Source organism: Ictalurus punctatus, chromosome 1 (assembly GCF_001660625.3).
Source record: "Ictalurus punctatus breed USDA103 chromosome 1, Coco_2.0, whole genome shotgun sequence".
NCBI lineage: Eukaryota > Metazoa > Chordata > Actinopteri > Siluriformes > Ictaluridae > Ictalurus > Ictalurus punctatus.
This window is the reverse complement of record NC_030416.2, coordinates 7,037,678-7,107,201: the sequence shown is the minus strand read 5'-3', so window position 1 is coordinate 7,107,201 and position 69,524 is coordinate 7,037,678. Positions and strand designations below refer to the sequence as shown.

The 69,524-nt window shown below is 40.1% G+C and overlaps 2 protein-coding genes across 5 annotated transcripts; both read left to right on the top strand.

The window, feature by feature from the left end:
- Window positions 1-13,346: 13,346 nt before the first annotated feature.
- si:dkeyp-84f3.5 (C2H2-type zinc finger protein) lies at window positions 13,347-39,217 on the top strand. 3 transcript variants are annotated; one of them, XM_017467525.3, is made up of 4 exons: window positions 13,475-13,754; window positions 16,089-16,162; window positions 16,738-16,833; window positions 35,393-39,217. In XM_017467525.3, exon 4 carries the CDS (start codon window positions 35,785-35,787, stop codon window positions 37,600-37,602), a length of 1,818 nt encoding a protein of 605 aa, XP_017323014.1. In that variant the 5' UTR covers window positions 13,475-13,754; window positions 16,089-16,162; window positions 16,738-16,833; window positions 35,393-35,784; the 3' UTR covers window positions 37,603-39,217. The 3 variants fall into 3 exon arrangements, with proteins under 3 accessions (XP_017323023.1, XP_017323014.1, XP_017323004.1); XM_017467534.3 differs by lacking the exons at window positions 13,475-13,754; window positions 16,738-16,833 and adding an exon at window positions 13,347-13,468; XM_017467515.3 differs by lacking the exon at window positions 16,738-16,833.
- Window positions 39,218-40,510: 1,293 nt separating this feature from the next.
- Window positions 40,511-68,964, top strand: znf1035 (zinc finger protein 1035). Of its 2 annotated transcripts, XM_017467419.3 has the most exons (5): window positions 40,511-40,920; window positions 41,883-41,961; window positions 52,980-53,081; window positions 59,996-60,050; window positions 60,135-68,964. In XM_017467419.3, exon 5 carries the CDS (start codon window positions 60,236-60,238, stop codon window positions 68,069-68,071), a length of 7,836 nt encoding a protein of 2,611 aa, XP_017322908.1. In that variant the 5' UTR covers window positions 40,511-40,920; window positions 41,883-41,961; window positions 52,980-53,081; window positions 59,996-60,050; window positions 60,135-60,235; the 3' UTR covers window positions 68,072-68,964. The 2 variants fall into 2 exon arrangements, with proteins under 2 accessions (XP_017322908.1, XP_017322899.1); XM_017467410.3 differs by lacking the exon at window positions 52,980-53,081.
- Window positions 68,965-69,524: the final 560 nt, after the last annotated feature.

Below are 69,524 nucleotides of genomic sequence, written 5' to 3'. Positions count from 1 at the left end.
CTAAATTTGTATTTATGAATATGATATATAGCAAATAACAATATCATAATAATTGTTATAATAATAATTTTATAATAATAAAATTATAAAATAATTTTATAACAAGAATTATGAAATTCTTCTCTTTGTACTTTTCTCAAAATTAAACATTCTGAAAAATACATAATTAAAAGTAAAGGAAAAAGTCATCAATAAATTTACTTGAAAAGAAATTAAGAGCTCAGACCAAAAATTGTTAGTATAAGTACATTGGAAAAGAGATGAATAATTGACGCCTATTTTCAGACATGTTTTTAGAAAAGGAGCAGTCAGTTTCAATGTCAGCCTTGTATCTCATAAGAAATACATTTGATGGATAAATTCTATGGATTAATTTAAGCGCAACTTCTCTCACTTTGTTGGAAAGTAAGTACTTTAGTGGCAAGGACCATACTTTTCGCCAAGGTATATTCGCCACAATATCATCCCAATATAGCATTATATAAGGAATCGTAACAATGTCTTTCTGAAATAAAGCTCTAATTTTCTTATTACTTTGCTGCTTTTTTGAAAAGCACACACTCCCAACAGAAGTATCCATTAAATCAAGAGACCATGGCCAAGTGGCCATGGAAAGTTAACATCCCTCAACAACATAGTCACTCCAGCTGGAATAGTATAAAATACAATTGCATATTTCTTAACAGATAAAGGAATTTTATATTTTTGCAGGAAATCTAGGTAACTAAATGGCCTACCATTTGAGTGAAGAAATCGGGCATCTAAAATTGGTTTATTTCTGAACCAGTTTTGAAGAATAATGACTTGTTGTGTAGAGAATATGTATATTCCAGCTATAGTATCTATGTGGAGAGAAGGTATGCGTATATAGGAGAGACCAAGCCAGTAACATTTGTTTGTGGAAATTTGATTACTTAATTGGGATCTTTTGTCATGGTCTGGCCTAAGCTCCTGTTTTTCCCATTTTTTCCCCTTCCTCGTGTCTTCAGTGATTTCTCTCCCTCTCGTGTGTGTGTGTGTGTGTGTGTAACACACCACTTCATGCTGCTCCCTGATGGAATCATTGAACACACCTGTTCCTCATCAACTCACCTAATCAGCAGCGTGTATATAAAGCCTGGTTATTCACCCACTCATTGTCAGTTCATTCTGGCTTCCAATGTACTAACACAGCTAGCCTACTCTGCCTTGATACTACATGACCTGCAGTCCAGTCAGTCTGCCACTGTGGCTTCCCCTGTGTCCTCCCAATTGTAAAGCACATGTCCCAGATCCTAAACCCTATATGGGCAAAGTAGTGAAGTGTAAGTCCTCCTGTAGTGCATGGTGTTTGTTCAGTGCCCCTTGACCTATGGCACTGATGAGGCCAAGGTAGCCTACGTTATGGGGTTGCTGAGGGGAGATGCCCTAGCTTGGGCCACTGCCATTTGGGACAGGCAGCCATCCGGTCCAGCCTAGCTGCATGTGTTCTTTGGGCGGAGGGGAACTAGAAAGGACTTGGGGTCTGGACAGAGGCTTGGGGGTAGGCTTAACGGGTGAGCAGCGGATCGGATGAGGGACTGGAGAGGAGTGGGGTGGAAATATATCAGCACATTGAGGGAGTCTGACTCATCCTTAAGGGCTAGTTCACCCTTCAAATGAGAGTCCATGGAGAAATATATTAATGATTCTCTCACCACCAGCATAATCTGTTCTTCCTCTTCTCCCCTGTGTGCCAGCTTCTTTATAATGGCCAAAAAGGACAAATCCCTGTATCCACTGCGGGGGCCTGAATAACATCACAGTGAAGAAATAGTATCCCCTGCCTCTCCTCAACTCGGCCTTCAAGTGACTAAATGAAGAAACAATCTTCATTAAATTGGGCCTGCAGAACACATACCATCTGGTCAGAATCATAGAGGGGGATGAAAAAGTGGAGACATGCAAATTCCATGTCTGCTCAGTCACCTTCTTTGGGTATGTCATTGAGAGCAGATGAGTCAAGGCTGACCCAGAAAAGATCTTAACCCTGAAGCAGCTTCAATGGTTTATAGGGTTCGCTAATTTCTACCACCGCTTTATCAGGGACTACAGCCTGACCCCTCGTGACAGTCCATCATAGAGGTGAATGCCTCATACTTGTGTGTGGGTGCAGTGCTCTTTCAGCAATCCATCCCTGACCAGAAACTTCACTCCTGCGCCTTTTCTCTCGCTGCCTCTCCCTGGCAGAACACAACTACAGTGCAGGGAATCGTGAGTTGCTAGCTATGATGTTAGACTTGGAGGAGTGGAGACATTGGCTCAAGTGGACTGAGCAGCCATTTTTCATTTGGACTGACCACAAGAACCTGGCCTAAATTCTTGCCAGGCACACTGAACCTTGTTCTTTGGCTAGTTCAACTTTAGCATCAACTACCGCTCGGGCTCCAAGAACACCAAGCCCGATGCGCTCTCTTGCCAAGTTCCCCTGAAGAAGGTTCCCTGTGCCATGATACCATCCTCCCGCAGTCCTGCCTTGGCTACCACTGAGGCAGTAGTCAGGAGAGCTCAATATACCTAACCTGATCCAGGTAATGGGCCCCCTGGTCATTTGTTTGTCCCTGACCTTGTGTTGGTTCACAGGTCCTCCAGTGGGCTCACTATTCCTGGTTTGCCGGTCACCCCTTTTCCAGTTGCACCCTGCTGAAGTGACACTTTTGATGGTCAACCATAGACACCAATACCCAGTCCGTCATATTGGCCTGCTCTGTGTGTACCCTGTAGACCTGTTGGAGTACTTTGTCCCTTTTCCATTCCCAGCCATCCCTTTTCTCACATAGCCTTGGGTTTTGTCACCAGACATCCTCCCTTACAAGGTAACAGCCTTTTCCAAGGTTGTACATTTTATAATGACAAAGACCTTGCAGTCCCCTGTGTTCAAGCCCACATTCACCTTCACCACAAGGTATGGAGACCTTCCACCCTGCTCCGCTCTACTGATCGCAACCGTCGGCTGGCTGACCACCAACAGACTCCTGCACCCAGCTACCAGCTGGGTCAGAGGGTATGACTTTCATCAAAGGACATTAGTCTAAAGACAGACTCCCTGTTACCTAGGCTCTTTCAACAAGGAGAGCATTATCAATACCTCCACTGTCAAACTCAAGCTCCCCAAATTTTTGCTCATCCACTCATCCTTCCATGTCTCCCAACTAAAGCCTGTCCACGACAGCCCTCTGCAGCATATATAAACCCCAGTTCTTATGCCACTCATTGCTATGCAGTCCTTCCAATGCAGTAACACATTCGGCCTATTTGTGTTTATTTTTGATGTTTGCTGTTCAGTGTTTTCCAGTTGCATAATCCTGTCACTCTCTCTTTGTTTTCCTTGTGCTCCAGGTCCACAGCTCACCATCCTGCCTGCTCACTTCCTGCTATACCCACCCCTGCTTTGCCTTCCACATGGCTCACCGATTAAGCACTTGACTTGAGAACACTTGACACATCACCAACCTGAGTTCGAGCCTGGCCTTGCCAATCATTCAAGCCCACTCATGCTTTGCCTCATTCCCCCTCCTCAGTGGTACATTGACTGAGAAACCGACCGCCACAATACCGAGCTGAGCTCAAACCTCACCCTTAGCCACACCTTAGCCACACCTCTCTCCCACACAACATATCTACCCCAACCTTCAATTAAACCTGTTTAATCTCAATTTGGGAGACATTCTTTAAAAATTAGCGTAGTGTCCTCAGCCAGCTGGGTATTGATGATGTGTCTGTCAGCAGTTGTTATCCCTTGTAATGAACTACTGAAAATATGAAAAGCGAGAAATTGATAAGCAATAAAAAATAAATGGTGAGAAATTGGAAAGCCTTGTCTAATACAGCGTGCCATCTTAAATCTTGTGGATGTAACAAACTTGAATAACAGAACTGCTATTATTTTTATATAGTGTTTTGATAGTTTTACAAAAAAAATCTCCTAAACCAAATGTAGTGAAAGCTTATAGAATAAAGCATGTTCAAATGAATAGAAAGCTTCATAGAAATCAAGAAACAGCAAAAAAAAACTATCATCCTTAATAAATTTATTATAATCCAATAGATCTAAAATCTTACATTGTTTGTTTCTCATAAAACCTGATAGAGATTCACCAATAATGGAATTTAAAATATCTTTAATACTTTTAGCAAAAATAAGCGCCAACACTTTGTAATCAGTAAGGAGAGTGATTGGGCACCAATTCTCTATGCAGTCCTTATCTTTGTTGGGTTTTGGTACCAGAGCAATGAGTAATTTGGTACCCCTGAGTCATACTTGGAGGAAGTTCTTCTATCTCTATGCTTTCAGTAAAGACCTTAACCAAAAAAGGGGATGGTTGTTCAACATTTTATACAATGGGGAATATAAGTATTAAACTGTCAACATTTATTTCAGTAAATATATTTCTAATGAGGATATTCACATGACATTTTCACCAGACAATAGTATTAATTCAAGAAATCCACACATATAAAGAAATCCAATAAGAAGTTCATAAATGAAGTTATGTGTAATAAAGCAGAGTGACACAGGGAAAAAGTATTGAACACGCTAACTGAAATTCATTTAATACTTAATGGAGAAGTTTTTGTTTGTAATGGCAGCTTCAAGACACTTCCTGTATGAAGAAATTAATCGGCTGCAGTATTCAGGTGTGATTTTGGCCCATTCTTCTAAGCATATTGCCTTTAAATCTTGTTCAATTGGATTCAAGTCAGATGATTGACTGGGACATTCTAACACCTTGATTTTTTTCCTGTGAAACCAATTGAGTTTCTTTTGCTGTATGCTTCGGATTGTTGTCCTACAGAAAGGTCCACCCACATTTTCATCATCCTGGTGGATGGCAGCAGATTCTTCTCAACAATCTCCCCGTAAAGGACTCCATTCATCATTCCTTCAATTATATGAAGTCTGCCAGTTCCATGCGAGGAAAAAAGCCCCACACCATGATGCGGAGTGAGCGTGCATAAAAGCCATGGTGGTAGAGTGCATTGCCTATTGTTTTCTCTGGGACGATGGCCTCCAAGTGTCTCTGGAGCTCTTTCGAAGTGGTCCTTGGCTCTTGAGCTACTCTTCTGACTATTCAAAGCTCTCCTCTCAGAGCCACCCAAACTGTCCCTATTTAGGCAGTAATCCAACTTTACAGTGTGAGACATGTATCCACGTCTTACGTCCCTGACACAACCCTGCCCAATCAGTCAAAAAGGACTTGGAGACTTGGAGTCAAAGAGTACTTAGAAAGGACCATTCCATTTTGCCTCTAATGGTCCAGCGGTGTAGTTTTTGACCATTACCTACTGTCCTGGCACAAGAGCATGTCCTCCCTTTTGCTTTGAGGTCCATGTTTCCTGGACATGCTTTTGCACAGAGCTAACAGCTTCAGTGAGCCCTTCACAATACTTCATCAGGGCATCAAATGTAAGATGCACATCTGCTTGTCTCAAATCAATTGTCCCTTGTAGAGCCATTGGTCGACTCGTGATGATCTTGTTTGGACTGAGACCAACCCCTCTCATGGCTGTGGATTGAATACTGCACAGAACAGCTGGCAATGCTCTAACAACTCACCTCTTAAAGGCACTTGTTACAAATAAGTTCCGAGCTCTAACAGCGTATAGAAAATAGCACACCAAAAACCACCAATAACTCTCACCAAGTTTCTTGTGTATTATACAAATGGCCACCAAATATACCCCACATCCACAGACTCTCTTGCAGTGAAATATCTTTTTAAGAAATACAGGTGCATCTCAAAAAATCGTGGAAAAGTTAATTTTTTCCCATAATTTAATTAAAAAAGTGGAGCTTTCATATTCTATATTCATTACACATGAAGTTAAATATTACAATCCTTTTTCTGTTTTAATGATTATGGCTTATGGCTCATGGAAATCAAAAATCCAGTATGTCAAAATATTATAATAAAAAATATATAATACAGGAATGTCGACCTTCTGAAAAGTATGTTAATTTATGCACTCGACTTGGTTGGGGCTCTTTTTCCATGAATTACTGCATCAATGTGGCATGGCATGGAGGCAATCAGCCTGTGGCACTGCTGAGGTGTTATGGAAACCCAGGTTGCTTTGATAGCTTGGCACAGAGTTCTGGTAAATCTCATGACAATGCAAGCACAGAGCCAAGAACAATGATGATGGTGGCCATAGACATATATAGACACCGCACTGACCGCTTTGGCCTGTTGCTGCGAAAGGTCAACACGTCAGCTATATTGATCCAGGCAAGACTGCCCTATAAACAAAAATTCGTGTAAATGGGGGAGCTGCGTTTTTTGGATAAAATGCACAATAACATTTACATTTCTCAAACGATTTCAGTGATTTATGATCTGCATGGAGTACAAAAAAAGTTCTGGAGGTTGAATGTTCTGCAGTAATACACACATTCAGTTATTTGAGCACAGTAACATGTATTCTGTAAATGTATGACACTTCTATATACAATTACATGTTATAACCCCATTACAGTTACTGCTCTCATAAAAAAAAACACAATTAATTTTGTTTCTCAATACAGCTAAATATAACATCAAACAACATATTTGATCAAAATGAATATTTTAGTGAGAGTTATTGCACTTTATTGAGTGCTGTTTGATTGACACGTATGCGTGGACTCACGCTCATTCAGTGACATTACTGGCATGAAATACTGGAAATAAATTTAAAGGACATCAATGTAAAAATGTCATTTCTGTGCTGAAGAAAACATCTGGAACAGATTAAACAACACACGCATCTGTCGCAGCATCTGACATGACAAGCCACATTAACACGCTTATGACTTGGTTTGAAGCACTTAATATACAACCCCAATTCCAAAAAAAGTTGGGACGCTGTATAAAATGTAAATAAAAACAATGCAATGATTTTCAAATCTCATAAACCCATATGTTATTCACAATAGAACATAGAAAACATATCAAATGTTTAAAATGGGTAAATGTACCATTTTAAGAAAAAAAATAAGGTAATTTTGAATTTTATAGCCACAAAACATATTAAAAAAAAAAAAGTTGGGACAGGGGCAACAAAAGGCTGGAAAAGTAAGTGTTACTAAAAAGAAACAGCTGGAGGTGAATTGGCAACAGGTCAGTAACATGATTGTAAAGATGGGCAGACATTCACCAATCTGTGAAAAACTGCATCTACAATTTGTGGAACAATTTCAGAATAATGTTCCTCAACGTAAAATTGCGAAGACTATGAATATCTCATCATCTACAGTAGATAATATCATCAAAAGATTCAGAGAATCTGGAGAAATCTCTGTGAAAAGATGAAGAGTGAAAATCAATGTTGCATGCCCGTGACCTTCGGGCCCTCACTGCATGGGCTCAGAAACACCTCCGGAACTCACTGTCTGTGAACACAGTTCACCATGCCATCCACAAATGCTGGTTAAAGCTCTGTTATGCAAAGAAGAAGCCATATGTTAACATGATCCAGAAAAGCTGCCATCTTCTCTGGGCCAAAGCTCATTTAAAATGGACTGAGGCAAAGTGGAAAACTGTTCTGTGGTCCGACAAATCGAAATTTGACATTCTTTTTGGAAACCATGGACGCTGCATCCTCTAAACTAAAGAGGACTTAAAAGGAGAGGGACCATCCAACTTTTTTATCAGCACTCAGTTCAAAAGCCTGCATCTCTCATGGTATGGGGTGCATTAGTGCCTATGGAATAAGCAGCTTGCACATCTGCAAAAGCACAATCAATGCTGAAAGGTATATACAGGCTTCAGAGCAACATATGCTTCCATCTAGATTCCATCCCATACAGTTGCAATAAAAATTATTCAACCCCCATTGCAAATCAGGTTTACTGTCAACATTTATAGACTTTCAGCTGTTTGCAATGAACAAATCAAACAAAAGCAATTGAAATAGTTCAACACAATGAATGCTCCAAGTAGTTTCCCCAAATTAAACTGAAAATGCAACTTATAATGACTTCTCCAGTTTCAAAATTATTCAACCCCCTGAATAGTATTCCTCACAACAGCACAAATATGCAACACAGGTGTTGTCTCAAGCACACCTGATGCAACTAATCAAGGGTTTCATTAGTTGCACCAGGTGTGCTTTGGCTGGAACACATGAAATACCTGAACTGGCTAGGGGTAGAAAATTCATGAAATACCTAGAAAAAGGCAGAAAAAGGAAGCTATTAATGGCTGCAACCAGATTTCTGAGAAGGCAAGTTGTGAAAAACCCTCTAGTGACTACAAAAGACTTGGTGGCAACAGGCACTGAGGTTTCAGTCAGCACAGAAGGTTTTCATGCCAGAACTCCAAGACGTACACCACTACTGACCCAAAATCACATGAAAAGTCGGTTCAAAATCATATAAATAAGCCACAGAAGTTTTGGGATTCTGTTCTGTGGAGCAATGAAACAAAACTGGAACTTTTCAGCACGATGGATCAGCGGTATGTCTGGAGGAAGAAGAATGAAGAATGAGCACTCTGTCCACATTCTGGCTATGCATCTCACTTGCAGCAGGTCATAACAGCAAAATGGTGCTCTACTAAGTACTAAAGATGCTTGACATGAAGGGAATAAATGAATAAATTTGAAACTGAAGAAGTCATTGTAAGTTGCACTTAAATTTTTTTATTTGTTCAGTGCAATCAGCTGAAAGTCTGTAAATTTTGACAATAAACCTGATTTGCAATAGGGGTTGAATAATTTTGATTGCAACTGTATTTACTTCTGAAATGTATAATACTCTTCCAAATAATAATAGGTGCAGTGGGAAATAATTAAATAATAAGGTACCTTTTCTTTGTTTCCAACATCTGTATAGGTAAAACGCTATTAATTGAGCATTAATGGCCAGTTTTTCTTCAGAAACAGAAGAATCTCTACCTTGTCACCTGATAATCGGTTTCTTCTTTCATCTATCACATGTCCAGCCCAGCTAAACAAGCGCTCACTTTCAGTGCTTGTACCTGGAGCAGATAGGTAGGCTCGGGCAAGTGGAGCAAGCGCAGGGAAACAAACTTTGTTCATCCTCCAGTAGGTCGCTTCTGCTGCTGGGTAACTCAGACAGGTAACTCTGTACCTGCACAGCTGAGAGGCTGGCCAGCAGCTGTTTCATCTCAGCATTCTCCTTCAGTATATCATCATGTACTGAAAGTGGTAGACTACATGGCTTTTTGGCTGCAGGTGCTTCTGTGACAGGACCAGGTACTGCAGATGCTTCTGCAACAGGTTCATCAACTGCATGTCTGGTCTCCCCCACCAGCATAGCCAAAAGTGCCTGTTTCACTTGGTCTTTAGCTTCTGCTGAAAAGTAGTGATTCTTGTACCCTTTGCATAAACAAAGACAAGAAGGATTGGTCAAATAATTGTGTTTCAAATATAACTAGGAAAACATAAAGCATAACTATTAACCAAATAGCTACATAGTTATGTTCATACAATTTGTTTTACACTCTAGGCTACACTCAAGTTTTTAACATGATGATCATTATTATTATTGGCAATAATTATACTGTTTTTGTTGTTATATTATTATTAGTAGTAAAAGTAGTAGTAAATGGCAAAAATTTTGCTGATAATTATGATCATCATCATCATCATGTTTACAGTATATAGTAACACTTGGCTATATAACCTACCTGGAATTGATAACAGTGGTCAAAGTATACAGTGGCAGTGGCTGTTTAAGTGCAGTGATGGCTGAAATGACTGTGATATCTTCATGACATTCGCATTAAGCTCCCACTGGCTAGCAGCTCGTGTTCTGCAGTGTATGCCCCCAAAGCACGTCTCTGCTCCACCAATGATTACTATTATGTGCTGTTCCATCTGGTCAGAATATCTTGCTGCAATCTTTTACTGGGCTGACCCAACTGTGACTGAATGTCATGAAATTGCAAATAGGTGAGGGTTGTGTGTTTAAAATGTCTGAAAATCTGCCTGGCAATTGCCACCACATCAGTGATGCTTCGCTGGGACAGCAGACCCTCATTCACAACCAGCTGTAATGTATGTTCCATGCAGGGCAAACTTGGCATGTTGCCTTCGTGAAGTGCTTTGCTTATATTTCTTGCATTGTCTTAAAGCAAGGCATAAACCCTGTTCTTGTTTCATGGTGGTTCCCCCACAGTTTACTTTAATTATCACAAATTGCGAACTTTGTGTATTCTTCACTCACAGTGAAGAACTTCCACGACAATGACATGTTTACATGCAGCTGTGAGCATGAGTGTGGCTGTGACGTTATTGCCTGTGCCACTGGCAACAAAACGGACTGGCTCAGAATCAGAAAGAAGTGAGACTGATTGGCTGGTCACCAGTCCGTGCTGAGCATGTGGAAAATCAGTTGATTCCGGTCCCTGGCTGGTCGATTGGTGCATCTCTAGGCAAGATAGCTCTGCCCAGTGAGTTAGGCTGAGAGACTCCGGAATTCAGAGTGCATTTCTCACTCCTCTTCAGATCAACTTACTTTTTACGACATGCTCCCTCACAGTACCCCTGTTTATGACAGTACCGGCACACATCTCGCTGAACAGACTGAGTATTCACAGCATTCACAAAAGCTGCAGTTTGCATCATAGCAGACACATGAGTTTTTACATTTGAATCTCTTTCATAAGCTGAAAGAGTATCAGCAAGATCACCGAGGTGTAAGGTATGCCAGGTGGGTTTCAAAATGGGCAGCACCTTGCTGAGTGTATTTAAAGATTTTATCCCGTGTTAATAAGTGACAGGAATTGCACAATGATGCGATGAGTATGTATCATTGGAGCGGGGACCCAGCCTGTGAGCAATGTCCAAAGAGTAAGGTCAGCTATGTCAAGAGAAACTTGAGTGAGCAGGTCAGCAACAGTTTTCTTGACATTCTCCCCATGTATTTCCTGAATCAGTTTGTACAGGAGTTTTTTTTATGATTGTTGCAGCCAAAAATGCTTGATTTTACTGCAACTTTTTGCAAAATTTGCAATGCAATTTGTGGAGATTTTTGTTCTTTGTTGCAGAAAACTACTTGAATTTGGCAAAATTCACAGTGATGTTTGTTGGTAAATGAGACTTTTTAGCTGTACTCATATTCGACGCATGTGAATCGAAGAGGGCTTTGGCTGAATGCGCATTGTGATGTCAAATGAAGCATTGAGATGACATCACATGACGTGTTTTGGCCCAAATCTGCATAAAATCTGCTGTCATTTTTTAAAATTTGCAAGCGCCTCAGAATATTGTGGTGTTTCTTGGCTTTTGCTATTGCAGAAATTAATGCAAAATCATTTGTATCTGTTACACTTTTGATGGAGTTTGCATTGTATTTGATTGTTGCATCAAGAGACTGCAATCGACTGAAAGACTCTACATGCATTTTTTAAATTCTCTCCATTACTGTCAGCAGTTGAGATTTTAGCACAGTTTCTACAGATTTGGTTATCTCACTTTTTTTTTTTGAAACCTCTTTGCTGGCAGCTTAGTTGTTTATGGAGTGAATGATGGCTCCATCAGTTCTAGTGCTTCTTCCTCAAACACATTGACCAAGGACTTTCTGGCATAAGAGTGCAGCACTTCTCAAATGTTGTGCTCCTTCATTTTTTTACCACCAAAAGATGGGATAAGAAGTCTAAAGCCTGTTTCAATGGTCGCTGTGCTCACCATCATTTGATGAATGAGAATGTTAGGTTTGATGCATCACATATTGCAAAGCTTCAGCAAAATTATGCTACAGCATTGCCATCTTGGCTTGCCTCAATCCTGCCGTTAGTGTATACTTCTCACTCATTTTTTGTCTTCTCAACTATCAGTTACTTCCCCATTTTAAGGGTCATGAAACCTCCCTCTTTCAGCTCAAGTCTACCTTTCAATGTTTTTGAAAAATGCAGCTTAAATGGGCATGGATGGCCGTGCGAAGAAGGGACGGGTAGTGGGCGTGGCAGGGAAAGGCAGGAGAGGAAGAGGGGGGCGAGCCTTCACAACATTAAAAAAAAAAAAGATGGACAGTGACAAAGTTTCCAGATGAGGCAGAGGACTTCTCTCCTCCTGAATCCCCGGGGTTAAATGTAGACACAATAGATAGCATTGCAGGTCCTACACCCAGTCTATTTGAATTATTAGCCCCTGGCATGACTATGGAGGAAAACATAACAAAACCGGTTGCAGAAATGTTGGAATGCTAGTTAGCTAATAGGCTCAAGCTTTTCACAAATGAAAGGGAAGTACTTCCCTTCGAATACAGACTCTCGTTATATAGTTTTGCACGGGACAGCCCAAGGAGCTTTTAGCTGTTTAATTAGCTCGAAAGATAAGTAAAACTGTCATGGTTTAAATGAGACACATACCTCATTTCCAAGGGATAGAAAAGTCCTCGGGACTGAGTACTGCATCACTGTGTAGACACAAACTGTTTTCATGAGCAAGTCGGAAGTCCACCTTTCTCTAATTCTCATAGATCTCCAGAATAAACACACTCGAACTCTTACACCACTGAAACAAACACCTCTGACCCATTTGAACGCCTCTCTCTTCTACTACATCTGTAGGAAAGCACCACATGCTATCATGAATAATTAAGAGACAGCATCTTCTCATATGATAAGAAAATGCAAGGCTCATGACTGAGACCCCGACAAGTCATCGAAGTACTATAGTACATTGCCACATCACTGCGTGTGACCGAGATTTTAAACCAGGAAGATGAAAATAGCAGACAAAAGCTCAAAATTAACCAGCTTTCTCCTACAATTAAAATTAACAGATGCTAAGATTGTCTTTTATGATGGGCAATATGAACACCTCTGTTAAAATCTCAGAAAATTTTGTTTAGTGTTTCATGACTATTTAAGGAGGGAGGTACAATCAACATGGCCCCTCACACTGTGAACAATATACCCCTTCTACCCCTACTGTTTATAGCAGTATTGGCTAGATCAATTAATGTACAGACACAGTACTTGGTTAAATCTAAACCATTAACCATGCTAATTGCTGCTTTGTGAAAATAATGATCAATGTTATAACACTACTCCCTATTGTTCGTTGTACTAAACTGTGCTGCAGTTTCAGTCCACAACATTACATGAATGTTCACTATAATAGAAACAACTAATAACAGTATTAGTAGCCACTCATGGCTGTAACTCTAAAGGTGTGGATAGCTATTTATGAGCTTTATGTGCAAAGAAAAGACATGCGTCCTTGTCTTTAATTACAATTCTCACGTCGACCGTACCGAGGCGGGGAGTGACGTCATTACCACCTGCAAATGATCACTTACAAGGCACCATGAACGCAGCAATAGAGCGCCCCTTGCTGTAGCGCTCAGTTTGCAGCTGGCGCACGCGTTGCGTTATAAATTTTTGCCGTTACACATATCTGAACGCAACGACGCGTGAAACTTGTAGCTCGACACGTATGCGTTCGCGTCGATACGTAGGGTACGTTTCGGCCGTAACTCGGAATACACATTTTGGAGGTATGCGCGAGACTGCCCGAATGTACTCACATATACACGGCGCATGCGCACGATTTTATTTTCTTTTTCTTTCTTTTTGCGCATGCGAATTTAAGCGTAATGCGTGGACTTCAGCGCGTCAACTTTCGCGTTACACCTTCGGTTGGTAGAAGTGCTGGATATTACTGCTAAGTTGAATTGCGTTGGCGGTACCTTTTGTGGTAATAGGAACGGCGATTATGCTGCGAGATGAATCGACACTGCACACAAGGAGGACAAAATGTTGAAATCACGAAGAATGAAAGCGGTTAGTGTTCGTTTAAAAGCAAAGCACAGAAATCCTGTTGAATATACGCAGAGTCGTTTAGCCAAGAGCTTCCGACTGCTGGCTAATGTTTAGCTACTATTCCAGTCTAGCTATCCAGCAAAGTAGCTCGCAAAATGGCCCTGTCTGCAAACCATTATCATATGATTTATCATGATTTTACAGAGCAGTTTAATTAAAGGTCTTAGCTGTCCACTTGTATGTTCCACTTGGTCTAATTTGTTATCGATTAAAATACGGTTAGCTTAGCTAACAATGGTAGAGTAACGTTAATAGCTATGTAGCTAGCTAACTATTATGGGTAGCATACTGTACCGCTGTAAAGATAACTCACGGTTCTTGATTCAGTGGGATATTAATCTGTACATCTGTAAGTAATAGAGCATTTTATTTTCCTGATTTGTGAACATCGGATATATTATAGTCGATATATATAGATATATTATCTTCTTAAGTGTATAATGTCAAACGCTAGTCACTCAGTGGCGAAAAAAAACCTGCTTCAAATTGACCCAGCTGATTTGTAAAAGAAAAAAAAAATTTAGTCCTTTTTTTTGTATGTCAGCGGAAATAAGTTTGCCAGCCAGGAACAGGAAATATAGGCGTTTTTGACTTTGAGACCCTATTTGCAATACAGGTGCCACAACTGTCCATGACAATCTACAATTTTGCTTTTAAAGTAAAAATGATACGGTGTTGTGTCCCAAACCCTTCTAAAAGTAGGGATGTTAGGGTTTGAAATACGGTGTTTATCATCGTATCAGACTAGTCTAAATATATCACTGGATCATTTACAAACACACAAGTCGGTGGTGAAAATGAGAGAGGTCTATTTTTAAATCTTTGTACAAAATCCTCTTTCCACACGCTAATATGTAAAAGTGGCAGATTACACTGCTAAATAATGTGTGTAAGTTTCAGTGGAACTAAATATTGTGTTGAATAAAAATGGGTGATATGAAACGTGCCGAACAGCTGTAACATTAAAACCACCTGCCTAATATTGTGTAGGTCCTCTGAAGGTGTGCTGTGGTATCCGGTGACAGGCAGCATGTCCTTTAAATCCTGTAAGTTGGAGGTCTCCATGGATCGGATTTGTTTGTCCAGCACGATCAGCTTGTGATCCTGAGGAATTTGGAGGTCAAGTCAACACCTTGAACCCTTTGTCATGTTCCTCAGACCATTCCTGAACAATTTTTGCAGTATGCTTATAGACAGCATGTTAATTTAGAACGGTGTTTTAACACACCTTCCAGCGAATCCGAATCAAGTATCCCATGATATGTTATAACAATAAACAATAAACAAGTAACATAATGCAAATTCGTGCCAACTGTTGTCTTTGAATTATGTACAGTGGGTAGGTAAACATAACGCTATTATTTTATAAAAAGTCATAACCAGTTACGTCGCCAATCTGTAAGTCTGTTTACAGCAGGGTTGATTGTGTTGGTTTCTTACTTTTATCCACTCTTATCCTCGTCCCCCACACTTTTCAAGCAATGCACCCAAATATACAAACTATTTATAAGCTTCTTTGTTCTACATATGGCTTGAAAACTACAAATTCCAGAGGTTTACCAATATGGAGTTGCATGATAACTTCATATAGGTGGCGAGACCTGGCCAAAGCAGAGAAGAAAAAACTGACAAGGATGTACAATGCTGGAGTACTTTGGTTTCATCATATTTTAGTTATCAACAATGTAAAATCAAAATACTTTTAGTTCCATTTTAGAATAATACAGTTTTAAATTATGTATCAATGAAATGCCTCATAAATAAGAAGCTATAGTTTTTTTAATAGCATAAATATTTTTAAACTCTCTTATGCAATTGGTTGGTGAAGACAGTATTTAAGCTGCCCACTGCCTTTGTTCAGATTCATAATTACAAGTATGTACATTTTAAGTACTACATTGTTATTTACCTTACATTTTAAGTACTTTTAAAATATTACATAATTTTCTGCAATGGTTTACATTATAAGTAGCCTTGGCTGTGTTACTTTTATTTGAAAGGATATTGCATTAGTTTGTAATGCTTTCTGGATAAGGCCTACTTTTGAAGTCTAGATTACATTAATCCCTTAGACCTTAAACAAATTTACTTCCATAAAGAAATTGCTTCTCAATTTTTTTAACACATACAACGTGAATTTATACAAGTTTGTAAACAAAACAGTTAATAGTAGTCCAGACTTGTGATCTATGCATTTACTGATTGTGTGGTTCCCAGAAAGTCTGTCCCTGGTATCTGCTATTTGGAGAAAATAAAATACTGAATTTAACACATTTTCTGTTTTTATTGCTATAGAAATCTAAGGAGGACTATGTTGTATGTGTTGGCATCAGTTGGCTGAAGAATTCCACATGCATCACAGAATCAGGGTAGGTCACGCATGAATTTCACAACTTATATGTATTATTGGAGTTATGAGAATTTTTTTCAGTAGGTCTTTCCTGAATTACTTTAATAAGAAAATGTTTACGTTCTACTTTGGCTATTTATAAAGCAGATTTTAAATTGCTTTATGATTATAAATTCAGTATGTTTTATATCCTGTTTATAATTCTACTGCGAACATACTGCTTGCTAGTGGATTATGGTAAGGTTAGCTATAGTTTTCTTTTTACTAGCAACACTGGTTGACAAGATGCTAAATGAGTGCTAGAGAAGGAATGGTTATGGAGCTTTGTATGTAGCCAGAGATTCCTAATTATATCGTAATTATTCATTTACTTATATTTATAATATGGTGAATACAATAAGAAATGCCCTGAGCCTTACAATTATTAATGATCTTTCATATGTGTGACTTATTCCTACGACAATCAAACTTAATTATAAACAGTTTGACATAGGTAATTTATATTATTCTTGTTTATTAATTTGCCAGATATTGCCTTTAAACCTTAAACATGTGGAAAACAAGAGAATGTTTTGTTTTTGTTTTTATTTTCAGTAGTTGGAGGTCCAACAGTGCAGTAGCAAGCAAGCTGAAACGTTCAAAAAGGAAAAACAATGTTTATTTATTATTTATTTGAGATTTTCAATTAAGGTGAGTCGTAGAGAAGCAGGTATCCAACAAAATACAATATGGTGAATATAAGACATTAAGACAAAAAAGTAAGTTTAAAAACAAAACAAACAAACAAAAAAAAACACAACTAAAATGTAAGGTTTCGAAGATCATTAAAAAATCCCAAACTGGGTAGTTACATGCCATAGCGAAATGGACATAAGCCTGAACAATTCAGTTTGTAATCAAATGCCAGCTGTCAAAATGTCTGCATGTACCTGCTCTGTCACATGATCAAAACAGAAAAGAGTGCTTCTACACTCTTGTACAGGTAAGAGTGGACATGTTTAAATGTTTACATGACATAATAAAAGATTGATTATTGAGAACAGTAAACAGTCAATCATGGGCATCTGCAAACTGAAGATGCATGCTGAAGGGGGTGGATAGTGTGTTCCTCTAAGTGCATTATACCACCCTGTGACACAATATGAGCAGCAGTTCAAAAATATGCACTTGGCTGGCTTTACGTGTCTTGGAGGAAGCATGTGAAAGCTGGGCGGAGGAAGCATGTGAAAGCATGGCGCAGGGGGCAGCATAAGTAGATGGTCTTATACCACCTCATGGATGGCAAGAAGGTGAACAGGTGATGACATGGGTGAGTTTGGATCCCTGCAATGTTTACTTTGTGTAGGCAAAGTGATCTGTAGCAGTCCACCAAGGTTGGAAGCTGTATTCTGACGATTTTCTGAGTAGTATTGATAACCTGCTGCAGAGACGGCGCATACCATACCAGGATGAAGTACATCAGTATTCTTTGTGTGGTGCAGTAATGGTCTCTGCTTGCCTGTCGGACATCTTGGTCTGGATGAGGGAATACCACCTTAAGCTCAACCTGGCAAAATCTAAGCTTTTCGTCATCCCAGCCAGCCCCTCAATCAACCATAATCTCACTGTTTCAGCTCGGCTCAACCACACTCAAGCCAACTAGGACAGCCAGGAACCTTGGGGTGAATCTTAATGACAGCTTGACCTTTACAGACCACATCTCAACAACTGCACGGTCCTGTAGGTTCATCCTGTACAACATCAAGAAAATCAGACCCTACCTCACCGAACAGGCTACACAACTACTAGTCCAGGCTCTCAAAACTGGACTACTGCAACTCACTACTCTCGGGCCTCCCAGCCAACTCCATCAAACCCATTTAGATGATTCAGAATGCAGCAGCATGCATCATCTTCAACCAGCCCAAGAGAACCCATGTCACACCCCTCTTCATCTCCCTCCACTGGCTTCCTGTACCCGCCCGCATCAAATTCAAGGCCTTGATGCTCACCTACAAGCCCTTGTTTGAAACAGCACTCTCATACCTCAGCTCTCTCCTGAAGGCTTACGTTCCCTCACGCAATCTGCGATCAATCAACTACCGACGCTTAGTAGTGCCTACTTGGTGTGGCTCAAGCTCCCTTTCAAGAACCTTCAAACTAACTGTTCCTCAGTGGTGGAATGAACTTCCAACCTCAATCCAGACCACAGACTGTGTCACCATCTTCAAGAAACGGCTAAAGACCCACCTCTTCCGTGAACACCTAACCAACCCCTAAAAAAAAATCAATGGATCTTGTATGGTAGCACTACTTGTATTGTTCTCAGCTTGATATCGCTTTGCTTGTATTTTCTCATTTGTAAGTCACTTTGGATAAAAGCGTCTGCTAAATGAATAAATGTAATGGAAAGCCACTGGCCACTGTTGGCGCAGCTTGGCTTTCTTGAGCCTTCTCAGAAAGCATAGCCATTGCTATGCTCTTTTAACCAGTGAGGTGGTGTTGGCAGCGAATGAGAGGTCCTCTGAGATGTGGACACCCAGGAACTCTCTTCACCATGTCTTCACAGAGGAAGACTAGAGAATAGTCTTCACAAGACTGCCTGAAGTCAATGATGAACGCCTTGGTCTTGCTGGTATTAACGTTCAGGTTATATTCTGAGTAACATTTCACAGGTCTCTTCACCTCTTCTCTGTAAACAGACTATTCATTGTCAGAGATGTCAGTGTTTCTGGCATGAGTAGGTACACAGTCATAGGTGAAGAGGAAGTAGAGGAATGCTTAGTGTCATTGTGGAGTAATTCTGTGTGCCCAGTTTGACTGACAGATGTGATAAGGCCTTGGATGCATGGCATGTCATCGTGCAGGAATACCTGGAAATGAAGAACTGATCTCATATAAGAAGTTTTTAGCCATGTAGGCTGGCATGAGATGTTTAACTTTTGTGGATGCAGGCACTTGCACCAAAAAAGTGAGCTAAATACAGTGCACCAGTCCGGATTTATAACTCAATAGCCATAGCAACCCTTTCTCCAGTATCATGAGTGTAGAAACAGGAAGTAACGGTGACAGGTTGAACCACCCTGACATGTTACCACCTCGTGGTAAAAATAAATAAATTCTGCTTTACATGTATGACATCATCTCTAGACAGGCAGGCTTAACTGATGTTCTGATAATACAGTCATGTCAAAAAATAAGTACACCCCAGGGAAATTGTTGGTGCTTTTGACATATTTGGACAAGCAAACATTTTATCCACTTTGAAACAGTGCCTATTAATTAAGGTGATACACTCTATCAATTGACCTTTTGTTGTAGTTTTCACAATTTAAACAAAAAACAGATCAGTCACATGGAAAAATAAGTACACCCCTATGTTTATCACACCTTCAAATCCATAAAATTAAAATCAGATGTTCAAGATTGGGTGCAAGTGATTTAGAAACTTATTTATACCCCTCTCATATCTAGTGTCTGGTGTTTCCGTTTGAGGTGTGTGGTGTCATCATGCCAAGATCTAAGAGTTCTGTAAGGCATTCAGAAAAAAGCTTCTGGATGCCTGAGTCTGGCAAGGGATTTAAAAAGATCTCCAAATTATCTTAAATACATCTTTCCACTGTAAGTAAAATAATCTGCAAATGGTGCAGATTTCAAACAACTGCCAATTTGTCCAGGACTGCCCGCCCCAGCAAATTCAGCCCAACAGCAGACCATATGATGCAAAAAGAAATCTCCAAGAGCCCCAAAATTACATTATAGGATCTGCTAGTAAGTCTTGCAACTGTTGGTGTCGAAGTGCATGCTTCTACAATCAGAAAGAGATTGAAATTTGACCTGCATGGGAGGTGTTCCAGGAAAAAGCCTCTGCAGGACAGTAGTTTGCCAATGAGCATATAGGCAAAGACCAGGCCTTTTGGAATAATGTGCTCTGGACAGATGAATCAAAGATACTGTTTGGCCACAGTTTGGTTCAGTCCAAAGACGGTTTTTCAGGAGAAGCACCTCATACCAAGTGTGAAGCACAGTGGTGGAAATGTTATGGTTTGGGTTGCTTCACTGCATCAGTGACTGGACATCTTACATTCATTTATTCAGCTATGAATTCTGCATCATCAAAGAGTGCTTGAAGATAATGTGAGGCTATCTGTTCGAAAGTTGAACTGAAAGTGAACCTTTCAATAGATTAATGATCCTAAGCACACTAGCAAATCCACCAAGGAATGGCTCAAAAAAAAGAAACGGAGGGTTATGGAATGTTCTAGTCAAAGCCCGGATTTGATTCCCATTGAAATGTTACGGGGGGATTTGAAAGAGGCAGTACATGCAAGAAAACCCTTAAATATCTTGCAACTAAATGGTCTGCACTTATATACTGCTTTTATACAAAGAGCTTTACACTGTGTCTCATTCACCCATTCACACACATACTCTCACACCAGTGGTAGCAGAGCTGCCATGCAAGGCGCTAACTTACCATCAGGAGCAACTTGGAGTTCAGTATCTTAACTGAGGACACTTCGGTATGTGGAGTCATGTGGGCCAGGAGTCGAACCGCCAACCCTACAATTAGTGGACAACCCGCTTTACCACCTTAGCCACAGCCGCCTACAACTAAGAGAATATTGCATGGAAGAGTGGTCAAAAATTCCCGCAAACCTGGTGGACAATTAAAATGGCTACAAGAAGTAATTTCTGCTAAAGGGGGCAATACTAGCTTCTGAAGCCAAGGGTATACTTACTTTTTCCACAGAAGAATATCACATCTATTGATATTTCTGTTGAATAAATTATTGAAAAAGCAAATTTTCCTTGTGGTTTTGCTCATTAATAGGCACTGTTTCAAGGATGATCAAATGTTTTCCTGTCCAAATATGTCAAAAAAGCCATCAATTTACATGGGATGTACTTATTTTTTCACATGACTTTAAGTAATGGACAGGATATCCTTCCATGTGCGATGGGCTTCTGTGTGAATTAAGTGGTACTTGATCTGTTGTTTGTGTCTAGCTTTGGCCTTCTTTATGCCTTTTCTCGGACTGGACCTGGCCACATTGCATGCCTCAATGTCACCAAATTCTGGTTTCTGGTTAGGGAATACATTTGTCTCCTGACAGTAATGTTGTTAGTGTAGCTATTTATGTAAAACAGCCCTGTAGATGTATACTCCTCCAGGTCCATTGTTACCACATGTCTTCTCGTTGTGCAAACAGTTGACTGTGTTGGCAGTGGGTCTGTATGCCAGGGTTAGAAGCTGTGAAAACTGATCAGTCTGTCTTAGCTGGGGGAAAGGTAGGGCCTTGTATGTGTGCTTAACATTTGTGTAAACATTACCTAATGTATAAATACTTCTGGTTGGACAGTGCAAATTCTAGGGAAGTTTAAATGTTAGGTTGGTGTGATTGATTCTACTATTGTGAAGGTGCATTTTGGGGAACACTATTGTTCAATTATTGTTGAATTTGTGCACCCCCAATTTGGTCACCTGCTAATTGCCACCCACCAGCTGTTCCCTTTCACATAACTGCTACCATCTGGGGAAGGTGAAAGTCAATACGTGATTCCTTTGAGACATGTGAAGCCAGCCAGCTACATCTTTTCAAAGTACTGCTCATACTGTGTCACAGGAAAGAGTAAAACACACAGGGGAAAGGTCTATCTGCCCTTTTCTGCATACATGAACTTACAGATGCCCACGATTGACATGTCGCTGTGATTCACAGGGGAGTGATTCACAGGGAATATGGCCATCAACCCAGAGAGCAAGGCCAATTTTGCTCCCTTTGCTCTCTGCCATGGCATTATTGGTATTTGAACTAGCAATCCACGGACAATAGGACAAATGCCTTTCTCTTGTGCCACTTAGGAGACTTGCACCAGTCATTGGCCTTTGGATTCACATAATACTGACTCTGCTCCTCCAGAATCCTTTATGCTGTCTGTATCATGAATCTGATGGCCTGCAAGCGTGATAGCTGCGTTAGGCATCATTGACTGTAGTCAGGTTTCTGTGAGAAGAATACAGCAATCACTTACCAACCTCTCTGTGGTCAACCTTAGGATTTTTTCACACTCTGCTTGAATGTTTTTGTAGACTTCTGAATTATTTGTGCTGCTACTATCATGAATTATAAATAAGGATTATTTAGCCAATTCCAGAAGCAGCCATGCAAGCCCAAGCCATGGCACTACCTCCACCATGCTTGACCGATGAGCTTTTATGTTTTGGATCATGAACAGATCCTTTCTTTTTCCACACTTTGGCCTTTAATCTTGGTCTCATCAGTCCAAGGAACTGTTTCAGAACTTAATCATAACTGGCTCATATTTGTATTTCTTTGCAAATTCCAATATGGCTTACTGATTCTTACTGCAGATGAGTGGTTTGCATCTTGTGGAATGGCCTCTATTTTTCAAAGTCTTCTTTGAATGGTGGATTGTTGTACCTTCACTCCTTCATTGTGGAGGTTGTTGCTGATGGCACAGGTTGAGGGTTTTTTCACAGCTCTGTGTTTGTCTTCAACTGCTGCTGTATTCCTTGGCTGACCTGTTTGATGCCTGGTTGTTAGTACACCATTGGTTTCTTTCTTTGTGCACAGTGCTTATGCAATGGCTCTGAATTTTTCCTTCTTTTCTCAGCTTCAAAATAGCTTGCTTTTCTCCCATAGATTGCTATCTGGTTTTCATGGTGGTGTATACATTTTAACTACAAATGCAGTCTTCACATGCAAAACCCAGGGCTCAAACCAAGAGTAGACATTCATAATTGTTAAGCCTTTAAACAATCAATTTAACAGGGCACACCTGAACAACCAGAAACACCAGTCAGTCATGTTCCAATATTATAGGTGGGTTCAAACAAAAGGTGCCATATTCTAAGTTGTTTAACATATCTAGAGGTAAATATCAGGAAATGAAAGACTTGATTTTGTTTCATCTTTTGATATCAAACCCCAATGTATTCAGTCTATAACAAAACAAAAGAATTGGCCTTGCTGTTCAGTTACTTTAGGAGGGGACTGTAACTTATAAAACATCAAAGTGTTGAACAGTTTTATATAACTTTTTTTAATGAAAGTGAAACGCTTTGACATTGCCCCATACATTGCTTGAACAAGTTAAAGAAAATGAGAAAAGGTACTACCATAGGCATGTTTGGTGTTCCAGGGTTATTTTGAAAATTCTATTATGCCTTTCTACATTATTATGCAATTCTAGCTAGCTTAATCTATTATGATTAGGGCTGTAACTAACGATTATTTTCATAATTGATTAGTTGGATGTTTTGGTTTTTTTTCCTTGATTAATCAGTGGGGGGGGGCAAAATTTTTGTACCCTTTTTTAAAATTTATTTAAAATAAAATCCACAAACTGAGCGTTACAAATATGAACTTCAGACTAAAATTTTCACAACTGTTAGTCCAATTATATAAGACCGAAAATAACCCAGTACACACAGACACACACCAGAATGTATATTATTAACCCCTTGCACACAGGGAAGCATTTTGGATATAAACATAAGTTTGTGCTTGTGCATCACTTTCGTGCTTTAGTGCTATACAAACTCCGCTTTGTAAAGTTTTCAGGTTACAGTCACCTTCACGACGTTTAATATAAAATGCTCCATGCCTTAGAAGACTTGGGTTACACACTTTCTTCCTCAGTCACTTGACAATTATGCCTCCATCTGATGGTGACTGAGGTCATGTTGGGAATAAAAGGTAGCGTTGACAAACTGTAAACTGAAGAAAGTCATTGTTGTTGACTCTTAGTATTCTGCTAAAGCTAGAGACGTCGCATTATGTGACATAATGTGCCACTGACTTGGAAACGCCCTATACTCCCGGTTAGTTAAAAAAAGCTAGTGTCCCATTTGAGATGATATTACCCTTCTAAAATTCATACACTAGACGGTAGAGTATACAATGCATAGTGTAAGTGTATAGTACGCCATTTGGGACACAACTTTAAGTATTTACTCACAGTGTTTTTGGAACAGAAGTAATGTAGTGAGTAAATGTGCCCCATGCTGCGCACAGACCAACTAATCGATAATGAGATTCTCTGACAATGATTAGAATAATCGATTATTATCAATTTTATCGATTGGTTGTTGCAGCTCTAATTATGATACACATTGCAAGTGTGGGTGTAGCCATCTAGGCAGCTAGGCAGCTCAGTTCAAAAGGAACAAGTGTGAATAGGAACTGAGGCATTATAAGAGCAGCAAGTAAGCTGCTGATGTTTTCAAGGTTAAGGACTGTGAATGCAAAGAGAACTGAGCCCAACCCACTTATGGTTCAGTAACACCCTAGGGTGTTTTTACAAATAGTTCTTGAACCATAATCAGTCCTGTTAAAGTGGTCCAGAAAGGAAACTAGCTGAAAATTACCTCACTGCTTGTGGTGTTCACAAAAGAAGCAGACTCAAAAGGTGATTCAGATCTTTTCCTAGACAAAAGCTGTGTGATACTGAATTTTGGATAGCTTTTATTATTTGTAATGTTGCTACCCAAAACTACAAACTTTGCTCTGGGACCACATGACTCCACATACATGCACACACACACACACACAACAACAAAACGCCAGAAAGAAAAACAAACAACCACATATATCCCACAGAGGGCTCATAACACTCTCCCCCATAAGAAAAGGGTATCCCTTTATGAAACCCAATCTAATCCTTTCATCTCCCCAAACTGGAGAACACCCACCATTTAGATTATGTGCTCCTAATCCCCAGCAACCAAGGGCCTTGTAGAAGCAATTTAAGAGAACCAAAGAGAGCAAACATGGTTAGTCAGCAGTTAAGAAGAGTAAGGGGCTCTAGGCAATGTGTCAGCCATGACAGTGTATATGCCCTTGATATGTCGAATATCAAGGGCATAAGACTTGAACATAACATTAACAACGTATCTAACTATACTATATCTACTATAATACTCCGCGAGGTGTACAGGGACGCGGGCGGTATATATCCCCAATACAATCAGCCGTATATAACCGAATATAACCATTTTTTGCTCTCTTATCAATGCACTTTTTTTTGTTTTAGACTACAGAGTGTTCCATTCTTTCAGCAGTCAGTTATAGGCCTAACATCGGCTATTCAATGAGGGCTCAAAGATGACTACATCAAAATATTTTTATTTTACTAGTTTATTTATTTAAAGTTATATTGGGCCTTGTTGGTAGCCTATGCCTGCTGGACTGAAAAAAAAAATGTTCAGTGTTTAAATAAATATTTTGAAATTGTAGTTTTTGTAATTTATTGTTTTTTTCTTTGAAAAGCAAGACAAAATAGTAAAAAGCACATTTTGACTATTTAATTTATGCCATGGTGAAAAATGGTAAAATCAATGGAAAAAATGCGAAAAAACATGTTCGGTATTCGGCCAGGTTTTTCATTATATTCGGCTTCGGCCAAGAATTTTAATTTTGGTGCATCCCCTTATAACCCCATTACAGTTACCATTCTCAGAAAAAATACAATTACTTTTGTTTCTAAATATAGCATCAAACAACATATTTGATCTAAATGAATATTTTAGTCAGAGTTATTGCGCTTCCTTTCTATTGCGTGCTGTTTGGCGCATATGCATGGACTCGTGCTCATTCAGTCAAGTTTAATGCAGACTCACTTGCTTTCAGGACAAACCTATATATAAAATTGAAATACTGGCATGAATTTCTAACATTTACAAATAAGGACTTAAACGTAAAAATGTCATTTCTGCCCTGAAGGAAATAGCACACGCATCTATCGCAGCATCTGACACGACAAACCATGTTAATACACTTACGAATTAGTTTGAAGTGTTTTTCCCGCAGCAGCTCTCTCTGTGACCTCCGCTGTTTTTCAGATGTGTTTTATTCATATTAATGTGTTTTTCACCATTGTGACGTGACGTCACCGATGGGAATTATCCACAGTGACGTCTGAGACCCAACTAATCGATAATGAAATTCATTGTCGATTATTTTAATTATCGATTTTCTCGATTAGTTGTTGCAGCCCTATTGATATGCTTACGTTTGTTTGGGGCAACACAATAAAAATGCTGGTGAATGGGCACCGCATCCCCAACGTTAATATCATGCTCCACCCCAAGGTGTATGTGAGGGTACGTCGCTAAATAAAGAAACATGATCCTCAATAAGGGCAATCAGATCAGCACATTTACCTTCTGTTAAATGGGCCAACATTGCATTCAAGTTGTTAAGAGACTCAGAATTTTTAATTTGTACCAACAATATCATATCATTGGGGGGAGAAACCTCTTTATCATTCCCCTCTCTCAAAGGAGGAGACAAAATAGGCACAGCTATTAAGGCAGGTTTCACCTCATGCTCAGCAGTTGATACTTGAGATGATACATGAGAATGGCAATAGTAGGGCTTTAACAAATTGATATGTTACAACTGGGTTGACTCCCTTCTTTCTGGGGTAGTAATTAAATAATTAAAATCAGTAACTCCTTTGATCACCACAAAGGGGCCAGTATACTGAGCCTGGAAAGGTAAACCCTCCACAGGCAACAGAGCCATCATTTGATCGCCTGGAACAAATTCCCGTCGCTCAGCTCATCGATCAAAAAGTGACTTCATTCGCAACCGTGATGAATGCAGTTATTTTGCCATCTTACCTGCCTCATATAATCTATGCTTAAAGCCATTCATATAGTTTATCAAATTCTGGGGAGGTAGCCGATAATTTCGATCCAGTTATCCCGCAGGATCGCCAAAGGCCCATGAACAGTATGCCCAAACACGAGGTCATTGGGACCGAACCCAGTGCTTTCTTGACCTACCTCCAGTACTGACATCAACCACAGCAATCCCTCTTCCCAATCATCCTCCATCTCCATACAGTAAGCACGCAGTAACGACTTTGTGTTTGATGGAACCGCTCCAAAACCCCCTGGCTTTATGCATGATACGCACTAGCCTTATTCTGCATAATACACAGCAGCTGCAAAACCTGAGAAAACAAGTGAGAGGTAAAATTAGAACCTTGATCACTCTGTACACTCTGAAACTAAACTGAGACAAAGCTTTCACCACAGATTTAGCAGTGATTGTACAGAGAGGATAGGGTGCAGGATACCGAGTTGATGCACACACAACAGTAAGTAAATAAATGCTACCTGACTTTGATTTAGGCAATGAGCCTACACAATCAATAAAAAAATGCTCAAATGGCTGACCAGTAGCAGGAATGGGAAACAATGAGGCAGGTTTAATTTTTTTAATTTAGCTTGCCTGTTAACTGACAAGTATGACATATCTTAATATACTTTGAAATGTCCTTCAATTTAGGCCAAAGTTAATGATGCAAGATTCAGTCATAGGTCTTCTTGACTCCTAAATGGCCAGCAATTTCATCATGGAAAATCTGTAACACAAGTTAACGATATTTTTCTGGAACTACCACATGCATAATAGGGTCCCCAGCAAAGTCCCTACCATGTGAAATCCACTTCCTCACCAGCATCGCATCCTGTAAAAAATGAGCAACATAATTTCTTCAGAAGATAACACACTCTCAAACAGCTTACTAAGAGAAGAGTCAAGTTGCTGTTCCTGAATCAGTTCAGGAGGGGAAACAGAAAGGTTATCAGTGACTAGAAATGTTGGTCCAAGCACAGCAGACTCAGAAGAAAAACTTGGTTGAATATTAGTCATACTTTGAGTTGTGGCACAGGCTGCAAATACCTGCCTGTCGATGCTCTCATCCAAACCTAGGAGGTGAGAAGTTGATATCACATGCAGTGAGAAGCTATCAGGCCATACCATTCCCCCCACCAAATTATTACATGTTATTATGTCCACCACTCCACAGGCAGGGTACACTCCAATCACTACTTCTCCATTCACAAGGTGTGATGACAACACTATTTTATCCAAGGGAACAGACAAGACATTCAACCCAATTCCTCTAATAAGAACACTGGTACCAGTGTCATTCGAAGAGGAAAAAGACTCCGAAGCCCCTGTATCTCTTACTATCGTCACCGGAATTTTAGTCTCATTACCAACAAGCAATACATACTCGTGTAATAAAGGGAGCATAATCGCCATCTCTTAAGGAGTTCATCGCTTTTGGGAGCCCTTCACAAATTTGACTGACAGAATTTATTACTGGTGCCACAAGGATGGCTGGTTTAACCCTTGACCTTAACCACAGGGCACTCTACCACAACGATAATTACAGATCAAAACTGAATTTTTTTGACACCATCCATTCTAATTTCAGAAAATTCTTCATTCTTGCGAATGAAGGGATAATAAAATTACATTTGCGTCAAAACAATCATGGGCCAACTCCACAGCTTTAGCAGCTATGTCAGCTTTCTGCTCATTTATATATGTTGCAATTCAAGCAGGGTTTTTAAACTGCTCAAGCACAATCAAATTCGCACAAGCACAATTCAAATTTTCAAAACCAAATCTTCAAATGTGGTTACCTCAGATGCCATACACCAATGATTAAATAAAGCAGCAAGCTTTCTGGCAAACCCAACATGAGCTTCATTAACACCCCTGGACCCTGTTCTAAATTTTTGTTGTTATGCTTCTGCTACTAGCTCATACGCCTTTTAAAATGGCAGCTTTCACCGTAGCATTGTCTTCACCACCTGAAACTGAAAGGGTGAGCCCTGCAGGTGAGAACGCATTGTAAAAGCAAAAGCAATGTACATTCCTTACTGGGCCAACCTTTTGCTTCCACCAACTGCTCAAAAAGCATAAAAAACATATCAGGCTCATGCTCATTAAACTTTGGCACTAACCTTAAATTTCCCACCGAGTCAAACATTTGAGAAGCACCCTGAGAACCAGCTCTAAAGATATCACCTAGCCCACTCTCTATCACCTCCATGTGGTATTTCTGGATCTCAATATTTGCCTGATCGAATCTAGGTTTTTCACGCTCTATTTCTAGCTTCACACGGTCTTGTTCGAGCTGTAACAATAGTTTCTCTTTTTGTTCAAAAGTTAAATAGGCAGTTAAATTACTTGGGAAAGGTTTTAACGGGGGACTTGCAGTCACTGTGTTGGGCTCAATAGTGATCAATATTGTCTTATCTGCCAAGTTTGTCTTAAGAGTTTCTTTTACCTTGTCTTTTAACCTCGTGTCCTCTATTTCAATCCCATAATGATCCGCAATTTTAAATAATTGCTAATTTAAATAATAAATGATGATAATTTATAGACCAAATAATTTAGTACAAGAATCAGGCAAAACTTCAGCCGGGGAACTAATGAAATCTTCCACTAGATTAGACATAAAATTCACATGATAAACAATAGAATGTGTGACCCATGTAACCCCCAACAGGAGGGATTTAAAAGGTCCCCTTTCCTATCTACAAAATTTTAAGTGATGTAACTTGCCCCTATTCTTCATGCGGTTATTGGTGGGGCGTATTTTTGCACTAAATCCCGCTGGTACAAAACAAGCAATCAGCAAGCTGGCGATTCATTCTATACCATGGATATGCCCCCAGACAACTGCTCTACCCACGGTCACCACACAAAAAATACATATCTACTTTACCTTAAACCTATTTGTTCCAAAAGGGAACAAGCAGCTAAGCCTAACAAGGGAACACAACTAACGTTTCAAAAATCCATCCATTGTAGGATTCGCAAGATCGCTTGCCTTCTCAAACTGCCTAAGAAAACACTGTCAGCTAAACTAAGGGAAAACCACTCGAATAAATCCCCTCCTCAAACCCAACAAATCCAACGTGTATTTCCTTAACAAGGGATGTGAAAGTATCCAAAACAATAGTGCAAATACAACCCATACTTTGGATTAATATTCTATTTATTTAAACAGCCGAACACAAAACAAAGCACTCACCAAACCCATCAAATGGAAACATTTCCAAGTCTGACATACGAGCCCCCATTTGTCACGGCCGGCTCATAAGCTGTGACAAAAAGGAGACAACACATTGAATCATGATAAGAAAATTATACATTTATTAACATAAAAAGGATAACAACTAGCAACAGAAGCACGAAGAGGGGGATCGAGACCTGAGGTATGAACTAAGGCTGCTTAAATAGCTGGGGTGCAACCCCGACACAGGTGTAACCTCAGGTAATTAATGGCACTTAAACCCTGCTCCGTCCTGCAAAAGAAACCTACACACACACACAACAACAAAAAGACAGAAAGAAAAACAAATCAACAACCACATATAAGCCACGCAGGGCTCAGTTACAATCAAAATTATTCAACCCCCATTGCAAATCAAACAAAAGCATTTGAAATAGTTCAACACAACAAATGCTTCAAGTGGTTACCTCAAATTCAACTGAAAATACAATTTACAATGACTTCTTCAGTTTCAAAATTATTCAACCCTTTCATGGCAAGCATCTTTAGTACTTAGTAGAGGACCTTTTTGCTGTTATGACCCACTGCAAAGGAGATGCATAGCCAGACACAAGCTTCTGGGAGTGTTCCTGAGGAATCTTAGCCCATTCCTCATGAGCAATGGCCTCCAGTTCAGTAATATTCTTGGGTTTGCCTGCTTCAACCGCCTTCTTCACATCCCACCAGAGATTTTCTGTGGGGTTCAAGTCAGGTGACTGTGATGGCCCTGTAGAATCTTTCAGGACGACTTCTGCAACCAAGTCTTGGTGGAATTTGAGGTATACTTGGGATCATTGTCCTGCTGGAAGGTCCAATGATGCCCAAGCTTCAGCTTCCTCACAGGCGGCATCATGTTTTCTCCTAGGATTTCCCGATACTTCAATTAATCCATCTTGCCTTCCACACGCTGAAGGTTTCCAGTGCCAGAGGATGCAAAGCAGCCCCAGAGCATCACCGAGCTACCACCATGCTTGACTGTGGACAGAGTGTTCTTTCTTCATTCTTCTTCCTCCAGACATACCGCTGATCCATACTGCCGAAAAGTTCCAGTTTTGTTTCATCGCTCCACAGAACAGAATCCCAAAACCTCTGTGGCTTATTTATATGATTTGGAGCTGACTTTTCTTGTGCTTTTGGGTCAGTAATGGTGTACGTCTTGGAGTTCTGTCATGGAAACCTTCTGCTTTTAGTACGCACCATACTGTGCTCACTTGCTGCGGGTGATTTGTAGTCACTCGAGGGTTTTTCACATCCTGCCTTCTCAGAAATCTGATTGCAACTGTTGATAGCTTCCTTTTTCTGCCCCATTAAGGTATTTGATGTATTTTGTGCCTCTAGGCAGTTCAGGTATCAAGGGCTTCATTAAGTTGCACCAGGTGTGCTTAGACAACACCTATTTTGCATATTTGTGCTGTTGTGAGGGCTTTTGTTCAGGGGGTTGAACCATTTTGAAACTGGAGAAATCATTATAAGTTGCATTTTGGGGAATCCACTTGAAGCATTCGTTGTCTTGAACTATTTCAATTGCTTTTGTTTGATTTGTTCATTGCAAACAGCTGAAAGTCTGTAAATTTTGACAATATATCTGATTTTCAATGGAGGTTGAATAATTTAGATTGCACTTGTGGGTGTGTATATTTTATCAAATTTATACTCAGCAAAAAAAAAAGAAACATCCTCTCACATTCAACTGCTTTTTTTTCCAGTGTGATATTTAAACTAACTGTGAAAAACTTTGGAAGACATTTTGCTAAAAAGTGGTAATAATCCCTAATGTATGGAAACTTTTGGGACACTCTGTAGATCAAGATTCCCAAGTAGATAAACCATTGTTACATCAAGTAGGCTATAACAGCTTGGTAAATTGTTTGCTTTTATACTCTGTATATTGTTTAAAACAACAAACTATCAGATAGTTTGAGCAAAATATCAAATTCTACAAAGAAAGCTAGCTACATAATCAACATTACGTGGTCTAAACCAAGTTCCAACTTCTAGGTAGCTGCATGCATGTTTGCTTGCTTGCTTGCTAAAATGATGCTGGGCTAGGGTTACATTACTTTATAGCTTAGTCTACAGTTGTCATCCTCAGTTACATCATTATCAGATTATCTCCACCACTACAGTTCAGCTTCCTCTTTTTTTTTCCTCTTCCTATTTTTTGGGGGAGGGGGGGTGCTAGTATACCATTGTAAATTAACCACCCGAGGTTTTGGGGGAGTTCTGCACAGGGTTGACATTTTCATGGACTTGGTATCAGGCCTTCATGGGCCCTCCTCAAAACTTTGGGCCACAATCAGATTGCCTGCCTTGCCTGTCCTGTGAATATACCTTTAAGTTTGGTATGGGGGTGTTTTTCAGCAGCGGGCACTGAGCGGAAATATAAATGGATCAAATTACAGAGACATTCTTGTGGAAGGCCTTCTCAAGAGCACTTGGGGCCTCTACTAAGAATATCCCAGGGTTTCAATCATTAGTTTTCTCTTGCAGTTACCATATTTGGGACCAGATTCCTAGCTTAAGTACAAAACACAGATGTAACTAGTGATTGAAAGAAGGTTAAAATAACTTAATTTTAAGTTAAAATCAAGTTAAAATCTTGCTTCAAAAGAGAATAAAACATACCCTGTTGATAAAAATTTTTTTTTTACTGTGACTCTTATGTACATTTCCCCTTAAATTGCTGATTCCACTTAAACTGACAGAAAACATTTTAAATTTGTCTTTCCCCTATATCTCATACACAACCTCTTTCCTTATTCTGGAGAATGCCTCAAAGCATTTACTTGTACATTTACCCCATTTTGCTGACACTTTATCCCAAGGGACATACAACTGTGGCAGGATACACCAGAGCAGTTTTGCTTGAAGAGTGTTGGTGGTGTTGGGATTTGAAGTCTCAACCTTCTGATCAGTAGCCCAAAGCCTTAACCACTGAGCCATCACTCTTCCCCAGGCAACCTGCCCAGGACAAGCAAATTGTGTCCATGTTCTCTAACATTGTTGGGCTTCCTGTCCTTCTTTCCCAGAGTTGCAGAGGAAAAGGTTAATAAACGCCACCTTTTTGGGTCCATAAACAGTAATCTTTTATCTGGGGCTGTGATGTTCTGTGGTTAAGGCTCTGGGCTGATGACAGTGTTGTGAGTTTAAGCCATGACACTGCTAAGCTGCCACTGTGGAAAGCTTAAGCAACACCCAAAGATATTGGAACATGGGACTTACAGGTGTTTCTTGGGAGGAACTTCATTATGCAGCAAGACAATGACCTAAAAAGCACTGCCAACACAACAGAGGACTTCATCAGGGGGGAAAGTGGAAGGTTTTAGAATATCCAAGTCAATCACCTGTGAGCATGAATTTCACCTCCTGATGAGGAGACTGAAAAGAGAATCCCAGTACCTGGATGGGAGACCTCCTGGGGAAAACAAAAATTGCTGCTGGAAGTGGTATTAGTGAGGCCAGCAGGGGGTGCTCACCCTGTGGTCTGTGGGGGGCCTAATACCCGGGGGTTGTGACGGGGACACTATGCTATAAAAACAGCACCAGCAACACAAAAGAAAAATGTAACAATTTGATGTCGTCAGTGGGTCACCGGCTTGATGTAGTTATTGCGAACGAGGAATACGCAAACAAATATTTACTTTAATTCACTTGAAGAATATCTGTTTCATACTTTTGCTCACCTAAAAATTGGGTGGTCTGCCACAAAAGGTGCTGCCCATAAAGCCACTGAACACCTTTGTGTTGGATGGACAGGAAGGGCAAATCCAACAAAGTTGTACACAATCCCATAGCCATATTCCAAAATTAAGTGGAAAGCCTTCCTAAAAGACTGGAGGCCATATAGTTATTGTGATAATTAAGGCAGTTGTCTTCTTCTGTACCTAAATGGTTACATTACACATTTCTTGTTGGCACCATTTTAACACTTTTGTCAGTTATCAGTTACCTCAGAGCATAGAGAGACTTTTTCCTGTTGTGAGCCTTTTTAACTGTTTATTAGTCAAAAGTGTGGGTGGTGTCTAACCTGGATTGTTTAAGGTTTAGGTACTGTTTGTTTGATTTTTTTATTTTTGTTTAAATGATCCTTTGGTAAGCATGGCACAGACATAATCTTTACCTTAATTCTTACTCACACATTATAGTGGCAATTTGAAATTTATAAACAAAAAAAATATTCACTGGACTAATGTGAACTCCTTGATAAATAATTCTACTTAAGTTTTTTTTTTTTTTTTTTTTTTTTTTTAAATTTGTTTGTCAAGTTTTATAGTTCAGTAAAATGTATGAATGCCTCTGGCGGCTTGGATTATGTGGTTGGGATAAACTTAGGTACAGGCATAATGCTAGGACCATTCTCTAAATGGTCTTCATGGCCCAGGAGTATGTGTATCTGTTGGTGGGCTGTGGTGCTGGCATTCGAGAGTAATCTGTACAGGAGTGGACATCACTTCCATCTACTACAGTGCCTTTGGTGGTTGAAAATGTAATCACCACCACCATACAAATACAAAAACTCTGAGTAACCCATGTTTCCCTGGCCAAGCTGCTGAACAGATACTTAAGTTGGCAGTATACTGTAAAACTAAAAAAGTTGCTTAGACAGTTTTGTACATTGTGATGTAAGTGTTTTTTTTTTGGTTTGAGTATGTCCCAGATAAGGCCCAGAGTATAAATGGTGGTCCATACAGAAGTTGCCTGCCAAGCATCTAATCAGAATTTGAAATTAACTTGTTTACAATACAAGTCTAATTACCCAACAATAGTAGACATCCCTATTGTCCAACACCAGGCAAAGTACATTAACCAAAGAGTAGAGGCTCCTGTTATTTACTCTGCTGGTATTGATGTACTTCAGAAGATTTCAGAAGAAATGTTGTTCAAGTGGTGTCTGGATTTGGAAATGTGGTGTATATTTAATATAGGAACCTTTATACTTTGATTTTGATCAGTAATGTTCTGAATTACAGTACGTAGTGGACTGCTTTTGTAGGTATTCTGCCTTTCTGGCTTGTTTTTCTGATTCATGAAATTAATTTTAAAAAAAGAATACTTTTGTCATTTATTCATTCATGATTGAATGCAAGTTGTCTTTTTGCTTTAACTGAAATAAACTCTCCTTTTACCTTTGCATTATATGTTTTCAGTAAGAATTTAGAGGAAATGATCATATAGTGGCTGTATACAATAAAATTATTTGTAAGTGCCTAGTTTTACAGTGAAATAAGTCTTTGAATGATGAAATAAAGAAGGACAAATAGATATTTTTAAAATTCATGTTCAGTTGATGGATGTCTTTCAAGGGAAATCTACACACTGAATTAAAAATTTTGCACATTCATACCTGACTCATGTTCTCCCATTCTTTTTTTTTTAGATGCTAATATCCTGACTCAAGACCACAAGCCAGAGAAAGAAAGGAGAATACCTTTTATGCTTGGTATCCAGTATTTCTGGATCCCAGATTTCAGTCTTTTCCGTCTGCACTTTGGGGATCATGGACTTGATGATTCGATAATGTCTATCAAATAAATGACAAAATGACAGTGGGAAGAATTGCTGGAACTTTGTAACATGTGAGCCTGTAGTAGATCTCTTAAATATTGTACTTGGTTTCAAATGGAAAGTTTAGATGTTCATGGCATTTGCATATCTACAGTTTCCAATTTAGCTTTCAAGAACACTTGAATGTTATTCATCCCACATCTTTTTTCACTTTTTTTGTTGAACTGTTTGTTACATCAGATTTTAAGTTTTGGTTGAATAGACATGGCGTATCATTCACTTGATTTTTCAACTGGAAATGATTTCATCTGCACAGAGTGTGGTGAAGGGTTTGGTCAGTACCCAAAACTGATCAATCACATGGCTAATCATGGACCCATTGGCCCATTTTCTTCCATTTCTGAAACTGCAGCTAACGGTTGTGAGAAACCTATTGAATTTGCACTTCATGAAAATGGAACACTCACAGTGGTTGATAGATCCGCTTTATCAAACTTTTCATTCTTATTTGGAAAACCCATGTCAAAATTGTCAAACCAAGCACATTATCAGGATTCCTTGCCTTCAAACAAAATGGCAGAAAGAGACCATGCCCAATGTAGATGTGAGAGATGTGGCCAAGTGTTTAGGAACCAGAGAAGTTTACAACAGCATCAGCGATATCGTCCCCTTGAGCAAGGTTTTAAATGTACCTTATGTTGCAAAGATTTTTATGATAGAGAGAGCCTTCGTGGGCACCTTCAGAATCATGCACATGAACGTTTTTACAGTTGTGGACATTGTGGGAAACGATTCTTGAGACAAGAGACCTTGTTGTTACATCAGAAGGAATGGCATGGGTCACTTGGATCCAAGAGTTCCAGTAAATTTGATGAGGACCGTGAAAATGGTATAGATAAATCATATCCTTGCAAGATTTGTGGCTTGCGTTTCTTTTGGTTATCAGACCTGCAGAGCCATTTGCTTAATCATTCTCATGTCAGTAAAGCAACTGATGATCCCACACAAAAAGAGAACATGCAGGAACAGGATGAGAGCAGCCCTAAGAAAAATGCCTCCCATTCTCCTGATGATTCTACTACTGACCGATCATATCGTTGTGGCTTATGTGGAGGACACTTTAATTGCTTGTCAGATTTGAAAGAGCATCATCTATCAGATCATCCAGATGAGGACTCTTCTGAACCAGTACCTGAGATTAGACGACATTCTGTTAATTATTATGGTATAATGCGTCAAATGGTTTCAAAACACCAAACTCAACGAATGGATCTATTGAGGCCACGAATGAGAGGTAGACCAAGAGGAGGTGCTACCAGAGGTAATCCACATTCTAAGGTATTCCCTTGCAAACAATGCCATCGTGTTTTTGTTCACTCTAGTAGCCTTTCTCGTCATATGCGATACCATAAGGGTACCCTTCATACATGCCTTTATTGTGGTAGACACTTTCCACAAAGATGTGATGTCACAAGACATGTTGCCATGTACCATAGTTCAGACATAAAGCTTAAGGCAGATGGTGAAAAATTAGACCATGAAGATGAAACTGCTACGCATGAGTCACCAAAAACGCAGACAAGCAATGACAGTGATCATGAAGGTCAGGACAATGAAGACCAGCAGTCACCAAAACCACCAGACAAAGATGAGCTGTCAGATACTCAAGAGACATCTCAACTCAAGCCACGGATGACCTACAAATGCAAAGACTGTGGTCGAGTCTTTAGGCTACTTAGCGTATTTCAGCGACATGGGCGTTACCACAGAATAAACCCCTCTCGGGTATTGCTAAGCTGTCCTCATTGTCCATGTCGCTTCACCTTCCGCTCTGCTCTAGAGCGCCATCTAGAGAATCATGATAAAGAAGGGTCTGAGAAGCATGGTCAAGAAGCATCTCCAACTGCAGAGGCCAGTATGGAGTATTTAGAAAATGAAGACGATTTGAGTGTTGAAAGGAGCGAGTCAGAAGCTGATTCAAAAGAGAGTACATCAACAGACGTGTTGTATGAATGCACTGAATGTACTGAGACCTTCACAGAGCTACAGCTATTCCTCAAACATCAAAGCTCTCATGGTTGAAAGATATTTGAAGAAACAATATAATATACCTTGAACTGTTGAGTTAACTGTTTGATACACTGCCACATCTGCAATGAACAACAAATCAAGTACATACTGATTTCACCAAGGTTTTTCTGAATTAATTTCTTGTTTTACAATTATGCTATTTTGAGAGAGTAGGGGTCAGATCTTGGTTGAATCAAAGAGAATGCTAAATTGTATTATAATGCTACAGTGCTAATTCTAAGCCACCAGCTGTCTACGCATCTTTATTTTTCCCTCTGTTACTCATTAATCTTGAAACATTCAATTTGTCCTCTACAGAATCTAAGAACAGCTCATATCTGCCTTTGCAGTGTGTACACTTTTGATAGTGAATGTCTTCAAAGCTGCCAGTTACTGATGTCCAAGACAATCCCACAGATTTTGTGAACATGTTTTTCTTACTCTGATAATTACTGTCAAACATTGTACTAAATATAGACACAGCATGGAACATGCATAGAAATGTTTAGTGCCCTTTCTTGTTTTCCTAGAGTAGGCCCTGATTAAATTATTGGATGGTACAGTGGCCATAGAAATAACTGTTTCCATTCTTTTAACAATTAAAAAAAACAGGTGTGCAGTTTAAAAAATATATATATATATATATATATATATATATATATATATATATATATATATATATATATATATATATATATATATATATATATATACCCCTTTACCCAGTATTTGTATGCACAATGCTATCAGGTTATATAGCCTCCTTTACAACAAGAGATAATGCTGAAAAAGTACTGCCAAATTTATTGTTGACACCCAAAATGTACCCTTACCAACAGTCTGGTCGTGCTTTTTGCTCCTGCCTGGTTCAGGCATTATTGTAGAAGTCCAGGCTGAAGTAGTGTTGGTTGCCTGCAACAAGTTTTGTTGGAACCCAGGGTACGGTGGTAAGTTGGTGGTATGATGCAGTACATATTGCAGATTTGTTTTGAGAGCTTCCTTGGTACTATTGGGCTGGCAACTAGACAGCTGAAGAGAAAGCATGTTTGTATACATAATGTGCCCAAAGTTCCTTGCCAAGGTAAAGTGCTTTTCATTCAAAAGAGTAACATCTAATATAATCACTGCATTTGCAGTTAGGAGGACAGTAGACATTTGAGGAGAAGTCAATTCTGACACACTCCTGTCCTGCTGTAAAGACTATATATACAAAGTAGGGCTGGTTGCAATTCTACGAGCTCATTCTCGGACAGTGGGTTTTGGTCCATGATGGTCCACCTTTGCACCACTATGTAAACAGCAACTACCCCTGAAAATACCCTGGGATTGATAACCATTATATGGGAATATAACTGTATACCCCTTGTGTCCAAAGCCACAGACTATGTTCTTCAGTGAATACCAAGGTCTAAAATGAAGTATAGGTGATCATTTTCATCAGGTCAACACTTAAGTATTAATGTCACACTTTTTATGCACGAGTCCTTCACTGTTCTGGCAAATTGTGAAAATTGTTACTAAATGGCCACCTTATTTGTTTCTATGGCATGTGGGTGATTTCTTTTTTTAATAATGGCTATAACTGCAGATCTCTTGCGTACTTGTATTAATAAAATTTGTTATCTGACATCATGTAGAATGTATTTGTTTATTTTGGTGCATAAGGGTGGGATGACCAAAAATTTCAAACAAATGTTCCATACATTTCTAAAAAATCTTTGTTTACTTTGGTATCTACTATCTACACACCTAAATTACTGTTATTTTCAGCAGAACTGACAAAATGCACATGCAGTAATGTCTGTTTATTCTGTTAAAGGTATACAAGAATGATGAACATTAAACAAAGTGCAACATCATATTTAAATCTCTGACGTATGACAAGCTGTCTTGTCAAGGGCTGTGGATTCCTCTGAAGAGTTTACTTTTTATGAACCTAAAATAAATTGGGTATGGTGGTTCAAAGATCTAGCCACTGAGTACCCATTACTAAGTGTAGTCATGGGGTAAGGGATGTGGAAGTTTGAGCCAACTTGAACTTAACGTTTATGCCGGCCATAGGGCACACATTGGGTCAGTCATTGATTGCAGCAGCCTGTTTTACAGTTTAATTCGTGTACATGGGACTCCTGATCCTTCAGGGGCAATTTCACAACAACCCTGCTCTAATAGAAAATAGGTCAACCGAATACCACTTTGAACCGGGTTAGTGCATTGTGACCTAATTCATACCATTTCTCATTTTGCCAGAAAGACCGATATATAGACCCAATTATTACCATTGGTTATTCACTACATTCCTGTAGAGCCCTTGCCTCGCACAGTTTCTCTACACTCAACTCACCTGGCCCAGCTCATTAGAGACTTAACAGCTGAACAGGTTTGGGTGTGCCAGCTGTAGCGAAAATTCAGTGTGCAGGCATAGGGTCCACAAGACTGGAGCCTTGCCGATAACCATTGTTCATGACAGGATTCAAACCTTGCATACACAGGGAATCAAATTTGTGTTCTTTTTACTTGTCTGAAAAAGGAAAAGGTTTTCAAGTGGACAGGGCCTTCACTCCTGAAGCAACATAAGGTTAACAAGTAGTCAGGGGAGGAAGGGGGCCATAAAAGCTTGTAGGCAGTATTTCAAAACATGAGGATATCTTGTTACACATGATTTAACCTGCCACTTTGGAGTCCATACATAGTGCATTGAGCCTTACCATTTCGCGTGCACTCAACAATACACAAAGGTATAAACATGGCTCCTTACTTGTTAAGACAGACATCGGGGCACCATATTGTCAAATTCTATAGGACAGAATGTTCACGCTTGAGTCACCATGTGCCTTAACAAGCAGTGTGAACAATATCAGGACTGGGAAGTAGCAGGCTGGAACAGGTACACCAGACAAAAAAAAATGGCTTGACTGCAAATGGTGGTGGGTGCCGTCGTCGGTCATGTGGACAAGTCTGGCAACAACCATGCAGCCATCTTAGACAACCTGAGCTGAAGGAACATGCGCAAAGGCAGCAGATTGCGCATAATGGACGCTGAAATGGAGGCCCCGTAGAACCGAAGGCGGGACCTAAGCGCTTTTTACTGTAATCTGATTGGTTGCGGTGGTAGTGTCGCGGAATATCCCGGGCTTCTGCACATTGTTTGGGGCTGTGTTGTGTGGCTGAAACTAACGGCAAATTCTTAATCATTCTGTAATTGTGATGTTGTATTCGATGTTGTCCTTAACCATAAGGACTTGGGCACGCACGTAGTACTCGTCGCTGGCTTTCAAGTCGCCTTGGTACGACGGGAGCAAGGAAACAACACCTTTCCTCGGAACGACGGTAAGTCGCTAGCTGGGAGACGTGCGGACATCGAGTGTGTGGTCTTGCGGGAACCTCAGGATGCATTTTGCTGAATGATTAAATCAAGCAAATTCAGCGCCAAGCATGAAGATAACCAAGTGGACATTTGCGTCGGTAATAGAATAGATTATAACTAACTTTAGTTGCAGTTCTCTTTAGTTAATAAAAGGTTTTGGTTAAGGTCACGTTCGTTTTTGGTTTGCAGGCGCTGCGTTTTTGCCCAAGCCCCATGGTCCATTTTGTCCTGTGACCAATACCATAGCTAACCGAGGAGCTAATTTGTTAGCGCCCAAATATTCATACTCAGGAACTAGCTAGTTGCCTGATATGGTTAATGATGCTGTTTAAGTTTGTAAATAACGAAACTGTTATATCGTTATTGTTGCACATGGAGAGGAAAAACTCGGTATCCTAGTGACTTTGTAGTTACTAGATAATATTTTGAACCAGACCAGTTAGTCAGCTTTGGCTGGCAGTGAACTTTCTTATTGATAGCTAGCTATTTAGCTAGCATGTAAGTATATAGGCTAGTAACTTCCGTTCGAGTTGTTTTGTAGATGTACTCACGGGCTAGTTAGATGTTTTGCCAGAAGCTCATCAACACTTATTTGATCGTTGTCTTTTTTTTTTTAAGCTTCGAATTGGTTCATTTCTCAAACTAACAGGTCATATACATTTAGCATGTAGTTGGTGATAGACGTATCCAAGGTACTGTAAATTCAGTAACATGAAGTGAGTACGTGAATCTGCTCCACAGTCCCCTTAGATGATGCTCTTCTGATGCTTTGTTAATGCCCCCGGCTCGGTCGACCTCGAATATAATGCCATTTGATAAGGTATTGCATCACCTGAGTGTTTAGTTATTACAAAGTAAGAAATATCCAGTCAATCTCCTTTATAACTTGAGCAATATGTGTGTGTTTTTGTTTGTTTGTTTTTAGTGAGAGAACCACAAGACTCCACAAGTATCAAGATGATTCTGCTGAAGTGGATGTTGAAGCTCTAGATGTATACAGCATGGTATGTTATTTAAGTAATTCAATTCTGACTTTTTCCTCATGTATCTGTGTACATTGATTCAAATAATGGTGCCCTGATTCCTATTAACAGTAAAATGATGTTTGAAATGATGCTTGGTTAAGTGATGTAGCCACAGAAAGCCTTACTTGGTTGGCTGAGACTCAGAAGCCTTATCTTCTGTATAGGAGAAACTGAAATGAACTTTGTCACCACCACATTTTGAAAAAATTTTGTTAAGTGTGCCGAACTAACTTATCCACTCTTTTTTTAAAAATCAGCTTGGCTGTATTCATGTTGTTAGTTTCTCAGGGTGGCTTGTTCTGTGTGAATTTAAAGTGCAATGTTTTATATTGCTGCTGTAGCTGTTAATTATTATAATCGCCATTCACACTCCTTGGTTTGTGTTATTTTCTCATGTAACTATGTAAATCCTAGCAACTATATTTGAAGACTCAATGCATGCGTCATTCCATTGGTGCATAAAAAAAAGCTAATGTGCATTCAAATGGTAGTACTTCTTTTATGATACACACTTAAAGTGCACCTCTTATGGTTTTTTAAATATTACCTTAAATATTTTTAAATATTAAATCATGTGGTGTTGGAGCTAAAATGGTAAATGGCGCACTTGTATAGTGCTTTTATCCAAAGCGCATTACACTGTGTCTCATTCACCCATTCACACACCAATGGTAGCAGAGCTGCCATGCAAGGTGTAAACTTGCCATCGGGAGCAGCTTGGTGTTCCGTGTCTTGCCCAAGGACACTTGGGCATGTGGAGTCATGTGGGCCAGGAATTGAACCGCCAACCCTACGATTAGTGGACAACCTGCTCTACCACCTGAGCCACAGCCTCCCCTAGAGCTGTTTGTGAATGTAAAAACATCTGCAAAGTTTCAGAAAAATCAAAGAGCACATTATTGACTCCAAAAAGAAGGACCTGATTCTGAACAGCTGAACTGAGTTGTTAGTAATTCCAGACTTTATGTCCTGTACTAACCTAGGTAGGTTTTTAATTAAAAGCCCCGCCTCTGTTCTTCATTGGCTCTTCACTTACAGCAGTAGACCAATCACAACAGACATCTGACCAATCAGAGCAGAGTATGCTCTCTGAAAAGAGGAGTTTAGAATGAATCACTGAACAAGTCATTTGTGACTGGGAGGGGTTGGGTGGAATGCTGCAATTTAAATTATGAGCACATTAAAATGTTTTTTTGACCTTGTATGTATGTGAATCTATTGTATGCAACCTTTTAAAACAAAATTAGGCACATTTTAAAACTTCAAATTTAGGTGCGCTTTAAATATACACACAAAACAAATAAAATTTAACATACATTTTAAGATATTGCACTACATGTTTTATAAGATTGTATTATTAAAAAACAAAATTATGCTTTTAGTGATGAATAATCCCCGACAGATTATAAAGCCAGAATGACATTCTCAGTTTGTCCAATTTAACTAGTAATTCTGGCATTGAACAGCCTCCAAGTAGTAAAACATTCCTTCAGAATATTAATTTCACATAACTGCCAACCTGCACAAAGTCCAACAAATTCCAACCCTTTTTTTTTCCAGCAAAAGGGATATTTGTTCTATTTTTGTAATTATTCTAGTTATTATCATATTAAGCTCTCGAAAATCCATTTTGATTTAACAGATGACTGTTACAGGCTGGGGATGGGATTAAAAAAAACTTTGTAGACACACAACAGCTTACTTTGACTTCCTTTTTAAATCAAATCTTGAGTCATTAGTGGATTGGAAAAATGTGTTTTTCTAGCCAATTTCTTTTTTATGATGTGCTCAACAGAAAACAGGAGGTAGTGCTCTTGTCCTTTTCTTACTATACCCAGCCATAACATTGAAACTACTGACGGGTGACGTGAGCAACGTTGATCATGTCATAACAATCGCAGCTGTCAAGGGGTGGAATATGTTAGGCAGCAAGTGAGCAGTCAGTTCTCGAAGTTGATGTGTTGGGAGCAGGAAAATTAGGCAAGCGTAAGTATCTGAGAGATTAGCCCTTCAGGTCCATTCCTGCAGAAGAGCTACTGTAGTACAACTTGCTGAAAAAGTTCATGCTGTCTATGATAGAAAGGAGTCAGAACACAGTGCATTGTAACTTGCTGTGTAGTCAAGAGCAAGTTGACTGGTCAGAGTGCCTATGCTGACCCCTGTCCACTGCCAAAAGGGCCTACAATTGGCATGTGAGCATCAGAACTGGACCATAGAGCAATAGAACAAGGTGGTCTGGTCTGATGAATCATGTTTTCTTCTACATCATGTGGATGTCCTGGTCAGTGTGCGTCACTTTCCTGGGGAAGAGAGGCATGATGAGAAGACAAGCTGGCGGTGGCAGTGTTCTACCTCGGCAATGTTCTGCTGGGGAAGTTTGGGTCTTTGCATTCATGTGGATGTTATTTTGACTCGTACCACCTACCTAAACATTGTTGCAGACCAAGTACACCACGTCATGGCACCAATATTCCCTAATGGCAGTGGCCTCTTTCAGAAGGATAATGCACCCAGCCAAACTGCAAAAATTGTTCAGGAATTATTTCTGAAACATAACTGAGTTCAGGGGGCCTCCACATTCCCCATATCTCAAGCCGATGTAGCATTTGTGGGATGTGCTGGACAAACAAGCCCAATCCATGGAGGCCCCATCTTGCAGCTTACAGGACTTAAAAGATCTGATGCCAACGTCTTGGTGCCAGAAACCACAGAACACCTTCAGAAGTCTTGTGGTGTCCATGCCCCGCACAATGTTAGGCAGGTGATTTTTAATGTTATGGCGTGTCAGTCTGGTTAATTTTGCTAACTAGTTTTTGATTGTGTATTTTTAACTATATTTCACTCTCATTTGGTATGTAAATATCTAAATGCATTTACATTTTCATGCATACCTTTTTCTTTTGGAATTGTTCAACTAGCTTTATTGCATCAATTGTGTAGTTCACACTAAACAACTTTCAATATCGGCCGATCGCTGTGTAGTTCACACTACACGACTTGCTGTTTTGTAATCGGGAGTCATGAAGTCATTGTGGTATTCACACTACGTGATTGTTTGGTGACGGGGGGGGTCACACACTACATGATCTGACCACGACTGTGTCGCCCAATGACTCTATCTGGTGTCCAAACTACGTTTTGTCACGAAAACTCGGGCGAGAAGTGACACGGATACATGACGTGCAAAACAGTCGTTTATTCGAAGATGGACATAGGACAGAATTTGTGATTTGTGCTGAAGAAACCCAAAAAAGAAAGTAGGTGAAAGAATGGATTAGCACATGTGGGCAGCAGTGGTTGTGTTAAAAAGTTGTACAGCTTTGCCCTTTCATGCTTCTGCCATAACTTTCGTGGGTTTCCCTTTTTCACGGTAACCTCACCGCATGCCTTGCTCGCTCATTGGCTGTAGCTCGTTGCTGCAATCACTGCCAGTGACACTTTTCACACCACAGGATGTGGAGTCGCTCAACAGCTCCATATATTTAGTATGCCAAATATCTGCGTGGCGTCACTGATGCGTCTTTGAGTAGTTCACACACAACGATTGACTGCCAATTGGTGAGTGCCGATTGAGTGCTTAGTTGCTTCCGATCAAAGGGTTTTTGTCGGCGAGCTCAGTAACTTGCAAATCAGGCTTAAAGTCGTATAGTGTGAACTAGGCTTTACTTGAACTTACCGTTGCAATGTCATAACCAAAGCATTTTTCAGCTCTTCACCAGCATTTTTTGCTTGTTGATGTATTAAGATATATGGGGGTATTATATACAGTATCTCACAAAAGTGAGTACACCCCTCCCATTGTTGTAAATATTTGATTATATCTTTTCATGTGACAACACTGAAGAAATGACACTTTGCTACAATGTAAAGTAGTGAGTGTACAGTTTGTATAACTATAAATTTGCTGTCCGCTCAAAATAACTCAACACACAGCCATTAATGTCTAAACTGCTGGCAACAAAAGTGAGTACACCCCTAAGTGAAAATGTCCAAATTGGGCCCAACGTGTCAATATTTTGTGTGCCACCATTATTTAACAGCACTGCCTTAACCCTCTTGGGCAAGGAGTTCACCAGAGCTTCACAGGTTGCCATTGGAGTCCTCTTCCACTCCTCCATGATGACATCACGGAGCTGGTGGATGTTAGAGACCTTGTGCTCCTCCACCTTCTGTTTAAGGATGCCCCACAGATGCTCAATAGGATTTAGTCCATCACCTTCACCCTTAGCTTCTTTAGCAAGGCAGTGGTCGTCTTGAAGGTGTGTTTGGGGTCGTTATCATGCTGGAATACTGCCCTGCGGCCCAGTCTCCAAAGGGCGGGATCATGCTCTGCTTCAGTATGTCACAGTACATGTTGGCATTCATGGTTCCCTCAATGAATTGTAGCTCCCCAGTGCTGGCAGCATTCATGCATCCCCAGACCATGACACTCCCACCACCATGCTTGACTGTAACCAAGACACACTTGTCTTTGTACTTCTCACCTTTTCGCCGCCACACACGCTTGACACCATCTGAACCAAATAAGTTTATCTTGGTCTCATCAGACCACAGGACATGGTTCCAGTAATCCATGTCCTTAGTCTGCTTGTCTTCAGCAAACTGTTTGCGGGCTTTCTTGTGCATCATCTTTAGAAGAGGCTTCCTTCTGGGACGACAGCCATGCAGACCAATTTGATGTAGTGTGTGGCGTATGGTCTGAGCACTGACAGGCTGAACCCCCCACCCCTTCAACCTCTGCAGCAATGCTGGCAGCACTCATACGTCTATTTCCCAAAGACAACCTCTGGATATGATGCTGAGCATGTGCACTCAACTTCTTTAGTCGACCATGGCGAGGCCTGTTCTGAGTGGAACCTGTCCTGTTAAACTGCTGTATGGTCTTGGCCACGGTGCTGCAGCTCAGTGTTAGGGCCTTGACAATCTTCTTATAGCTTAGGCCAGTGGTTCCCAATATTTTCCAGGACAAGGCCCCCCAAATGGCATTAACATCTGACCTTGATTAACAAGGCCCCCCTTTTGCAAGATGTTTTTAAAACACATTAAAAATACAGACTTCTGAATATATCCCCCTTTTTTTTTATTAGTAATTACATCTTGCATCTTTACATTACATTAGGAATTGATTGCGTGTGTGTGTGTGTGTGTGTGTGTGGTTGTCTGAGAGTGCGAGAAAATAATGTATTTATTTATTTTTCACACCAAATTGTTGAGGCCCCCCTGGTGGCCCCCACTTTTGAACACCACTGGCCTAGGCCATCTTTATGTAGAGCAACAATTCTTTTTTTCAGATCCTCAGAGAGTTCATTGCCATGAGGTGCCATGTTGAACTTCCAGTGACCAGTATGAGGGAGTGTGAGTGCTGACACCAAATTTAACACACCTGCTCCCCATTCACATCTGAGACCTTGTAACACTAACAAGTCACATGACACCGGGGAGGGAAATGGCTAATTGGGCCCAATTTGGACATTTTCACTTAGGGGTGTACTCACTTTTGTTTAGACATTAATGGCTGTACACTGTTACACAAGTTGTACACTCACTACACTGTAGCAAAGCATCATTTCTTCAGTGTTGTCACATGAAAAGATATAATCAAATATTTACAAAAATGTGAGGGGTGTACTCACTTTTGTGAGATACTGTATGTAAGGAAGCTTTATATTTACATTCTGATGGTGTCTCTTTGGTGGTTATGATCTGTGAAGTGACCAGCATAGTCAGCCCTTTACATCAGTGGAGGATTGGAATGAAAGTGTTCTCAGTGTGGCACAGTTCATAACAAGTCACATGACACCGGGGAGGGAAAATGGTTAATTGGGCCCATTTTGAACATTTTCACTTAGGGGTGTACTCACTTTTGTTGCCAGTGGTTTAGACATTAATGGCTGTGTGTGGAGTTATTTTGAGGGGACAGAAAATTTACATTTTTACAATGTAAGGGCACCGAGTGTACAGCTTGTATAAGAAAGTGTTACTTCTTCAGTGTTATCACATGAAAAGATATAATAAAATATTTACAAAAATGTGAGGGGTGTACTCACTTTTGTGAGATACTGTATATTTTTTTTAAAAAATACATTCTAGTTTTATGTGGTAAGGTGCTGGTCTGAAATGGTCAACCTCATAAATGAAAAATTGCCACTATAGATTTCACTAGATTTTCCATGCCACACATTTTAAGGATGAGGTGTAAATACTGTGTAGTGTATGCCCAGCTGTAAAATTAACATTTGAAAATTACCATTTATATGATTGATGCAGGGGAAGTCTAAAGTGTATCTTTTTTTTTTCCCTTCTGGGTGATGGTTTGCCCATTGGATGTTCAAGAAGTCGGTCACACCATTGCAGCAGCTAGTGATGCACTGATATGAATATTGCTGGCTGATATTGATAATTTGGTGGTACGATATCAGTCACTTACCACCTCATTCACTCACTGACCATTAGTGCCTTTTCTAGGGCAGGATGCAAGGCTTCAAATCTTGTGGTGATTACAGTTGCAGTTTTGCTATATACCTTCTTGCATTATTGTAATTTTGTAGAAGTTGTTGAGTATCATTGTATAAGCTCTTTGGAGAGTTCCCTCAACATCTCTAATAACTGCCATCTCAAAAAGGAGTGTACACAATTAACATATGGTTTTATTGTAGAATAATCTGTCACTTTAAATTGAATCAACTTAAGACAATTGTATATCAAACAGTTTTATCAAAGTTGCATATGGTGTAATCTGAGCTAGACATAGGGACAACCTGGCATCGGACATGGCTCGCCTGAAATCGTGATTCTAGAACCAAAGCCATGCATACAGCCATGCAGCTTATGCTCTTCTGAGCCCTCCTTATTGCCCAAGGTCTATAACATTGTTCCCATTCCTTGTCTGAGGAGTCTAAGATTGTTATGCCTGTGGCCATGTCTGGGAGATTTTTTCCAAGGTATGAACCGATAGATGAACCCCAGTGTTGGATTGATCTTGCTACTAAAATAGCTGTGATGGCCACCTGCAAAATGGCGGCAGCAGCAGACAAATAGAATTGGATAATGATGAGCACAACACTGAATGTGTCACCAGGTAATGCTTACAGGTAATACAACCCTTTTAGTCCAAAACAGTGCTTAAAGCTTTCTATGACCAGCCCTCTGTGTTGCAAGCTTCAGCTAACAAGCAAATTGGCATGATGCATGCGCTTTGGGCTCTAGAATGTGCCCCATTGACTCTAAACTGCACTCCCTACCACTAAAGGGTCCTGCAGAGCCTGGTCATGAAAGGCAGGGGTTGCCAGTGAAACACTTGACAGCTGGAAACATTCAGTGGATACTGATGACCAAGATGTCACAGGGGTCCAGACTCCAGTTCTGTCATTGGGCTTCCAGGGCTCAAGGCCTTGTCAACCTTGGATACCAACAAAATCGATGCTCTGATCCAAGGAAGAATATATGTACCTTCTCTTAGACGGATGTGATTGAAAAGGTTAATCCTATGGTTCTTAATTAAAAGATTTATAAAACAAAGTTGTGCCATTCAGTTAAAGATTTGAAGGTCCCGAATTGGTTCCTAAAAGCCCTACATTTCCACGTACTAAAGCCACCAGATTTAATCCATGCAGCTACATGATTGGTTTATAATTTGAGTCAGTGGATCTGCCTTTCATATTTCATTGCCTGTTCCACATTCTCATTGACCCACAACACAGATTCTTTTGGTGTTTGCCCTCCAAGGACGGGCGGTCCAATTTTTAAGTTGTGCCTTACGGCTTCTCTAGTGCTACAGATGTACTCCGGATGTATTCATACAGTCTTGTCACCTCTGAAGGCCACAGACATCAGGATTCTTCTGCAGTTGGAAGGCTGGCTCCTTTGCACCCCACCTGGGAATTGGCTGTGTGACTACTACACTCAAAGAGCTCACGTGCCAAAATAGGCCACACAATACATTGGCCTGATTGTAGCTTCACTGAGAATGCTAGCCACCTGGTCAACATGTGGTAGATATCACTCTTTCCAGATACAACCCCAATTATGAAAAAGTTGGAACAGTATGGAAAATGCCCCCCAAAAAAACTCATTTGAAAATTAATTTTACCCTGTACTATATTAAACACTTTGTGTTTTATTTTTTAAAAATGGTCTGTACTTGTATAGTGCGTGTTATTTATTCACTTATTTTTATAAAATAACCTTAGTGGGCCTACAAGATGCTTTACACTGTTTCCCATTCACCCAGTCACCAGTGCCAGCAGAGCTGCCATGCAAGGCGCTAGCTTGTCATTAGGAGCAACTTGAGGTTCAGTGTCTTGCCCAAGTACACTTCGTCATGTGGAGACGTGGTTCGGGAATCGAAACACCAACCCTACGATTAGTGGACAACCCACTCTTCCACATGAGACATAGCTGCCACTTTGTGATTTAACAATACTCCAAAAAAGTTGGGACAGTTGACTGTGTAACATCTCTTCTTTTAATAACACTTATTAAGCATTTGGGCTCTGAAGGTACTGGTTGGTTAAGTTTATCAAGCAGGATTTTCCCTCATTCATCCATTATGCATTTGTTCAGCCGCCCAACTGTATAGGTCCCTTTTGTTGCCTTATTTTGGCTATACGTCTGCTGGCAGGCCATGCTAGCACCTGTGCTCTGTTTACACAACCATGCACTTGTAATCTGGGCAGAATGAGATTTGGTCTTGTCCTGGAAAATGCAGGGAAGTCCCTGGAAAAGACAATGCCTGGGTGGCAGCATATATTGCTCCAAAATGTGTACACATCTTTCTGGAGTAATGGTGCCCTCACAGATATGCAAGTTACCCATGCTGTGGGCACTGGCACACCCCCATATCATGACAGAAGCAGGTCCAAAAACCTGACGCTGATAACAGCTTGGATGGTCCTTTTCCTCTTTGGCGCAGAGGTTGTTCGGACCACAAAACAGGATTCCACCGTGCTACTGTCCATCTCCAATGAGACCGAGCCCAGAGAAGTCGGTGGCGCTTCTGGGCAGTGTTGATGTATGGCTTCTGCCTTGCGTAGTAAAGCCTTAACTTACATCTGTAGATGCAGCGGCGGATGGTGTTGACTGACAAAGGTTTACCAAAATATTCCAGAGCCAATGTCAGGATATCCATTACGGACGCATGACAGTTGTTATTACAGTGCAGTCTGAGGGGTCAGAGATCACGCGCATTCTGAAGTGGTTTTTGGCCTTGCCCTTTATGCACAGAGATTTGACTGGATTCCTTGAATCTTTTAATTATGCTGTGCACTGTAGAAGGTGAAATGCATAAATGCTTACCGATTTGTTCTTTGGGGAATGTTGTTCTCAAAGTGTTGTATTGTTCACTGACGAGCCTCGGCCCATCCTTGCTCTTGTAGGTCTAGGCCTTTTTTTTTTTTTTGAAGGCTCCTTATATACTATGATTAGACGATTGCCTCACCTGTTTCACATCACCTTCTTATTTCAACTTGTCACATCGCTATTAGTCCTAAATTGCCCCTGTCCCAACTTTTTTGGAATGTGTTGCATGCATCAATTTCAAAATAAATATTTATCTTCAAAAACTTTGCAGTTGATTGGGTAAAACCTCAAATATCTAGCCTTTTTATGTTTTTTGTTTAAATACAAGTCAACGTACATTTTACAAATCACTTTGTTTTTATTAGCTTTTTCCATACTGTCCCAACTCTTTTGGGATTGGGGTTGTATATTCAGAGACTGAGATACATACTAGTCTCAATAAGAGGGGCTCTAGCTCACTGGCAATACAAGGCTTTTCTCACAAAGTTCACTTGGTAGTGGTTCCCCATAGGGGGAGGCCTCCATGGATGCCTCCCTCACTCTCTGGAGAACAACCTGGTGAGATGGAGCATGTGTACGGGCAACTGGATGTGCCCGATGGTAGTATTTGTATTAGACTGCGTCTCTTCAGTCCTCAGTTCAACTATTCATCTGCCACAAACAAAAGTCTTTGGGGTTCCCCTGTCTAAATAAAGACTGCATTACCATTGTTTACAGCTTTTCTGAACTGTATGTGAATGTACTGAACATGTAGGCCAATGTATTGTGTGTCCTAAGTTTGTGAGTAAGCTCTTCTGAGTATAGCAGTCCCACAGGGGGGAGGGGGGTGTTTTTGTTTACTTTTACATTTGTATATCAACAGACAGGTTGATCAGTACTAAAAAGCTTAGGGCAGGATGTACTGTACACTGGTATTTAATGTTTTCTTTCTATATTTGTCGTATTTTTTATTCTTTCTCGTACTGATTTAGGGCTGTGCGATATTGCAAAAGTTTTTTTCCCCCCTCTCAACTTGAATTATGTCTTCAGGGGTTTTTTTGTTCTTACATAATGCAGTTGGTGGGGGGTTATTTATTACATTTCTTTATTAGAATGGGTATCTGTAGCATGTAGTGCAAACAATGGTTCTTTTATGTAAAGGGTATTTAAAGAAAGGATCTTTTTAAATTCATTGTTTGCACTATTTGCTATAGATGGCGCTGTTACTATTTTTACTATTTCTCTCGACCGAGAAAACAACCGGTTAGTGGAAATCCTAAACTCTAGTATCCATCATTTGGTTTCAGCACAAATAAATTGGCCTTGATGTTCCAATAGTTTTGGAGGTGCCTGGGCTGTAGGTCAAAATGCGTTTTGTTTGGGGGGTGGTCAATATTTTATTGTTTGAAGTATTTAAGGGCATTTCTGGTATCCAAATTACTAACAAGGACTAGACTTGGTGCTGAATTTTTAAAATCCCACTGCTTTTGTTTGTACTTGTCTATGATGTTTTCTAACAAATTTGTTGCTTCTAATTTCCAAAATAAAAACATAGTAGTCTAAATTAAATCTCTGTGACAGTTACAAAGTTTGATTGAATGAAAGCAGTAAATGCAGTGTGCTTTTTAATGAACATGGTAGATCTTTGTCCCACAAGCTTCATAACACTCACTCATCCCTGCATGGAAGGAAAAAACCTGTAAATTTTTCTTGGCCCACAGGATCCCAGTCCTGATGCCCCCCTGTAGTATCAACCAGATGTCCACTTCTGCACTTGTACCCATAATACAAATCCCTGATCCAAACATTACTGAAAATTGCAGGTAAACAGCAGTTTAAACAATGCATGCTTCCATTTATGCTGTTAACACTGAGCTGTCCTGTCCAATGACACAGTCTAGGGTTTTTTTTTGTTTTTGTTTCTTTCTTTGCCAACAAATCAATCTTGGCAGCTATGTAGTGCCCAAGTATCAACAGCACAGATTTCTTGGAGTGGTACACTGTAGTGTTACTGTAGAGGCTTGATGTCTAATGCAAATCAAAATCTAAATTGCTGACCATTACAAGACTTGCTTGTGATCAGTTGTTCTGTGTTTTAGGGGTGCACACTACGATTTCTCACAAATGATTCATTCACGTTACATGGTCTTTCACCTGCAGAGATCCCTGCTGCATGGTGGTGCATGAGAGCAGATGAACTTGATTTCAGCTCAGGCTCTCACAGGCTCTTTCTCATTGCTATTCTTGCAACTGTTTGCAGGGGGATTCACACTACTGTACTGGTATTGAAGTAACATTTTGGTAGTGACAACCCTAGTAGTGATTTTAATCTGACATCTAATGTGACATGTGCCAAAATAATTTGCATAATCCTTCCACACTCTCATGCACCCACCTGCCACAGTCCTCCCACTTGCTGAACCTACCCCAATCTCCCTCTAACCACTGGACTGTATCTGGTGCCCGCCTATATAATGACTCTAAAGGGAAAAGCCCCATCGAATCCTGGGGAACCTCCCCCACTGCAAATAATAGAGCTTCTATGAATTTTTCGTCATTTCAGCTGTGAATGCTAATAAAATGATGCAATATCCTTGTGTTGGCCAGTCTAATGGCCAACCAGATGCTTGCCAGTTGTCTGGAAGAGGATCTCTAGAAGAGGGGGAGGGTGCAACGGTGCATTTGGGATGGCCTGCGGATTCACCCATTGACATTCACAGCAAGATGCACACCACCAAGTGAACATGAGTGCAAATGCTTGGCTACTAAAGGTGAGCCATTAGCCACGCTGGTTTTTTTTTTTCCACCCCCTGGTAACCTGCCATTGGGCTGTGTGGAAGAGCAGTTCATTGCAGCTTTTCTGTACCAACATCTGGGTCATGGATTCTCTGGTTTGAATGTGTATTCACTTGGTCTAATTAGGGAAAGGTTAGGTTGGACTTCTTCCTATCGATCACTGTTGCTTGATTGAGTGGGAAATCTGTTATGGTCTTGAGGTGAGGTGCCAGAGTGGTTCTCTCAGAAGGCCCCACACAAACACCCCATGTTTGCCCCACCACCATTCTGCCAAGGTCCTGGTCGAATGACGTACTGGAAGTTCAAGGCAGTGCAGATCTCAAACCATCCTGATAGCTGGGACCCACCCAGTTTTACGTATGCAGCAAGCTCCTGAAACCCAGGCTAATTCCCAAGATTTCTGGGTGGGAAAGGTGGAGACTAACCGCCATCTTTTTGTCTGTTATACATAACCGATTGTGTGTCTCACAATTAAGTGTGTATATTCCCATGAATACACCTCTCCTTCAGCTTTCCAAAGCCTAGACTTCAATCAGGCTTTGATGGATCAAGGTCTGCCTGAACACTGCCCAAATCCACAAAGGCCTGATGTATACCCCCTTGAGTACTAAAAGGCACTCTGCACATCTGCTCTGGATTTGGGGAAGAGCTGTTCGACTGCAGAAATCTGGAGCATCTGACTTGCTTCAATCCTCAGACACTGCCTGTAAAGCCCCTGTTCTCTGCAGCCCCAGCAGACCTGCCTGGGCCCCACTCCAGCTCTCTGGTACCCTGGGCAGAAGGAGAAAAAGAAAAGATAAGGTTGTAGCAATACTGCAATAGGCCCACATGCCAGGATCTGAGACAGTCGCTGTCATTGTGCAAGTTTGCTCTCCCTACGATGATGGAAAGGCATGTCCAGGAGGCAGGGTCTGCCAAGCTCTGTTGAGCTGCAGGCAGTGGTAGTCTTTTCTTCCATGGTGTAGGGGTAATAGGAGTCCTCAAGGTGGGAGGAGGGCCTGTAATGTCCCTGAATCAGCGCCTGTAAACTAAACATGGTCCTCATTGAGTTGGACAGCTTCAGTCAGTGAGCCTACTTCCAATATTCTAGCTGGCAGCTGATGGACAAACTGCACCAATGTACTCACTCAGTGACCATCTCTGGTCAGGCGTAGTTCAGTCACAGCCAGTGTTTGCAGGAATCGTGTGCGTATGTTAACGGACTGTCCTTCCCCTCTGACGATGTGGATCGGAAGCACTGATTTTCCTGCAGCGATAGTCCAACTTGCTCAAGCACTGCCTCCCTCACAGCGGTGTAGTCTAGCTGGGACTCAGGTGGCAGACTATGGGCAGCCAGCTGGGCTTCTCCTGTGAGGAGAGCTTGAATGCCCACCCCCACTTTCGTCTTGGCCATCCTGGAGTGTCATCCTTGCCAGAGAGAAGTATCAGAAGGGGGTGCTTGTCATCTTGGCTTACAGCTCGCAACTGTTGTAATCCACGCTACTCTAAGCTTGCACCACCATGATGATTATTGGATTTTTTCCCTCCTTTTTCCTGCACAAATCAATGAAATGCTTCAAAGTTTCAGGGAAGTATATTTATTAGAATTTTTTTTTTTTTTTTTTTTTTTTTTTTTTTTTTTTTAAATTTAACTACTAGGTGAATTGTGGCAGCCTTACTCATGGTTGGGCTGATAAGGTGAACACCCTTTTACTAAGGGTATACATAGCCGGTCTACTAGGGGCTGTTGCATTCAGAAGTGTTTCTTAAATCAAAGTGCTTGCTTGGTGTTTCTGTCTGTTGGACCAGATCCATGAGTGATCTGTTTAAAGGTGTGTAAACCAAGTTCTTGACATTCATCTCTGGGCCATAAGTAGGACTCCTAGTTGATGAATCGGACCTCAGCATTAGGAGGCTGGAAAAATATAGAACAGGTTGTGGGGCCGGTTAAGGACCAGATCATCTTTTCCCAGTAGGCTGTCTGGCTCTGCCGGGGAGAACCACAACCAGATTGACTTGGTGCAAGCAGAGAGGTCCACCTGTGCCTGGCCAATCCTTTCCCAGTGTTGGGCTACCACCTCTGCTGTGCAGATCCCACTCCCCTGGATGTGTATGCAGCCTTGACCGTGCATTAGTAGCAACATTGTAGAGCCCCAGCAGACAAACTGCTCTGTCAAGCAAAGAGAGCCACTCAACCTTGTGCTGCCCTGATGGTTGTTATAAATGACTCAAAATGCTCTCTGAATGGTTCAGAACATTAGCAGTATTTGAATACTGGCAAGAAGAACTTCAAACTCCGATTTAAAATTAAGCTGATTGCTGCTTTGAGGCACTTTGACCTTACACTTGGGACCGCATACCCCCAGTACCCTTGTGGCACCCAACAGCTCCCTAGCCTGAAAGAGAAGCATTTGTCGTTGTTGTATCTATCTTTTGAGTTCACTATGAGCCTTATGGACACAATTGAGATTAAAGGGTGAGTGTGTTCCAAAGGACCTGTTCCTTGTTAGAAGTACACAGGAGCCAGTTGACCTGATACAGCAGTCTCTGGGTGCCATTGGTCATCATATGACTTTGAAATGCCTCACCATGACATCCTGCCATCTTTTGAGCAGGACAGTAAATTATAATAGGATCCATTCTTTGGCAGCAGGCTGAAGAGGGATCCAGACCCTCGAGGCAGGTTCCTTTCTCCCAATTCACATACTTTTTAACAGTGCTAACCACACCTACTGTAGAGTTGAAACCAGCACACACTGTTGGTGTGGTTAATTGGCCCATATGCAAAAATATTGACATTTATCTGATGAGGTATGGGAAGGATGACTGGCCACTGGACTTTAAGTACGAGCAAGGCTATGTTGAGGAATGCAAGCCTGAAGAGTTAAGACTGTCTAGATCAATTCAGGTGAACCATATCTGGTGTCCAATTTTTCATTTCTCTGCGGAGCATAATTTGCACTGATTTCTGTACAGAAAATATTGATTTTAATCTGGGGACATTGGGTCAGATTCAGCTTTGAGCCAGGATCCAAATCTTCCAGGCAGGCATGATTTGGTCACTCCCAAATTTAAAGCACATAGCTGATGCCCATTGTCATGTTTCAAGAGATTTGGACAATGTCTTCATGAGCACAATCCCTGTAAAATGATTAGCAGTGGTTGACGTGGTACAATTTGGACTTTTTACATTTTGGATTCTGGCAGTCCATCCAAAGTGTAGAAAGTGTTAACAATGGAAAGTAGAAAAAACACAAGGCGAGTACCAGTTTACCTCCCCAGACACCTAAATGACACTTCTAGGTCTGGAAAGTGAAAAGCTCAACACTGTCTTGATGCATGCAGGAGAGAAGATAAAAGAATGTTTGAATGACCCTGGTATTGTGGCAAATAGTGCATCGTGCCACAAACTCACTGCATATTGTCATAAATGGCAAATAATCATGCAATGTATTACCTTGAAAATACCTTGTATGTATTGGTGCCATCATTAAATATTCCCTAATACTAGAGATGCACCGACGTATTGGCCAGTAATTGGTATCTGCAGATAAAGGCTATTTTTCACGCTATGGTCCATCGGCCGATAGTTTAAAAACATCCGATGATCAGGGCCGATTATATCCTGTCAATCAAAAGAGGGTGGGAAGACACATTGATTTCATGCGGTGTGTAAAGATGAAGTGTCTTGTGTGGAATGACTACAAAACACTGCTAAAATTTTACACAGGACGCTGTAGCAGTGAAGCGAGAAGCAGTGAGTTTTGGCGGCAAATTGTTTTTTTTTGTTGTTTTTTTTTGCTGAGCTTCTCGTGCTGAATTAAAACACCTGTACACTGTTTAAAGATTTAAATAAAGATGAGTTGACAAAGGATATATTGCATAGAAAATTATATTTGGAGAGTAGTATATATTAATGTTAAAATATTTTAAAATTTGTTTATTTTAAAATATGTTACCAGTTTGTTCAATGATGAAGTACAAATGCTTTTGTTTGTGGTGAGTGAATATGAGCCTAACAGGAGGGTTTTTTTTTTTTTTTTTTTTTAAGAATTCAATTAATTCTGTTAATATGAATTAATAATATTCAGTAAGTTAAGAAATCTTACTTTAATCTTCAGAATTTAGTTCTTGTTAGAGTACTGTGTTTTCTGTTTAGACCAGTTACTCTGAAACAACTTGCTGAAACGGAGAGTATTTTTTTTTCCAGAATTGTGGAATTTAATTATTATTAATTTAAAATAAGCTTTAAAAGGCAGAACTATTGGTATCGTCCGATATGACTTTTAATTATTTAAAAGTTACTAACACATCACTTCTGTTATAATGAACTACAGAATTTACACAGATACAGCATATAATGACAATAAACTTCAATTTAACTAAACCTTTTAAGCAACTCGCGGCAGCATCACTGTCGTGCTTCCGTGCTACACAAACTCCGCTTTATAAAGTTTGATCTTCTCCATGGTGTTTGATATAAAATGCACCCCTGCCTTAGAGGACTTGGAGGTCGCACACTTTCTTCCTCAGTCATGTGACGATTCGCCTCCGTCTGATGGTGACTGAGGTCATGTTGGAATAAAAGGTACCGTTGACATAAAGAGTAAACTGAAGAAAGTTATTGTCGGTTACCCTGGGTATTAGGCTAAAGCTAGCGGCATCGCACTACGCGTGTATGACGTCATGCGCAACTGACTAGGAATTCTTCCGTATTCTTCCGGTTAGTAAAAAAAAAAATGCTAGTGTTCCATGATATTACCTTTCTAAAATTCACACATTAGACGGTATTGCATAGTGTAAGAGTAGTACATCATTTGGGACACAATTTTAGTATTTACTCTCCGACGCATGTTTGCGGAAGAGAAGTAATATAATAAGTAAATGTTCTCCGTGCCACGTGCAGACGAACTAATAAACTGATTTTCATAATCAGTTGTTATCGATTAGTTGTTGCAGCCCTAATGCTCTCATCCACAAGCATATGTGATTAAATGATTTTCATTAAAATAATTTCCACATGACATAAGTCCAAATGAATGTACACCATAACTGATTAAAACTTATTCACATTGTTTATTGTGAGATTTTAACATGCCCCTGTAGTGCACAGTGTGAACGCAACATCCAGTGTTAACAACCTTGTTCATGATAATGGGAAATATTAAAATAAAATGTAGCTAACAACACAAGGCTGTTTTTCACTGACTTGTTATATTAATAGTTATAGCTAAATTGCTAGCTACAATATATGTGGAATGTCGTTAGTTAGATTACAACATATCTTACCTCCTTCTGAGTGCATGTTGTTTTTACAGGTATATATTTTTTTGGGTTTGTAATTGCAGTTCTGATTATTGGGAATTATAGCCACACCCCACCCCCAGGAAACTATTCCCCCAAGTGCTCCACGGCTACTAAGTCGCTGCTCTGCAAAGTCATTCTAATACAATTACAGTGCCATTTACTCGTCGTTTATGGTTTGGCAACATTGATAGATCCACTCTATTCAAACTCTGTTCTTAGACTACCCAACATATAATACTAAAATGAAAGTTTTATTCCCTGAACTTCTAGATAGTTTTCGCTTGTATTGCAGGTGGACGTTATACTTGCAGATCAGTTTTTGTTTATTTGGAAACTCACGTTTTTATTTTATTCAGTTAATGATTGTTTTTTTCACTGATGGTTTTAGTTTTCGTTAATGATATTTGCAAGTCTGACAGACAGTCGAGGGGTAAAGGTGTTGCACATGCCCCAAACTCACGTTCTCTATCCGGTATGAAAATTGTCAATTTTCATATGATATACTGTGAAACCGGTATACTGCTGCAACCCTGTTAGTAGCTCACCTTTCTGGTGCAAATGCTTGCACAGAGCACTGTGAATAATGCATGTCTCATGCCAGTCTGCATGACTAAAATTCATTGGATTTATTATACTTTATTTTTCCTTTGTGCAGTTCTTCGTAGTGGTGAATAGCAACGATTCCACTGATGTGCTCTGGATGAAGTTCAGTGAGTACTGTGCTTATTTGGTACTTTAAAAAAAATGTATCATTAACACATGTAGTAGTTTAATATGTGTAAATTGCCTTTCAGAGTACCTCCTGGCTGAAGATGCAACACAATGACTCAGGGACAGAATTCAAAGACTATCTGACTGAAAGATTGTGAGCAAGTTGAAGGAGTGATTTGGACATATGGATCAGTTTACTGAACGCGATGGCCTTTCAAGTATGATGGATTCTGTAGAAATTCCCACATCGGAATCGAACTGTGTGAATTCAGTGGCAAATTCTGTGCAAGAGACAAATCGTGAAACAACGCATGATGGGGAAAACCGTGTTTTCTCTTTGAGAGATCAGTATGTTACACCAGAGCAATTGGCTTTTTCAAAAAATGATCCTCCGGAGTTTGATAAACCTTTGTATGGGACCGCACTAGATCCTACGTTGTTGACGGTGACTAGTCTTGAGGATTACTCGGATATTAGCAGCTGTTCGGAAGCAGATTTTGGCCGCATTTTGAACATATTGGAAAAAAACCCTGACCAGTCTTCTGAGTGTCAAGATACAGTGCTTTCTAGTGATAAAAATGAATTGGATAAAGATGTTTGTCATGTTGGAACACACAATGCATGGGCAGCAAGTGACACATCCATAGAAAATCCAGATTATGTTTGTAGAGCATCTCCTGAGACAGTGTGTGAAAGACGAAGTGGCAGTTTTGATAACATGATGGATGGTGATAATCAGGTAGAAAGGTCCTTCTTAAATGTTGAATATCGGTGCTCAAATCTCAGTACCACAGAAGGTGAAAATGGATGCCCTTTGGAAGCTGAGGAACAAATGAAAGGAGGATTTCTTATCCAGAGCACAGACTGTGGTGTTACTGAAAGAAGCAAGAATTGCAACGACACTATAACTACTCAGATTAGTTCTGTTTGTGCCTTGGATGTAAATGGTGCCAAACAGAGTATAGAAGGTCATGAAAAGAGTGCCCTTACCACTGGAAATTTAGGTGTACAAAATGATTGCAACTTAAAAGGGATAAACAACACTTGTGAGATCAAAAATAATACTCCAGAATATGAATTAACGCATGATGTTAAAAACACCGTTCATGAAGATGAACTGGAGAATGACGGGACAAGGAGCAGTCAAGAGGATGAACGGAGCAGTTTTGAATTCTTACAGTCATGTTTTGGTTTGAGCAATCTGGACCATGCAAAATTAGACCGAAATGTTGCGAACTTTCCGTTGTCTGGGAGTATGACTCAGCAGTCCCACAATTGTGAGGATAATCATACACTACCCCCAGTTCTTGTAAGAACTACACTTGAATCTGTTCCCAGAAGTCCGATAAAAGAGGCAGTACATGGTGGTCTGCAGGAACCCCCTCTACCAAGTACTTACAGTAGTACTACTGTGTCTCATGAATCTGGACAGCAAAATGACTCTATGGAAAATCGAATCCTTAGGGGCTTAGTAAGAACTAGGAGTACATATGACACTGGAATTAAAAACAGTGCTTCCTTATTGTCATCCAAGAGGTTAATGAGAAAACTACAACCTGTGGTTCTTGTGAAGACAGCCAAGTGTAATGCTAAAGGTGGAAACCTGTATGTTTGTTCTGTGTGTCAGAATACCACGCAGAATTTGGATGAACTTATTCAACACCATTATTGCAAACACTCTAAGCATACATTTCAGTATTGCCTCACCTGTGGAGCCTATTTTTCTAATGGAACCTTGGCAGCAAAACATTTGTGTGAGCAAATTGGGCCAAAAGATTTGGAGCTGTCTGATACAATATTGTCAACTACTAAGCAACTGAGCGAGAAGCTTAATGCAAAATACCTATGTAAGTACTGCCAAAAGCCATTCGTTAAAATGTCTTACCATCAAGATCATGAGCAATGGCATAAAATTGTAACACGGCATAGGTGTGGTTGTTGTGGGTTATATTTTCCTCATGCAAAAAAACTTCGTGCTCACAAACGAAAAGTCAGATGTACTCCTATGATACTAGAACCCAATGAACAGGGGAAAAAATGTCCAGAAACAGCCCATAAAAATCCAGCTAAACCAACCTTTACATTTGGAGTTGATGGTTGTCAGATTGGGCTTCATGATTGTTTTGTGAAACTTGTAGACATAAACAAGAAGAAGCCATCTCCAAGGAAAATAAATTGTCCTGTTTGTGGAAAAAGTTTCAAACTCAGAGCACAACTGAAAGCACACCTTAGAGTGCACACAGGTGCAAAGCCTATTAAGTGTAATAAATGTAAGAAGGATTTTAAATATTCCTGGAATCTTGAAAAGCACAAAAAGGAGCTATGTTCTGGAAACATCACAAAGCAAGACATTTCCGAACCATCTATTCCAGGTAGACATTTTGGTAGATTTCCTTGCCCTACCTGTCCACAGATTTTTGTGTACTCCTACAACCGAACCCGACACATGCGACAGCGGTGTTTGAAAGAATATATGGAAATAAGGAAAGGAAAAGTGGGAAGCAGGTATAAATGCCCCTTATGCAGTGAAACATTTTCTCTGGTTGCTAATCGGAATAGACATATTAAAAACACTTGTTTTCAGCAATATAAATTACAGAGGAGGGTTGACAAAAAGAAACTGGTCAAGGAAAATGTCAAAGAAGAAAAGGAGGAAAAGCAAATGCTGCCAACAGAGAATTCGCAATCTTATAAATGTAAAGTGTGCCCTGCTTCATTTGCGCATAAATCTGGAGTCTATAGACACATGAAGAAACATTCATTGCTTCAGCGTTCTAAAGTACTGGTGGGCAAACATGATGACCCTACTGATGGGAAAGGATCAGACTCTAATAACGAGAGACCTCAAAACCAAGCGTGTTCAAGCCAAGAGTCTAGTGATTCGGTCACTGCTAACCCTTTCCTTTGCAGTTACTGTGAAAAATGCTTCAGTTCAAGTGATTCATTGAATAATCATCTGCGGATACATGGGGGAAAGAAACCCTTCCACTGCTTGGACTGTGGTAAAAATTTTGGAAGGCGTGGACACTTAATAGCTCACAAAAATGTTCACAAGCGACGAGTACAGTGTTCTGTCTGTAAAAAAATTGTGCCCACTATTGGAGATTTGTTGAAACACAGACAATCCCACATCAAAAAGGGTTTGCTTCAGTGCCCTGATTGCCCAATGCAATTCAAGTTTCCTGTCTACTTGCTCCGACATGTTAAAAGGCATGCAAATGAAGAAGCTATGCGGAAATCATCTCTGCCTGCTGAAACGCCACTCAAAAATTCTGCAGATGAAAAAGTGAATGAATTGAAGGAGTCCTTTTTTTGTAGAATATGCCAAAAGGCATTTGTTGATTCCAAAGCACTGAGTGAGCACTGTTTAATTCACCTTCCAAAACCTTCTGTTTCCAAATGTCCAGTTTGTAAGCATAATTTCACAAGTCGAACTGCACTGATTCGGCATATTCGTCTGCACACTGGTGAAAAACCTTTTCCATGCAAGATCTGTGGAATGCATTTTCACCGGAAGGAACCCCTCCGAGTTCATCAAGAAAAATGCAAGGGATTGCGAGAAAAACCTCTCTCTCCATCAACCACAATTCAAACACATGGGAAATGTGAAATAAATGCAACATCAAAGTCAGAAAAATTTCCAAAACAATTTAAATGCTCATACTGCCCACACATATTTACCATGTCTGGTAATTTGAAAATGCACGAAAAAGCTCACTTGGGTAGCAACCTCGTACCATGTTTGAAATGTGGGAAATATTACAAAAAGAATAAGATCTATGGACATCGGAAACGCTGCAACATCAAGGAATCCCCTTCTGGAGAGACATTAAACAGTGAAGAATCTGGAAATGCACAGAAGAGTGAATGCAAAGGTACAAATTTAGTTATTGCAAACAGAACGTGCAGAATTGCAAAAGTAATGGGGACAAATATCAAGGATGGTCTTAAGGAGCGATGCCCACAGTGTCCTAAACGTTTCCGATTCAGATCTTATTTACTAAGACATCTTAATTCTCACTTGGCAAAAAACCAGTTTGCATGTAAGCATTGTGGTCAGAAATATAGCAATCAGAGCTCCTGTCAAAAGCATGAGTCCTTATGTGACGGTGTGTTGAGGCAGCATGAAGCAAAACAACTGAATGAATCTGAAGAAACCAAAAGCATGCCAGAAAGTGCAGCCAGTCTAAAGGAATTCACAGTAATCATTGGAGAAAATGGTGAGCAGTTGAAGTGCAACTTTTGCACAAAAACCTTTACAAAACCTAGGTATCTGCGACGGCACATTCTTACCCACACAGACGTCAAGCCATATCGTTGTAAAACATGTGAAAATTGTTTTTCTCGATACGATCACCTGAAGCATCACCAAACACGATGTAGAAGCAAAAAGCAACAACCTGAGGTGCTTCTTCAACAGATTTCTCTTGACCATGTTGGCTCTCAGGCCAAGAGACAGCTACCAAGTGATGTGTTTGAATGCAGTACTTGTTCAAAGAAGTTTTCTACAAGCACCAACTTAACAAGGCATGTTTCCATGCTACATTCTACTTTCAAACCATTTTCCTGTAAAAGATGTGGTACTGGCTTTACGGCTATAGAAAGTCTGAAGAGACACCGCATCAGGGTGAACTGCAAGATGTCCTCAGCAGAGTGTCTGGAACCAGTGCAAATGCCAATCAAGTTAAATACTTCAGTGCAGTCTTGCAGAGAAACAGCCAAACCCATGCAAAGCATAGATGGGCACTACTCCAATAAATGGAAGTTCCAATGTGAGTACTGCCCTCGCCGCTTTAAAGCCCAAACGCAATTAAAATTGCATACTCGTCTTCATACAGGGGAAAAACCATTTGGATGTGCCAGTTGTGATGAGCGTTTCATCAGAAGAGACTATTTAAAACGGCATTTGAGTAAATGCAGTGGGAAAAGAGAAGGGCCGAAAGTGCTTTGTGACAGATGTGGTGGATTGTTTACTCAGCAAGCTCTTGAGATGCATCAAAACAACTGTGTTATCAGCTTAAAGTCCACTGACTGCCCTGAAAGTGTAAGCAGTATTTCCAGCCCTTCAAAAGTCAAGGCGTTTTCCTGTGTCAACTGTAATGACCGCTTCTTATTGTTCTCCCAGCTTCAGCAGCATATTTTGACAAAACACAGATCTGATGGAAAACAGCAGTCAAGTATCCTTGAGTTTGAGCAGTTATCAAGTAATTTGCACATTAAGCAGGAACCAGCAGATGACAGTTACGCTGAGAGCTTGCCAAGCAACGGTCAAATATATGCCAACAATGAGCATGAAAATATTGATGCTGAAAAGGAGAAACCATTTGAGTGTGAGCAGTGCCACATGAGGTTTATAACTAACAGTGGGCTTGGTATGCATATGCGCACTCATACAGCAATGTATCCTCTTTCATGTAAAAAATGCAACAAGGGATTTTGGAGCAAAAATGTACAACAGAAGCACACGAGAAAATGTAAGGGTTTGGAAGTCACAAAAAAGGAACCTAACACACAAGATGCCGTTTCATCGGAATTGGAGTCTGCTCCTAATGATGAAGTCCTAGTCTTTAATAAAGGCTCCAGCACAACTGGAACTGGTGTACTCCAGACAAAGTTTTCATGTAAAGACCAGGATAAAGGAAATGCGGACAAAGGAGATGCAGTTGTTCACAAGTATCAGTGCTCTGAATGTGAGCAAAGTTTTACAGATGGGCTCATGCTTATAAGTCATCTTGAGGCTCATGGCCGTGAAGATCAAGAGCGTAGGTTAGGCAAAAGCCACCGCTGTCACATTTGTGGTAAGAACTTTGAACAAGCAGGCGTGCTGCAAAGACATGTGAAGACACAGCATCAGGAAACAGTTAAGAATACCTGCCCTGAATGCTTTAGAAGCTTTCGCTATCCCTCTGATTTGGACATACACAGATCTTGTCATGATCCTAATCGGCCATTTATTTGTAACGCATGCGAGTTGAGGTTTTGGACTTCTAAATCCTTGAGTACTCATCAAAGGCTGACTCACTCAGCTAGCGAACCACTCAAAACTGTCGAGCCTACTCCAAGAACTGATAGGGTGTCTCCTAAAATATTTACTTGCCATCCCTGTAATAAGATTTACACTATCAGAAGGTCATATATGAAACACTGCAGGGTTAAACATAAAGGGTGTTCAAAAGGCCTCGATGACCTTAAAAGTGCTACTGCTGAAGATCAGTTGAGCAACAATGAGTCAGATGGAAGTGATGACGACTCCGACTCTGCCCCTTACTTTCCTTGTCATGTTTGTGGTAAAACATTCCTGACATCAGAAAGTCTTGAGGATCATCAAAGATGTCATCTTGGTGAAAAGCCTTATGAATGTGAAGAATGTGGCAAATGCTTTATTCAGCTTGTAAATTTGCAGCAGCATCAGCGCAGTCACAAATCTGAGTTTCAGTGTCAAATGTGCGGAAAAGGTTTTGTTTCACTCTTTGCATTGCGCAAACATAAGCACACTCATGTTAGAAAACATCCCCATCGATGCACAAAATGTCATTTAAGTTTCACACGGTCTTCACAGCTGACAGAACATATGATCACTCATCGTGATGAAAATTTTCCCTGTGATCTTTGCCATGAAAACTTTTCCTGCAAATCAAGCCGAGCAGAGCACCGGAAAATGCACACGGAGGCAGAGGAAGAGCTCCCTCCTTTAATTCCACCAGCAAATCAGACCACATCTTCACCAGTCTTGATCAACCCTTCATTAAGTACTGTTCAGCAATACAGATATCGCTGTGAAATTTGTCAAGTGCAATTTCCAGATCCTGAGCAGCTCTCGGAGCATGGCTGTAATCCAGCAAAAGAGCGTCCATACTCATGTAAAGACTGTAACAAGCATTTCTTGCATGGTTCTCACCTTAAAAAACATCAGCTCACTCATCAGTTGTCTGGAACACGATCCTTTCAGTGTAATAGTTGTCACATGAGCTTTAGCCACCGCCATCACTTCCTGACCCATTTGCAGACACATGGTGGTGAAGAATCTTCCAAATCTCAAATTAACAATGAAGTGAAGATATCAAACACTGATGATTCACATCAGGACAAAATTTACAGATGCCCAATTTGTCCTGAGAGTTTCTCTCAAGTGTTAGAGCTGGCAAATCACCTTTCTGTTCATGCAAATATGTGCAACGTTTGTAACAAGACATTCTCAACTAAGCAACAACTTGAGAAACACGAACAGTGCCATTTGTCTGCAGCTACACAGTACGAGTGCACAGAATGTGGAAAGAGCTTCCTTGGAAGTGATTCCTTTCGCCAACATTATTGTGTTCACCAAAAACATCTTTCATGTTCATCCTTGTCAACCGCTGACAAAAAGAGATGTTTAGAAAATTCCTCTGAGGTACTCACTAATATTGAGGAGGAGGAGGAAGTTGATGTTGGAGAAGACTTTTATAATTGCCCTACCTGTAGCAAACGATTTCCTTCTAACATCAGTTTGCAGGAGCACCAAAAGTTGCATGAATTTGATCGTCCTTTTAAGTGTCTGGTTTGTGGAAAAGGCTTTGCCAAAAAGAAGTATCTTACACAGCATCAGCAAATACACAATGAGCGGCCCTATCGATGTGATTTGTGCACCAATTCCTTCAAAACGGAACAATCACTTTTGTCCCACCGTAAAACCCATGATGCAGACCGCAAATACCACTGCTCAGTTTGTGACAAATCATATAGAACACAATATGATCTTACAAGGCATGAACAGAAACATCCTGAATTGCAAAACTTTAGTGAAGTAAGTGGTGACCACAGATGTGATATGTGCTATAAGTCTTTCAGCTTGCTTTCTCAACTGAGACAGCACCAGGAAACTCACGTTGGACAAGTTGTCTATGAGTGCACCGAGTGTGACAAAGCGTTTGCTTTTCTACATCTTTTAGAAGAACATCAGCAAACTCATGGGACTTCAACAGATTCTTTCCAATCCCAGTCACCATCTGACATTCTCTTTCAAAGCCCAGTAATTGAGTAGAGTGTACTGTAGAGTATTTCCTGCAATGCAGGTGATTCTTAGTCATTCAATTTTCTGAACACGTTAAAATTGTATAGGTTCTTGACTCATGTTGTGGGTTCATGCTTTTTCATATTAAGTCATACGCTTCTTGGTTTTTTTTTTGTTTGTTTGTTTGTTTTTTTTAAATAAATAGGTTTTTCATTTCAGTACTCTATGTACATACGTAACAAATTTTTGCTTTTACTACTGCAATTCAGAGAACTACTTACTGAATTTCTAGTGTTTAGAAAACTCCATATAAATGTAAATTATTGTTGTACAATTAAGAAACTGATGTGGGATAAAATTTGCATGCTTCGAATAACTGAGGAAATGCTGTGTAAATATTGTCACTAGCAAATTTTGTATTAATGGGGTTTATACAGCAGCATTAAAATGTCCATCCATAAACTGTTTACCATTTTTTGGTATTTATTCAAAAGCCTTTTTTATTAGTCACCCTTTCTGTTAACATTTGTAACTTGCAGACCCATGTTTTGAATGTCATGTCCTACCTGGTTTTACACATATCTAATACCCATGTAACAAACTGAGTCAACATGAAATTGATAGGATTGTTAGAGTTGTGTATATGCCTTTTGTATATTCAGATGTGACTCTTGGTATCTACTGTTTTCTTAAGAATATTTTATTCTGTTTTGTTGATAACAATTACTCCTTTCCTTTGCTTAATGGGTGGTTAAGAGCACCTACCAAGCACTTCATGGTGTAGTTACTCGTTATGGCAAGTGACATTTGTTTGTGTGTGTACATATATACATATATATATTCATGTAACTTTTTTTTTTTTAAACAATTTTTTAGACAATTTTGGTGTTAAAATTTTCAGACATTAAAGTCATTTGAATATAGCCATCATCTCTGGTCTACATCTGTCACATTCAGACTAAAATGTTTGACTTTGAAAGGCATGGATTGCTGAAAGATGTAAGGATAGGCAATTATTTTATAGTATCAAAGTAGACTGCCAAAACGTAATTTGTATACACATCATATTGACAGTTTAAAAAAAAATAAAAAATTAAGATGACAAACCACTTGGAAGATCACAGTATTGTCAGTAACAGTAGACTAAATGTTCACCAGGGAGGTAAAGCTAATGAAAATTATTTTTAATGCATTTAGACATTTACCTAAAAAAATAAATTTAAAAAAATCAGAGGCTGGTAATACATTGTGTTGTAATGACTAAAACGAGAGACTCATTTTAGTTGCTCTTGATGCTTCTAGTTTGTGGGTGTGGTGCAAGCGCTACTGTTGTCTCTTGTGGGAGCGTAGCATCCATCCACTGTGTGTAGTTCCAATGAGAAAATGTATCCAAAATGTATTGCTCACAGTGCAGTTTGCTAAGGTATATGATTTGATTTTCTTTTTTAAATGTATTTAAAATGAACTCTGCAATTTTTGTAAC

Excerpts from the sequence above, each read along its gene's own strand:
- si:dkeyp-84f3.5 (XM_017467534.3), top strand. The coding sequence starts at position 35,785 with ATGGCGTATCATTCACTTGATTTTTCAACTGGAAATGATTTCATCTGC.
- znf1035 (XM_017467410.3), top strand. The coding sequence starts at position 60,236 with ATGGATCAGTTTACTGAACGCGATGGCCTTTCAAGTATGATGGATTCT.